The 72,089-nt window shown below is 33.6% G+C and overlaps 6 protein-coding genes and 2 long non-coding RNA genes across 10 annotated transcripts in view; 5 read left to right on the plus strand and 3 right to left on the minus strand.

Moving 5' to 3' along the window:
- The first annotated feature begins 15,792 nt into the window (after positions 1-15,792).
- Positions 15,793-16,703, plus strand: LOC144556648 (receptor-like protein 9DC1). The gene is made up of 2 exons (XM_078305035.1): positions 15,793-16,550; positions 16,652-16,703. Exons 1-2 carry the CDS (start codon positions 15,793-15,795, stop codon positions 16,701-16,703), a joined length of 810 nt encoding a protein of 269 aa, XP_078161161.1.
- LOC144556905 (receptor-like protein 50) lies at positions 16,632-18,395 on the plus strand. The gene has a single exon (XM_078305399.1). The coding sequence runs from the start codon at positions 16,732-16,734 to the stop codon at positions 18,328-18,330; it is 1,599 nt and encodes a 532-aa protein (XP_078161525.1). The 5' UTR covers positions 16,632-16,731; the 3' UTR covers positions 18,331-18,395.
- Positions 18,396-23,063: 4,668 nt separating this feature from the next.
- Positions 23,064-25,728, minus strand: LYK5 (Protein kinase superfamily protein). Its single transcript, XM_078304907.1, has 2 exons — positions 25,284-25,728; positions 23,064-24,866 (listed from the first exon to the last, which is right to left on the minus strand). Exons 1-2 carry the CDS (start codon positions 25,622-25,624, stop codon positions 23,198-23,200), a joined length of 2,010 nt encoding a protein of 669 aa, XP_078161033.1. The 5' UTR covers positions 25,625-25,728; the 3' UTR covers positions 23,064-23,197.
- A 7,731-nt stretch (positions 25,729-33,459) lies between these two features.
- Positions 33,460-34,917, plus strand: LOC144557400 (uncharacterized). 2 transcript variants are annotated; one of them, XR_013512652.1, is made up of 4 exons: positions 33,460-33,628; positions 34,131-34,183; positions 34,285-34,321; positions 34,708-34,917. It is a non-coding gene; the product is annotated as an uncharacterized LOC144557400 (long non-coding RNA). The 2 variants fall into 2 exon arrangements; XR_013512651.1 differs by having other exon boundaries at positions 34,285-34,917.
- Positions 34,918-35,091: 174 nt separating this feature from the next.
- On the plus strand, positions 35,092-39,898 carry LOC144556531 (uncharacterized). 2 transcript variants are annotated; one of them, XR_013512471.1, is made up of 5 exons: positions 35,092-37,393; positions 38,086-38,764; positions 39,211-39,285; positions 39,386-39,504; positions 39,596-39,898. It is a non-coding gene; the product is annotated as an uncharacterized LOC144556531 (long non-coding RNA). The 2 variants fall into 2 exon arrangements; XR_013512470.1 differs by lacking the exon at positions 35,092-37,393 and having other exon boundaries at positions 37,415-38,764.
- A 381-nt stretch (positions 39,899-40,279) lies between these two features.
- On the minus strand, positions 40,280-41,117 carry LOC144556530 (uncharacterized). Its single transcript, XM_078304908.1, has one exon. It carries the CDS (start codon positions 41,046-41,048, stop codon positions 40,482-40,484), a length of 567 nt encoding a protein of 188 aa, XP_078161034.1. The 5' UTR covers positions 41,049-41,117; the 3' UTR covers positions 40,280-40,481.
- Positions 41,118-53,837: 12,720 nt separating this feature from the next.
- LOC144556533 (uncharacterized) lies at positions 53,838-54,925 on the minus strand. Its single transcript, XM_078304911.1, has one exon. It carries the CDS (start codon positions 54,855-54,857, stop codon positions 54,297-54,299), a length of 561 nt encoding a protein of 186 aa, XP_078161037.1. The 5' UTR covers positions 54,858-54,925; the 3' UTR covers positions 53,838-54,296.
- Positions 54,926-65,688: 10,763 nt separating this feature from the next.
- Positions 65,689-72,089, plus strand: part of LOC144556532 (uncharacterized) — an 11,887-nt gene continuing 5,486 nt past the window's right edge. Inside the window, exon 1 of the mRNA XM_078304909.1 lies at positions 65,689-66,230. Coding sequence (XP_078161035.1) covers positions 65,791-66,230 — 440 coding nt within the window. The 5' untranslated portion in view covers positions 65,689-65,790. The remainder of the gene's footprint in view (positions 66,231-72,089) is intronic.

Genomic DNA, 72,089 nt, shown 5'->3' on the forward strand with positions numbered 1-72,089 from the left:
GAGCTTGAGGAGAACGAGGGGAAAGCTCAGCATCAAGGTTGAGGGGTGAGGAGAGAGCGAAACAAAGAAAGGGAGGGGGGTGGGAGTGTTCACTGGAGAGGATTGATCGTGCGTTTTTGGAAATGAAAAGTCGGAGGGCAAAGAAAAATCTCAGTCATTAATCTGAAATGAGTTGGACGGTCAAAAATTTGGAGCGAATTTGGAGCAGAAAATATTGGTGCATTTGAACCCTCCTCTATATATATATATATATATATATATATATATATTTTATTCATTGTGACTTTATAGTAGTACAATTTTTAAGATATAGTGTATACAAATATCTAAAATCATGTCCTACTAGAGGACAACCTCGTTTTGCTTCGGCAATGGTTCTAAAAAAGCAGCACATATCATGAAAGTAATGATTTATATATTATAGAAGTAATAGTTTATATATGAAACATCAAAAATCAAAATATAGTACATGTCATGTAAGTTAGTAGTTTAGAAATGAAAGGAAAACACAAAAGTATAAGTGTGAGTTATGTTTGTACTACCTATGACATTTTTAAATTTCTATCTAAGCACAAAATTAATAAAAATTGGTAAACATACATAACCATAATTCAACATTTAACATACATAACCATAATTCAACAATGAGGAAATTAGTAAAAATAATATGGTGGGACAATTGGTAAACACTTTGATGAGTATTTGATTAAGAATTATCATTGGCTTCACAAGGACTAGTAAGCCACATGGACCATATATATATCCAACAAAAACCCTAGGTTAGTCTTGCGATCGGTGATTGAGCAAATCAAGAGTTTCGCATGTCATTGTGTTAAAATTTCACTACCTAAATTAAGAGGGTCCCTAACATTGTGAAAGAGATATGGAAGAGAGAAAAATGGACAGGAGGGTTAAGAGACAAAATGCCAGTTTTTTGTTTTTCATTGCTTACTTTCTTTTGTGCTTGCATATTTATACTACTACTTAATTCAGCTCTTATATATTATACTAATTTCTTTGTTTAATGCTAACCTACGGACATTTTGACCAGAAAAAAAAATCTAAAAATTAATTAAATCGATGCCATCAATGACTGCAAATTTGCATGCATAGCATGAGGGCTTTAGTGGAGGCATGGGCCCCACAAGGGCCCATTATCATCGTACGACCTACTCATGTTTTAGGTGAAAAAAAATATTATAAATATATTTTACACAAAACAAACATATATATACGTGGATCACAAATATAGTATTGTGACATGAAATTTTTATTTTCAAAATCTAAAAACCTATCTACCTGAGTCGATATTAAGATCGATCTACATATAAAAAAAAAGTATAAGTCAAATTTATATCATTAAAATTCTTTTTACTATTTTTTAAATTGGAATGGAAAAAATCCATCAATTTCAGAAATTATAAAGTGTTCAACAATCATTAATTTATCCCTTCTAGCTAGAAAATTGTCAAAAAAAAAAAATTGTACAAAAATATTGGATGTATTTTTCAAAACCTAAAAAACCTATCTGAGTCGTTGACATTATCTGTATATAAAAAATATTATAAGAAGTTAAATTAACATTATTAAAAAAATACTATGTTTTTGGAAATTGGAAGAGAGAAAATCCATCAATTTCAGAAAATCTAAAGTATTGGACAACCATGAGTTTCTCCCGATAGAAAAATAAAGAAAAATATAAAAATTTAATTTTCTCCCTACAAAAAGTTTTGCTATGCATACACACATTCATCCGTACTATATGACTTCATATCTCCATTTTCAACGTTCAAATAATTGATATAAACCGCTTGACACTATAGAAAAATGAGGGTTCATGTCACGATCCCGCCTTCGGGTTGGAGATTGCAACAAGAGAGGCACCCTCATGAGGTCAGATCGATCCATCCTTCATCTTGGCAACCTATGTTGCAAAAAAAAAAATACAGAGTCAACTACAAAGCTTAGTAACCGATTATTTAAGAACGCACTTCTCTATAATTGGCTCAATTAAACAACCATTCAAATAGACTGGATTAATCCACACATATTCATTTCAAATTATGAATACATATATAACTGACGATAGCACATTGGTCTGGGTTATCAGTAGAACAAGTTACACAATATCCGTATCATTTTATTTCACATAATCATATCATTTTACAATTTCTTAGTACACACAATCATATCATTTTACAAATCAAATTCGAATCTCAGACCCGCTATCCCGTTAAATATGCCCACATAGTCCGACACCCAATTCAAAAATCCAATTCAACCAAACAAATCGAAAGCACAAATTATAAAGAAGTCTGGTTACTTGATAGTGATCAATCTAAAATCCAAATCGAACTGAAGAAACTGTTCAGAACCAACGCGACGTAGTCAAAATTTCAATCGGACTTGAAATCAAATATCATTTTTTTATCAGACTTGAAATCAAATATCATTTATTGGGTGTTACAGTTCAAATGCTTTCATTTTTTTAGCATCCATAATATCTGCACTTTTTTTTCTTTAAACTTATATGTTAAAATAAAATCATTTGTTGTCATATATATTATTATTTCCATATACACATGTAAAGATATCAATTTTCAATTTTGAATTTATATGAATAAAAAAGATGAATTACCAACATCCAGTATCTATCCGCATAACGGTGTATTTTTACAAGCTAATTATGATATTAATCAAAATACAAATCGAAATTTCATGATATCTTAATTGTGCATGGAAAAAATAATATAGATTTATTTTGATATTTTAGTTTTTAATTTTAAGTAATTATAGGTTTGAAAATAGAGATAAAAAATAAAGACATTTAAAATCTCCTCATAAGAGAATACACTGGAAAACCTAATTTTACCATTTTTTAAATAAGAAGGAAATCTCTTGATTTAAATTCCAAGAGGCTTTTTTTGGATAGTACAATTAATTCAAATAGATTCTCCTTTATCTTTTGGAAAAGTAGGTGATACCAATTTGCTTGTACGAACAATCAGAAAATTAAGTCCATATACAAGAACAGTGGGCGGAGCATGCAGTGTCGCTCTCGCCTGTGAACAATTGCATGTGATGTATCCACTCAGGTAATAAAGACTCTTTACTGTATCCATTGACTACAAGTCAAGCCACGACAGAGATCCATTTTAAAGCATTACACTGCTCTCGCCTGTGAAGTGTGAACAATTGCATGTGATGCATCCACTCAGGTAATAAAGATTCTTTACTGTACCCATTGACTACAAGTCAAGCCACGACAGAGATCCAATTGAAAGCCTTTGCACTTCCTGAGTATAACAGTGGTGTAGTGAGTTATAAATTAACAGAGAAGCTAGTATATATTAATTCTTAATGAAACCTGTACCTGTTATTCACAGTAAATATATACTGCAGGCATCAACCACCAATAGTTCAATATCTATTAATTAATTAACCTTTGAATTGATGCCTCCACCACCGGCCATTTCAGGCATTTAAATTCCTCTGATCCTCTTATCTCATCATTTCTCATATTACACCAACATGGGTTTGTCTCTAGTTTTTTTTATAATTGAAAGGAGTGCCTCCAATTATATTGCAGCTAAAGAGGACTGGGCTATAAAATCATACAAGTCCCCGTTCTCCTTTTTATGAGCCGAAGTCTTATTTTTTCTATAATTAAAAGGAGTGTCTCCGATTATATTGCAGTAAAAGAGGACTATAATTAATTATAACTTTGATCAAACACGCACACGCAGTTCTTAATTTGCTGCTGATTCAAGGCCTCCTTTTTGCTTTCTATCAAAGAGTATAATATTTATGTTTACTGAGGGCAAGATTCAGGATTTGATCAGAGGTAGGTACAAAATATTAATAAAAGTGTGATTTTTTCTTCGACGAATCAAAGCGGAGTAGTGGATAGGGGTCTTAAAAAATCACGACACGATAAAATATGTCACGACATGATATATGGTTCTGTCACGACATTTGTGCCGATTACGTGACATGAGCATCTTTCAAAATTTTGGCACAATAAGGCACGTCACACAAAATATTTGATCACGGCACGACACATGGTCACGTGTAATTAGAACCGTTAGATCTTGATCGAATGATTAATCTTAAATAAACTAACTTAAATTATGAAAAAAATAGTTAAACATGATAAATGTAACCGGTCACGTTTGGACACGTGGTGTGTGGTCACAACGTGATTAATATGTTGTGACCGTTCACGTCCTATGACTATCATTTCAAATTTAGTTATGACACGACATGTGATCTAGGTAACGGTGTGACTAGTCACAATACATATTTATATTCTTAGTACGTAGCAAACTTTCTTCTTCTTCTAACAAATCAACTATTTTTTCTAAGTGGAGTAGCGAATGGGACTACATTTTTTCATTTCTTTCTTTTTTTATGCGAATCAGTCTAGACTGACTTTCTTTTCTGCATAATTTTCTTCTATTGGACCATAAATTAAATCTAGAAGTACATACAAATATCACATATACCACTAAATCTAAAATAAATTTCAAATCCAAAACTAGACAATGACCTACGTCCCTCCTTAGGTCCGCCTATGTCTCCACTTAATTATAACTTTGATCATACATGCACACGCATTTTTTGACTCAAAGTCTTCTTCGTTCTATAGAAGATTATAATAATTGAAGTATCTCCACTTAATTATAACTTTGATCAAACAATCACATAAATTTATTTGTTCCTATCAACATTAATTATAGGCCTTCTTTCTTGCTACTTGATCCTTTCTAAGTCAATAAAAAAAATCAGAGTTAGACAACTGGTAACTCGAAGGATAAATTTCTAAGGATAAAATAATTATGCGAGAGGCAAAGGAATCTCAATTTACAGATTTGAATTATTTTTTTAAAATTTTACTAAATTTGTATTATTTTGTAAAAATCTAACTAAATATGTATTTTTTAAAAAGAGAAGGTTCCAATACCTCATTATACCTCATATTTTATATCTTCGTTTTCAAATTCTAAATTGAATTTGAACCACTCAGCATGATATCCATATTAAAATATACTTGGAGATGAAATTTTATAATTTTTGAAATATTTTTACTATCTTTTAAGATATGTACAAAATCAATTTTTTAGTACGGTCTATAAATAGTGATTTTTTACCTATCTTAAAAAATAGTAATTTTTTCTAAAAAAATATAAAATTTCATCTTCAATCATATTTTAGTATGGATATCATGTTAAGCAGTTTGGATCAACAATTTGAATTTGAAAAATAGAGATAAATATGAGACATAATGATGTATGAAAAAATGAGGTATTGGAACCCTCCTCTTTTAAAAAATAGATAATATGGTTTTTATGAAACTTATTTACATAATTTTTTGTGTAACATGGCAAATATAATATACACTGAAGGAAAAGATAAATATATAGGAAACCAAACTAGCAAGGGTTTTTCCAAATCGCACAAAACAAAAAGAAAATCATAGTTATTTCCACCAAAATCAATATCATTATTTAAAATGAGAAATAAATAAAGCAAATGAACATTCTAGTATGACATCAGTGTCACATGACATTAACTTCAAACAACTAATCCTAACCGTTCAAACCAATTTACTTTACGAGTGATGCATTTACATGCAATTTTTCATATTAAGCGGTAAATCAAGCGGTAAATCAAACAGTAAATCAAACCGTCGGACTTTCCTCTATTGGGTGCTGAAGTCTGCAGATTTTGTCTAAGCGCTGAATGTGGCGGCCCGCACCAATGGCCAGTGCATCCGCACTAAGGTCATTTTCCTTTATTTTCTTCAGTTTCTGCAAATTAAAGTCAAACAAGCGCAATAACTTGATTTTAGGTGTGTTGTATTTTTTTTTTGTATGCAAATACAAGATATTTAGTGTTATTTTGATAATAAAACCAAATCGAATATGTATATAATTTATGGCTATCAGTTGAAGGGTGTTAAATTGTTAATATATTACTATAATTTAATTTCTTAAGAATTCTTCAGAGGTTTGCTTAAGAAAATAAGATCAATTTGGATAACAAAGTTATTTGATAATATGAAATGATGAAAGTTGATACAATTTTGAATAAAGATCCGGATTCAAATAAATAAAAATTAGGTTATCTCATAGCATACTCACCTAATGGCTAATGGTAATCATAGTGACAAGTGAATTATTCGGGTTCAGTTCAGCAAGGTTAAAAATTCGTGATTCGAAAATAATTTAAGTATAATTCGGAAATAATTCGGAATTATTCAGATTAGAGATCTCAATTCTGCAAGAGAGCAAAAAAAGTTTGGGAAAAAATCGTGAATAATTCGTAAAATTTGGAAAAAAATCGTAAAATTCACAAATTATTTGGGTTTAATTCGGTCAAAGTTCAATCAACCGAATTTTTCGTTCGGTTCGGCATTACCAAAATACGAATTGTTTGAATTTAATTCGCTAATAATTTGCCAATCTGTTATGTTGTGACTATGATGGTAAACCATGTCCATGCTGAGAAGTAATAGTGAAGTCCACCAAACTCCGTGTACTCTTTTCCAAATAAAATAATCAATTAATTGATTGATTGTCTTAATTAAAAGTAAATTAATCAAATCATTTTAGTGCTTAATTAAGTCTTAAGAGCTCCTGGCCGAACATAGAATGAGTCAAACGTCAACGTCAACGTCAACGTCATTGTCACCTTTCAGAAATCAAATCTATCAATATTATCTCCAGTTGTTACTACTAAAGGAATTTGAAAAAGGACATCTCCAGTGATAGCGTATCTTCTGGAGAATTTTTAAATATTACCGAAACTATTATATTAGTTTTATTCAGAAGTCGGAACATAATTTTGTGTACAGGGATTTGCTTCATTGCTTCATCATTTTGTACCCCGTTAAATTTTTATGATTTTTCACTGTTCATCTCAGATTTTTTAAATTTAGAAATAAAATATTTTTTTCTGGCTAGAAATGGATAGGTTCTCGAAAAATAGATAACATCGGAAAACTATCATGGTGTAAACATGACATATTTACTTGCAAAATTAGAGTTTATTGTTATGTGATATGGTGGGGAAAAAAAATTCTTGCAACGAATTTCTATGGTGGAAACAATATGTCCATGTTAACATCATAACAATTTTTTGGTGTTATTTATTTTTTCTGAAAACCTACTCGAGATCAAGTAACTTTCTGTATGTTTAGAAAATTAGTAAAAGAATTTAAAAAAAAAAAATTATTTGCATGTACATTTTCATATAAATTTCATGTTGAGAGTTAAGATAGATTTTTGGACTTTCATAACAAAAATATGAAATCGTAGTACGGAGCAGTGTTGAAAATAACGGTATGCGGTTATCGGATGGACTTCGTACCGTGTGGAGTTCATAAATAGTTTCTTAATAAGAAACTTTCCTGCATAATATTTTAATAAGAAACTTTCCTTACAATTTTACATGATGGAACTAACAGTCTTATATATTTTATTTAAATAACAAACTTCACTGTCCTTTCTTTGAAAAATAAACTTCATCACTATCATAAAATTTTGGCCATCTCACTTTCAGAATGTCTCTCCAATCTATTTGCAATATTTTGTTTATTCTACCACAACCCTTTTGACCTAATTATCCAAAAATAAAAAATAAAAATAAAAACTTTCAAGCTATCACCGTCTTTTTTACGTGTGCCGACTTGAAAGATTTAATCTTGCGTGTTCTCAAAATATCACTTTGTGTAACGAATCATGACAGCGACCAACAAATATATTTGATCTTAATTTCTACTCAGAAATTAGCAGACCCCACTCCCAGTGAACTGGAATTTTAGCAACAATATAGAGGTTGATGCAAAATTAAAGCTGACCTGACACGGACAAGTCGACACTTTAATAATTTATGATATTTTTATTTAGATCCTTACTGTTAATATAGCATCCAACCATCCATGAGCGGCGGTTTTTTATTTTAAGAATATAATTTCAGGGTGGTCTCATTTTCTATGTGATTTTTTCTATTTATGTCAAAAATATAGTTAAGGGTGGAGATTTCAGTGGTCATCATTTCTATTTTTGTATTATTTTGTCAAAATTTATAGAGAATTAAAAAAAAATGTAAATTTAGTGTAGTGCCACATAGGTTTAACTTTTGAGAAGATCATTTAAATTAAAGATACACAAATATATTCGGAGTAGAGTCAGACTTTCAAATTATGAGAATCAAATATAAATGAAAATCAAATATATTAAATTTTCTACTACAAATGAGATTCAATTTCACACTATTCATAATATTTTAGTTTAAACTATATTAAAAATAATGTATAAATAGAAAATAATTGAAAATGAATAGAGTGTCAATTAACCCTTATTTATTATAGGTGAATTCGTCCCATATTATACTGGTATCTTTAATATAAATGAGGATTATAAAAATTGAAGTTTGTAAATATCTTATTGTTTAGAACAATACTCGAATTTTTGAAAGAATGAACAATAACTCTCTAGTTAAATTTCGACCATACATAAGAAATCAACGGTCAAAAGTTTTTATCAAGTGCATCTTTTTGTTTTGTTTTTTGGAATGACTTAAATTTTTGTCAATATTTTTTTGTTTTGTTTTTTGGAATGATTTAAGTGTTAATTATGAAATCGGAATCGAGAGAATTAGTAGAAATCGGATGAATCAGAGAAAACTCAGTTATTTTAGAAAAAATATGTCAAGATAAAAAAAAATTGATTAAAACTATTAAAATATTAAATTTTACCTTGAGCATAGTCCATTAGAGTATAATTTATAAGACTCTTATTTTGATGTTCGGCCTATTTTTAAATAATTAAATCATAGAAAATAACTTATGCTTTATATTTAAGTTCCATTCATTTCTTTATAAAAGAATTTGGTACATTCCTTTGACAAAAAAATAATAAGTTTATTGTGATTACACCATCAGACTATTCTACTCTTCCATTTTTGTTCTATTTTCGAAAAAATTAACGAAAAACTCAACCAAATTGGCAGTGATTCGGCCGATTTCACCGAAGATTGAGGCTCAATTAGGAGTAGACAAAATCCAGATCTAACCAACTATATCATCTTTCTTGCTTTCTTTGGATAGTTTATTTGTCCAATCGAATTCAATTTAATTAATTAGTTGTTGCTCAAATAACAGATTTGAAGACGTTCTTCAGATCCAATTCAGAAATAGACAGTGTAGTTGTGGTGATTACACCATAATTCATAAAATATTAAAATTAAGAAGAAATTAAAAATAACTGTTAAGTACTAGATATAACTTAAATTAATTTTAATTTCTAAATCTCTACACTCATGAAATTAATTTTTAATTATTTTTAACGATTACATTAGTAGTTTTTATTACATAAGAGAGGAGCAGCAGAAACGAGAGTCAATATAACAATGAAATTGGCTGGTATCAATTTTCTATAACATCAAAAAGGAAAAACAAAATAGAATTTCATGGTGAGCCACCGTGCTTCCTCTCTCCCTTGAGCCACCGTGCTTCACCACTTGAGCAACACATCCATTCTCTCTTTGCCCTCCTCCCCATGGTGAGCCACCGTGCTTCCTCTCTCCCTCCTCCCCCAACTCCTCCCCCAACTCCTCACCCTCCTCCTCTCAATGCTCCCTTCTCAGTTCTTGTGGGCACCATCCCTATCATACTCGGGGAAAAAACTGAAGAGACGGCAGCGACGATTTCAAAGGCCATTACAGAAGTGACTACCACGGCAGTTATGAAAGCGATTACAGAGATGACAGAGGTGCTTACGGTGACGCTTACGAAGGTGATTATAGAGATGACTTCCAAAGCAGTTACAGAGGCGATAACGGTAGCATTTTCCAAAACAAATAATATGCTCAGTGAAACAACCAAAGAGAATCCAACAAAGCCGGAACAAAACAACAAGAAGGTAGATGAAACAAGAAACAAAACGACAACACAAAGTGAGAAGGTTCCCGAAGATTCAAGAGATAAGGACAATGAAGGATGGACGGAGGTCGTGAGAAAAAAGCACCGTACTATCGTTCAAGATGAGGGGGAATGGACCGTGGTGACCAGAAGACGAAGGAACACTGTGTCAAAACCAAATATCAAAGCAAAGGCATCATTTGATCTCCTACAAGCAAAGCTGTTCTCTCAAGGCAGGTGCTTTAAGTGTCTCAATAGGGGCCATAAACGCGCTCAATGCAAGGCTTTAAGGAGATGCTTTCAATGCCGTGCAACTGATCACATTGCAAAAAAATGTAAAATGAATCTGCCAAGTGGAGATGGAGAGGCACATTGCAATAAAGATCTCAACATTGAGAGAAGAAACATAATTGAAAATACTCCTCCGAAGGGACATGGAAAGGCGCAGTCCATTGAAGGGATGCTGAATGAACAACTGCCAGTGCAACCGCTGGTTCCGTGGCAGCAGCAAGGTGGTCCGGCTGCAGGATTCAACAGAGACATTTCTCTCCAAGTTGGGGTGCCAAAGCAAGTTCAAAAGGAGATGTCCATTTTCAAGGAAAATGGAGAGAACAATGCTGACAAGGTCAAACACAAGAGAAACAAGAGTTTGATATTCAAAGATAACGGCTCTATTCAGGTTATAATTCCCTTGGGAGATGTGCTACTGTATGGAAAGGAAAACCTGGCAGACGAAATGTTTCAGCCTATTCAAAGAATTATCGTGGAGAGTCCCCAAAAATTCATTCTCGATCAAAACACTGCATTTATTAGAACCTTTTTCATGAGCGGTGGATTTAAAAAGTCTCCAGCTGTTATGTTAATGCAAGATGCATTTAATAACAAGCAGATTGAATTCTTCCCAGATCAGGACGTTTGGGCTAATATCAATATTAAAGCCCAAAAAGAAAAGAAATTTATTTTAGAAGAAAGTGATGATATGTGGACCATGGAAAAAGAATATTCTAGGCCAAATGTTAATGAAGAGGAAAACAATATCGAAAGCTTTCTGACTGGGCCGCCAGGATTTCCTGGACCTCCAAAATACAAAAAACAAGTCGTGCCACTGAGGAGGAGCCCCAGACTCTCTCTCAAAGGAGATGGAAGTTATCAAAGTCCAGAGGAAAAGGCGAGACTCCTAAAAAAACCAGGTACATTGAGCATTAGGAGAGCAAGTAAGAAGAGGAAGGGCAATGAAAAGGAGATACAGATGGAATATCTGAAGTCACATGACCCACTATCATTCAGTCAAGCTGAAGTAGTTATTCTTGCTGCCGGGGTAGAGATGGAAAAAGATTTGGAAATGAAGGTGAAGGGTGTTCTGGCCATCTAAAGCCCAAGGGAAAGATGACATGCTTTTGGAGATTGATGACAGAGTTATCTATGGAATACAAAACACACATTAAAATCATAAGTTGGAATGTGAGAGGGTTGAATGAAAAGGAAAAGAGATTAACGGTTAGGCAAACATTCTTTTTTGAAAAACCCGATATGATATGTTTGCAAGAGACTAAATTGGATGAAATTACTGATACCATGAAAAAGGAGATATGTGGTAGGAGATTAGGAGAGTCAGTGTTTTTAAAAGCACAGCACACTAGAGGGGGCATTATTATTGCTTGGAGGGAGAGAAGGTATCGTTATATCAACCACATTGAGCATGTATACTGTCTTTCAGTTAGAGTGCAAGATACTTTCACGGGTGTTGAGTTGATGTTGACTGGTGTCTATGGACCGTCCAGGTCGAGTTTGAGACAAGAATTTTTCAATGATCTAAGAGAGGCAAGGCCAGCTGATGATTGCCCATGGCTGGTTTGTGGCGATTTTAACATAACACTACACTCTCATGAAAGGAACAGGATATCATCGGATTGGAGAGGACCCTTGCAATTTTCGGGTCTTATAAGTGAAATTGAATTAATGGAGCTCCCCATGCAAGGGAGAAGGTTTACATGGAGTAATGCGAGAGAAAACCCATCGATGGCCAAATTAGATCGCTTTTTGTTGTCTACAAATTGGAGCTTGCTATTTCCAGATTCTACTCAAAAGACAATTCCAAATTCTTCTTCAGACCACTGTCCGATCAGCTATCAAGCAACTACTGGTTTCAAAAAAACCAGTATGTTTCGAATTGAAAATTTCTGGCTTCAATCGGAGCAATTCAGAGAGTTTGTAAAGATGGAATGGACCGAGATGCCGACAGCACATAGCCCTCTTCAATTGCATGAAAATATTGGTTCTATTCAAAAGAAAATAACATCTTGGACAAGGCAGAGAATAGGTAACATTAAAAAACAATTGACAGTGTGTAGAGATTTTTTTGGGTGGATAGATGAAGTCCAGGAAATAAGAGCTATAACTGATCTGGAAAAATTGGTAAGGGCAATTTTAAAACGAAGATATACTGAATTATCGGATTTGGAAGAGAGAATGTGGAGACAACGAGCTAAAATCCGATGGGAATTAGAAGGAGATAAGAATTCAAAATTTTTTCATGCGTATGCATCAACAACACGAAGGAATAACTTCATTGGTCATATTGAGTATAATGGCATCATGTGCTCAAATCAAAAGATGAAAGCAAAGGCATTTTTTCATTATTATGCAAACTTAATGGGCAAAGATCAAGAGAGCTGCACCGATTTTGAATGGTCAAATTTGTACACGGAGACACATGATTTATCAACATTGATAAGACCAATTGAATCAGAAGAGGTGCTTAAAGTTATTATGCAATGGCCGAGAAATAAAAGCCCAGGTCCAGAGGGGTTAACGGGTGAATTTTACAAGACTTTTGCTCAAGTCCTACTACCCGATATTATGGCAGTTTTCAATGAGGTGACTCGTATGAGTTCCAGTCTATCTCCTCTCAATACCTCTTATGTGACACTTATACCAAAAAAAGAGAATTCATCCAAACCACAAGACTTTCGCCCAATAAGTCTTGTACATGGCATCCAAAAAATTCTGTCTAAAGTGCTTGCAAATCGACTACAACAGCACATTGAAAATCTTCTATGCACAAATCAAACTGGTTTCATTCAAGGGAGGCAAATTACAGAAGGTTTTGTGTATGCACAAGAGATTTTGCATTTTTCGAAGAGCAAAAATATACCGCTAGCATTATTCAAAGCGGATATTCATAAAGCTTTTGATACACTAGACTGGAATTTTATAATAAAGGTCATGGCAAGCTTGGGCTTTCCGGTAACATGGCAGAATTGGATCATGAATTTGGTGTTGCAAGGGAGTTCACAAATTATGGTAAACGGATTGTTGGGAAAAAAAATCATATTGAGACGAGGAGTGCGTCAGGGTGATCCTTTATCTCCCTTTTTGTTCATTCTAGCCATGGACTTCTTGCCACGATGGTTAGCAAAACTAGTCTCAATAGGAGCGATAAAAATGCCATTAGAAGGAATGAAACCCTGTCTCCTGTATGCAGATGATGCTCTATTTTTTATCAAGCCAGAAATTCAGCAAATTCAGATCTTAAAGATTGTGTTTTTGACATTTGCAACCTTGTCGGGCCTAAATGTGAGTTTGGAAAAATCTGAATTGCTTGTGCAAGGAGATGAACAGCTTGTCCCGCAGCTCTTGACGGTTATGGGATGCCGTAGAGGTCAGTTTCCTTTTACGTACCTTGGTCTACCATTATCCATGAGTCGGTTGCCAAGGAGGGCTTATTTATCACTCATACAAAGAGTGAATGCAAGATTATCTGGATGGGCGGCAAAACTTCTCAACATGGCGGGCAGGGTTGTTTTGATAAATGCGGTTCTAACTTCTATTCCAATCTATTATATGTCGGTTTTCAAATTGCCGGTCTGGGTCACAACAGAAATTGACAAGATTAGAAGACGTTTTTTGTGGCATGGTGCATCTGGGGGAGATAGAAAAATACATCTAGTAAACTGGGGCCTTGTTTGTACACCGAAGAAGCTTGGTGGTATGGGAGTGCTAGATTTGAATGCTCTTAATCAAGCACTGTTGTCAAAGTGGATTTGGCAATGGTCCAAACAAGAAGAAAAACTTTGGAAAACGATAATTAAAGCTCTCTACATGCAGCAAAGCAATGCCCTTTATGAATCACACTTCTTTAAAAGCCAATTGAAAGGAACATTGCAATTTTGTCATTGCTTTATGGTCAGAAAAATAGGAGATGGTAGCACGATTAATTTCTGGGATGAAGATTGGGGAGAGCATATTTTAAAAGAAAGATTCAGGGCTTTATACACTTTTGCATGGTGCAAAGACATATCAGTGAAGCAAGTAGTGTGTACTCAAAATATTGGTAGCTTGTTCAGACCAGTAACTACACATCAAGCAATCTCTGAATTGCAAATTCTGATCCAAATTGTGGTGCAAGCAAGAATGACAGCATCTCAAGGTTTACTTGATGATGCAATATGGAAGGGACAATCCACTGGCATGTTCTCGGTTAGGTCTGCGTATTTTTTGCTAAAAGATGGACATCGAGTAAGAAGTCCTTTGCATAGATTATGGAAGCTAACAGCACCACCTCGTTTCAAAATCTTCGGATGGCTACTTCTACTAAACAGGGTATTAACCACTGAAAATCTTAACAGGAGAGGTTTTAATTTTGTCAGTATTTGCTACTTATGCCGAGCAGAACAGGAGACCACAATACACCTGTTTAGAGATTGTATAATTGCAAGACAGGTATACAATCGGGTCCTCAATTCAGACATGCTGCATTGCAGTACGCAACTGTTCCATGACGTGGATTATGCAACTTTGCTGATTGACGGAAGTAAGCCGAAGGAACTCAGAGAATTAGTGCTCATCACTTTGTTTATACTATGGAGGGAGCGCTGTACAAGATTGTTCAGAGAGCGTTCAAAGTCGGTTGAAGAATTGACGGAAGAAGTTAAAACCCAGTGGAATTATACAAATCAAAGAAGATTGAGATGATTAAGAAGATCATTATGTTTCTGTTATGTTCTAGGTTTTTTTTTTTTTTTTTTTTTTTTTTTTTTTTTTTGCAATCACATGTACATCCATCAGAGGGTTATTTCTCACAACCCTCAACAAACAATGTAACCAATTGCGGTTAATAAAATAGGAGCACGACTCCTATTCTTACTCAAAAAAAATATAACAATGAAATTAACAGAATTGTTGGCCTTCTATATATAATATTTACTTGCAAAGATCATGGCAAGGTACAAATTTGCAAAGTTGGTCTACAACTCGCTACATCTTCAGTGATACTAACAAAGTAACAAATTAAGAATGCATGTGCGTGTTTGATCAAAGTTATAATTAATTATAGTCCTCTTTAGCTGCAATATAATAATTGGAGACACTCCTTTCAATTATAGAAAAAAAATAAGACTTTGGCTCATAAAAAAGGAGAACGTGGACTTGTATGACTTAATTTATAGCCAGCCAAAAATAAATTTTAGCAGCTTAGACGTCTTCTCACGTCAACAAACGAATAATTGAGTTACAAAAAACACAAATATAATAACTAAAGCAATATATATAATTGTCTACTGTTTGTCAAAAATAAAATTTAATCAAAAGCTGGGTATTTTTTTTTTAATACATGTCAGCTAAAAATGCGGTTTCCACTTAACAATCTCTAAAATTATCGGTGCGGTTTCCACTGATTTTGCATCAATTTTTAAAAAACATTTCAAAGGAAAAATGACTAATTTTGCCCTTTCTTATTTTTTTTATTTTTTATTTTTTTGTAAATTCTCATGCATGGTCTTATATATATATATATATGAAAGGATACTCAATTATTTCAATCAAGCACCACTCCAAATTGTGTTGTTTAATCTTTTCTCTCTCCTGCAATGACATTTGTTGCACTCCTTTCCATATCACTTCTTCTCTTCTTCTTATCCATCAAAACCACCACTCTATCACAAGCACAATGCCTTTCTGACCAACGGGATGCCTTGATTCAATTCAAGCATGGTTTCAATAACAACACTCAACTCCATTCATGGAATTCAAGTACCGACTGTTGCATATGGGACGGCATCGAATGCGATGATCAAACTGGTATGGTGACTGCAATCAACCTTGCTGCCGCGTCCATCTCAGGTGAACTCAACCCGGCTTTGTTCAATCTCAGCTCTCTTCAGTACCTCGACCTTTCTTCCAACAACTTCTATAATATTACCCTTCCACAAACCGGGTTTGAGCGACTCGGTAATTTAACTGACCTCGATTTATCCTCTTCTGGATTTGCCGGTGAAATTCCTATCGGCATTTCTTCCCTCAAACACCTCATCTCACTTTACTTATCAGATAATATCTTGCATCTTCATGAGACAAACCTAAAAACCGTACTCAGCAATCTCACCAACCTCCAAATTCTTGGGTTGGATGGGGCTGATATTTCACTCAACGGATCTGAGTGGGGTAACGCAGTTTCTCAAGTAGGCATAACTCTTGTATCCCTATCTATGGCAAATTGTGGATTAAGAGGAAATTTGCCGGATGAAATATTCTACTTTACAAATCTTACATATCTTGATTTATCATCCAACTCAAAGTTGTCAGGAAAACTGCCAGAACTCACGAAGCAAAGCATTTTGCAATATATGTTCCTTGAAAGTACAAATTTGACTGGTCCATTTCCAAATTCATTTGAAAATCTACAATATTTGTTGCAATTTAGTCTTTTCTACTCTGGCTTCTATGCAGAAATTCCGCCTTCAATAGCAAACCTTACAAGACTCCAATATTTGGACTTTAGTTCAAATAGATTGACAGGTACAATACCCATGTCATTGTTTTCTCACCCTTCTTTGGAATTTTTGTATCTAAATGACAACCAATTGTCAGGATGTCTACCTGAGTTCTCAAATGGATCATCAGTTTTGGAATATATTAACCTTCACTCCAATAATATTCAAGGACGGTTGCCAATTTCCATATTCAAATCCCCGAACCTCGTTGAGTTAAATCTTGAATCAAATAACTTTAATGGTACATTCAACTTAGATATCATCAAGCACAGTAAGAACCTTGATTTTTTGCGTCTCTCAAACAACAATTTGTCAATTATAGAAGGCAAAAACCATAACGACTCATTCTATGCTTCTTTCCCCCAGATGACGATAATCTTTTTGTCATCATGCAATTTAAAAAAGTTCCCTTCTTTTCTGAGTTTCCAAACAAAAATTAGCAACTTAGACCTCTCAAATAATAGCCTCACGGGAGAGATCCCCCTTTCCATTTGTAATGTGCCAATTCGAGCGCTTGTTCTTTCATATAACAATTTAACTGGTACAATGCCACCTTGCCTTCTTGAAGCTGCTGAATCTCGCAAAGTTCTTAACCTGAGAAGTAACAAATTAAGTGGGCCATTGCCACAAAATATTGGTGAAGGATGCGAATTTAGAACAATAAATTTGAGTGGAAATAGAATAAATGGAAGTTTGCCCAAGTCACTAATGAACTGCCACACCCTAGAGGTCATGGATGTTGGAAATAATCAAATAGTCGATAGATTTCCCTTTTGGTTCGGAAATCTTGGATACTTAAGAGTACTTGTCTTAGGATCAAATAAATTTTATGGCACAATTTCAAATATGGAAGCTAAAGCAAAAGCAAATAATTCCTATTTCGCTAAGCTACAAGTTCTTGATCTTTCTTCAAATCGTTTCAAAGGCATCATCCCCAAAATTGTTTTTGAAAACATGAAGGCTTTGGTGCCTTATGATGAAGGTTTTAATGAACCTGATCTAAATCAGTGGTACAGGTATTATGACGGTTCAATTACGGTTACATCAAAAGGACAAGAAATGGAGATGCAGAATTCACTTGATATATTTTGTTCCTTTGATCTGGCAAACAATAAATTTTGGGGCGAAATACCCGAAGTGATCGGGCAACTCAAGTCCCTTCATGTGCTTAACCTATCACATAATGCCTTGACTGGTATAATTCCAACGGAATTTGGTAATTTGGAGCAGCTTGAGTCACTGGATCTCTCCTCCAACTACCTTTCCGGACACATCCCTCAAGAACTCGGCTCTCTCACTGCTCTTGCTTCACTAAATCTCTCTTACAACAATTTGGTTGGAGATATACCCAAAGCCCATCAGTTCTCAACCTTTTCAAACGCTTCTTACTTGGGTAACCCCGGATTGTGCGGTAGTCCTTTATCAATGCAGTGTGCAACAACTTCTTCAAATCATGGGTTTGATAAAAGTTTGCCTTCAAAGCTTTCTCCTGACATAATTGGGCTCTCTGTTTCTATAGGATTGGGGTTAGGTGTGGGGTTTGCCTTTGTAATTTGGGCTACAATATCATGGGAGAATGGAAGAAGGTGGTTTAATTTCATTATCGATAAGTTTTACTTTCAACATTTTCATTGATTGATATATTTTAGAGCTTTTGTACTAATAAATGGGTATGAATCACTCTGTATATTCTTGAATGTGTGTGCTTGTCTATGAAATACCTTTTTTTACCCACAAAGGGCACATAATGTTTATCTGTTATATTAAACATAAGAATTGATTGAGCTAACCGTTGAGGTGACAATTATCTGTCTATGAACATAAGAATTGCTTTGAGTTAGCTGTAAACTTTAAAGAACTTTAAACTGGGTTTTCGGACGTGGCTTGCTTTTCTTTGGGGCTTACAAGGAGAATTAAATTAAATTGCTACAGGCGGCCTTATGGAAACGTGAATCAAAGAAAACAAAAAAATGCTTTGTGCTCTGTGGAGGAATTACAAGGCCAGTAATTAGTAAACCCCACAATCCAACCAAAGTCGAAATATGTTAACACATAATGTCTCTCGTTTCTCCAACACATTTTTCACAGGTTGTTCGAATTTGTTCACAAATTCTACTGCCATTTCATCATCAATAAACGCTGGCAACCCAAACTCTTTAATGTCAAATTTCAGATCTTACACAGAAACCCATATTTTTATCCGTCGATCTTTTGGACCAAATGCATGTCTGTACAACCTCTTTTGTAGTAAGAAAAGATAGCATATGCGTGCGAACATCATCAGGCAAACTGTTGATCTTATCAATGCCATAATTCTCCTCACTAGCATGTGCCTTAAGTTCATCATCTTTCACCTTCCCAAAATCATTTACTTCAAACACCAATGTTGCACAACTTTGTTTTACGGTACATAAAACAATGAACTTGGAGAATATGAATAATACATGTTATTAAAATTAATAACTATATAATTCTCTATCTCTTTGACCCTTGTGATTTGAGATGAAAATTTTCATTTAGACTCTCATACTTAAAAAAATATATACCATTACAAAATTGGTCAGAAATTATCAGACCAAACTAAGCAAATAAATTTAATACCTTCACACTTTTTATAGCTGATTGGTAATACAATTTATGCTCAGTTATAGGTTTTCAGTCAAAACCCAAAATATCAAACCCATTAACATAACAGTACTACCATTAATCTGGATCTGATTAATTTGGATATGGTATGGTTTAAAAAATATAACCGGGTAAATTATGGGTACGGTTTCAAAATTAATAATTTAATATCCGATCCGGATCCGAACTGGAACCAATACTGTAATGGGTAGGATATGGGTTTCATTTAATTATCCGACCCATAACCGAATCCGACCCGATACCCGTATAAATACCCGATATTAATAACTATTAATATAAAAAATTCAACTTTGCATATTAATTTTTGCATAAGCCGTGGTAAGCCCATTATTTTTTAACAACTTGAATGTGAGAAAATATAATGCAGTCACATATTCGCTATGTTTATACACATAGATGGATGCCAAATTAATTTTTTAAATAAAATTTATTGCTATGAATACATCCTTCAATATTTACCTTAATATTATTTGCATAATAATGAAAATTTATTGCTCTCATTGATATATTCCATTCATAGATTTTTTGAATCACAGAAAATAAAATCGTCATCTCCAATATTTTATTTTCTAAAAATTATATCTATTCTTCAATATTTTTATTTTCAAAAGTTATTTCTCTCCATCCTCTTGAATTCAAAAGCTATTAACAAAAAAACAAAAACACTTTTCAATATTTTTTGTAACACCATGAGTACTCCAAACAATCAATAATCAAATTCTGAAAATAATACTACCCAAGTTTCACAAAATATTATTGAAGACTCTAATGAGAAAAAAAGTAAACAAATCTGTAGTATGGAAGGAATACTTGCAAATGTTGAATCAATAGGATAGTATTTTTTTTTTTAATTTAGATAGATAACTAATGATTTAGAGTTATTATTTTTATTGTGTTATGTAGCATGATATGATATATTTTATTATTTATGAACAAGATCAATAGTATAATTTTTTTTTGCAGTAATTTTTAATTTATATTATAATGATTTATGATATAATTAAGATGTTTAAGAAATTATTATATTTAAATGTAAATAATTTTTTAAATGCTTTGGAGTTGTGACATATACCCGCTCCGGACCCGGAACCGCCCCGTATTTGAACTGGACCCGATAATCTACAAACAAGTTATGGGTATCTATCTACCCGGAACCAAAAGACTAAATCCGAAATATCTACGGGTATATAGGTATCCGGATCCGGACCCGACCCAATTTAAAACAAATAAGTATATGGATCGAAATTTGGACCCGAACACTTTTAGGGTACGGGTCCAAATATAATAATATTGTGTGGACCCGACCCAACCCGACCCGATAGCACCTCTAACTGTGCATACATATGCATTATGCAACTTCAAAAATTGTGATTCTAAAAATTCTAAAATTTCGACCACGGCCCAGAAGTATGATCCAGTCTAACCATCAACGGAAAAAAATGGGAATTTTTTGCCAAACATGGAGAATAGCTAGGGAGGGAGCCTCAGAGGTGGCGAAGAAGGAATAAATCTGCGGTTATTCTCAAGGAGTTCTTGTTATTCCGATCCCAACTATTGGTCTTTGTTGAGATTCGTACATGAAAAGCTTACTTCTTTGAGATTCGTGCATGGAAAAGTTTGAATGGTTCAGATCGATTTCTTAAGAATAACAGCTGATTCGTGCATGGAAAAGTTTGAATGGTTTAGAGTTTGAGCTGCTTAACGGGCCAGGCCGTCTAAATGCCGTTCAACTTCAGCCCGTTTATTCACCAGCTGTTTAATTATCAAGCCTAGTTTCGAATAATACTTTCAGGGATGGTACAGTTGTCTTCAGTCAAAGACGGGCCCCACCGAATACCGTGTCGTGTTTGCATTCTGGGCGGTCAATTACATAAAATCTACTGGATCTTTTGTTGCACATTTAATTATATAAATAAATACAAGAGGTCTACACTTACTAGCCTTCTAGGTAGGTAGGGGTGTCAATGACACCCGTTTATCCGTTTATCCTTTTATCCTATCCGTATCGTATTCAATAAGATGAGTATGAACAAGATATTTTTTTGTTAACTTATTGGGTTTGGACCGGTATGGGTAAGGATTATTTAGATAAACGGGTATGGGTACGGGTAAAGATTATTTCGTACCTATTGAGTAATGGATAATTATATAAAATAAATTATATCATAAGAAGAATATTATGCTAAATATTTTACTTTTTTATTTGAATGTTTTATTATTTAGTTAAGGAATTGAATTTGTTAGAAAAGATATTTGTGATTTTGATTTTTTTTGCTTAATAAAAAGCTATTACTTAGAATTAATTGCATATTTATATTTTAATTTTATATTATTAATTGTGATTGCATATGTATAACATGATAAGTTTTGATAGTTTATTTGTAAAAATTAATAAAAATATTATATTTGTATTATTCATTATTCGCCCACAACCGTTTCGTTACCTGCTAATCTTAACAGATATGGATAGGGTAGGGTAAGGCAAATTCTTAACGGGTATAAATAGGGTATGAGTAAGATCAATTCTTAGTGGGTATGGGTATGACAATAGTTCTTCCCTACTCATATCATACCCATTGGCACCCCTACTTCTAGGCGGGCAATTATATTAAATCTATTATAGATCTTTTGTAGCAGTATAGCACATAAAAATCAATACAAACATGTAAGTAGCATATTCACAAGAGTCGCGAATTAAACCCGAATAATTTATTTTTTTGGTAATGTTGAACCGAACGCTGAATTATTTGGTTGACCAAGCTTTTACCGAATTAAACCCGAATAATTCACGAATTTTACAAACATTTCACTAATTTTTTCCAGGACATTCTTTTTTTTTGTTTTTTGCTCTATTGCAGGACTAAAATCTCTGGTCCGAATAATTTTGAATTATAGCCAAATTATTCTCGAATCACGAATTTTTTACCTCACCGAACCAAACCCGTATAATTCATTTGTCACTATGGTAAGCAGGGGCAGATTTATTGTAGCGCAGTCCAAAGTTAATTTACAAAGACTGAATTTTAAGACTTTACCTTTTTCTAGAAATTAATATTGCCCTATCCTGAATAACTCGAATCTGTTTGAACAACCCAATTAAAAAAGATAACCCATTGTATATCAAATTTTACTTATTATATAACATATGACCCAATTAAAATCCAATTTGCATCCTCTGAGATATCTCATACTTGCGTGACTTTTTGGAAAATCTCAACTGTTCTGGACTTTTGGCCCATGGATTGATTAAAGAATGCAAAATTAAAAAAGAAAAAGAAAAGAGAAATGCACTACCAACGTCCGACAGTCTGTAGATCTTTTTCTCTCAGCCTATAATCTAGTACCCGATTATATCTATTTAAATCCGATTCAATACAGTGATGATTAGTGGGACCAGATCGTCAGTGAAGACGGCGGTGAAGAAGGTGTGTATGACGGGTAAGAAACTGAGGAGACAGTATTATTATGGAGGTGGTTGAATGAATTTAGTTTCTTGTTTTTTTAGTTATCAATAAGACTTATTCTGATATTTTGGGGAACTATTAATTTGTTGTACTAGAATTTTTCTGTGGTGCAATCAATAAATTCGCCTGATTCCAAAACACTGTAATTATTATTATTATTATTATTTTATTTTTACAATTGACAATTCTGGTAATATAATTTCAAAGAATTGTTGAATAGGAATTACAGAAGCGTAAGTTATTGAGGTTCAACCCTAATTTTGATTTTGTAATCTTCATTTAGTCAACAATTATTAAGCTCAGTATTAAAAAATGTAATACAAATAAGTACAGAAATTAACAACATTTCAAAAATTAACCTAAAATTTCAGAAAAAGGTGCCCAACACTTATTTACCTAGCATCAATCGTAGTAGAACCACTCGATTTCCCATAATCGGATGGGTCCCAATCAAAGGTCGAATTGTATATGCCCGATAAGGAAACCATTACCTCACCCATTCCGGGTCGTAAACCCGGTTCACGTGCCAAGCACCGCATTGCCAGTTCAGCAATTGCAAATGCCAGTTCAAATGGGTAGTCACTTTGAAGACATGGATCAATGAATTCACTTAATTTGCTCCTCACATTCTCCCCCGACAGCACACTGCTAATCATCTCCGACAGCAACCGCGGCTGTTTCACATCCTCACATTCTTTATCGTTTTCTTCTTCTGACGAAATAACCGGTTCTTTACCAGACAATAACTCTAGCAATAAAACACCAAATGCGAAAACATCTAATTGGGTCATGATCAAACCATGTTCTAAGTACTCTGGTGACATATAACCTTGTGTACCGACCACATGTCGGGTAAGTTGCGGTTGCACCCCTGATTCCCCAATGAACACCTCTTCATTGACAGCTCTAGCAAGACTGAAATTTGATAGCTTGGCTCTAAAATCCCGATCCAATAGCACGTTTTGGCTGTTCAAATTTTTGTGCACATATGGCGGTTTTGTGTAGTTGTGGAGATAATTCAACCCATCCGCTACATCATAGGCCACTTGCATTCGGTGCTTCCATGAAAGGCAGTATGGCCCACCAGATACCGGGTCAAGCCTTCTCCCGTGGATCCATTCTGAAAGGGACCCGTTACCAGCATACTGGTAAACCAAGTATGTGTTTCCAGCATGGATGCAAAATCCAGATAAGCGGATTATGCTAGAATGGTTGATTTGTTTTAATATATTAATCTCATTTGACACATCTCCCTTTAACCTCCTTATGGCTGCTTCATCTCCATTGATCGTACCGCTGTACACTGACGATCCGTTGATCCGACGGTTGTCAGAAAAATTATCTGTTGCTCTGTCCAATTCTTCGAACTTGTACAATGTCAGAGACTCTATCATTGTGCGTATATCGCCAGAGATGCTGACTCCAGATTTTACATCTGTCATATCTCCTGATTGCAACATTGCTTCAGAAGATACTGGCTCTTCAGTAAACTTTTTCGTGGGTCCCTTACGTCTACGCCAGAAACAGCATAGTACAAATGCAAATAACCCAACTAGAGCTACAACACCTACACCAACACCAACACCAACATAAACCCATGTTTTACTGCTCGAGTTCCCAGCTGGCGGTGGAGGTGGTGGTGGGGTTGAAGTAGACGGTGGTGGGGGTGGGCTAGCTATCTCATTTTTTGTGGGCTCTGTCAAGAGTGGGACCAGCAAAGTAGTAAAGGGGTAAATAGTGGAGGTACTGGTAAGCTTATTAGCATCTAAAAGAGATTTTTCAGAGATGCCGAATCGACTGGCTATAGCTGAGATGGTGTCACCCCAGGTTATGAGATAGTTGAGGAGGTACTTTACACCGGCCGCTGTCTGATTGGCAGTGGGACAGGCACACCGAACTGGTACCAGAATATTGAGGCCCACTGATAGATTAGTGCTAATGTACGGGTTTTGAGCAATCAAGGATTGACAGGTGGAGAGTCCCTGGTACGTGTTGTTTGCTACCGAGAAATATGTCTCACTGTTGAATTTTAGGGTATATGTGGCATTGTGCTGGTAATACCTGTTAAATGGAAATAGTTTTTTTTCTTCAAATGGTGAGATTTATTGAGACCGGGCTACAAACTGTGCTGGTACGTGGCATTGTGCTGATACTGACAAACTGGAAATAGTACCTGTTTTTTCGTTGGTATTTATTTGTTTTATTGGGGTTTCTAGTTTCTACATCTCAAATAGAGAATAATAAAAAAACCAATTATGAGGTTATTTCTGAATAATTTAACTGAAACACATAACAGTATATAACAGAACCACTGGTAAGATAAGATGACTACAAATTCAATGGTAAAGATTTTAACAGAGCAAGTTTGGCTTCATGCAGTGCACGAATTTTGATTCTATAGTCCGCGCCACGCACTGCATGAAGCCAAAACTCATCTGTTAAAAATATTTAACAAAATTTATAGAGAGAAGAGCGTACTGGCCGGAGCAAGAGCAAGGGATGGGAACCAAAACGAGATCGTTGTCAGGGATGGGGACCACATCAGGCACCGAATTAATGGATGACACGTTGGCAGTAGAGGCGTTGAAGAGGAAGGAGATTTGCACAGGGGATTGGTAGTAGGGGGAAGAAGATCGGAAGGTGAGATAAGAAGAGCACTGGAGAGCTCCATTACAGGCGTAACCTAGTGTGGTTGAGGCATTGGTAGCATAGCAATCTAGTTGCTTGTTGTTTTCATATTCTTGCTGTGCGTTGATTTGGAGGCTAACTGTGAAGAAGAGAAGAAGAGGTAGTAGGAGGTGGAGCTTGATTGCTGCCATGATTGAACTGGAGAGGAGAGGGGAGAGAGAGAGCGTGTTCTCTAATCTCAACTCCTCAGTTGGGAGAGAGAGAGAGAAATAGAGGTATTCATTGAATGATTGAATGAAAGCAATAAAATAAAGGAAGAGTTTGAAGCAATAGATGGAAGTTGGACTTTGACTTGTTACAAGTCTACTGACTGGGCTTCTCGACTAAACGTAGCTTGGGATTCTCTGTGGCTGTAACAGTGTCACACGCTAGGACTCAATAGTACCCGGACTCATATGCAGAGACGGATGTAGGATTTTTATCAGGGTAAGGCAAGAAGTTATCAAATTGTGTTTAAATAGATAATTGAATTCAAATTCATTAGATAATAGGATATTAAGTTATAAGAGAAAATGTTTTTGTCCACAGAAGACTGTCCACAGTTTGTCCACAGCATAGCACCTTATCCAGTTTAACTTGTTTTAACGGACTCCGGTCCAGACTGTTACTTTGTCTCATTTCCATTTACGCCATTTATGGTAACTTTTAATCCCAATCCCCTCTCACGCTCTTCCTCTCCTTCAGTAGAGATGTCCTCCCTCATCTCACGTGCTCTTCCTCTCCTTTCACCTGCTCCGCCACCCCGTGCCATGCCCTTCAAATCCTCTCTCTGTCCTCTTCTTTCTGACTCTCCAATCCTGCTCCGCGCTCACAAATTCCAAACAACCGCTACCACATCGAGCTCTTCCACCAGATCTAGATCCAATGACTACGATGAGATAAGATGAGATCACGATCAGCTCCGAGTACAGTGTTCAATCCGTACAAGAGATGGGCATATTAGCTCTGACATCAGAAATTGTGCTACCTTCATCAGCACTGACCGTTGGACCTGGTGCTGCTATGCTTATGGCTCACACTTGATCCTCTCCACCTTTTCGCCACTACCACTGTTGCCGTTAGCCCTAGCCTCTTGCGATCGCTTGTGGCTCAATGACAAGTTTGCTTATTTTAAAAGTTTGTTAGCAGTTAGTACTTAGATAATGGACTAGCTTTTGTTGATAACAAATTATAATACAAATCGTGATTGCTGATTTGAACATTACTTTTTAGTACTAATTCGTCAAGGTAATTGCTTAAATACGAGTTTCTACTTCCAGTACTCAATTTTAGCACAATTTTTACATAGCTTTTAGGTGTGCACGGAAGGTGTTCGATACAATGCCTAAGCTAGAGAACAAACAAGTTCAATCCAAAAGCAAAGCTGTGAGGTGATTCTGGAACAAATTTGACTCGGCTGTTACATACCGAAATAGGTTGACCTGATCGATCTACTGCTGTACTAGTAAACTGGTACAGGATTTAGAAATTGACATTGCAAGTCTCAGCCTCACTCCATATCACATCATTGACCCAAAGGTACATCTTTTTTTTGTTTTTACTCATATGCTCAAGAAAATTATGATCTGCCTCAAGGGCCTTTAATCTCTTGGAAAGCCGAGAAATCTCCTCCTCCAGTTCAACCAAATCCTTGTCCCCACTGATGCTCTTCATCACTGGTACGAATTTCGAAACCTCACCATTTTCTCTGGCGAAATTCTCTTCTTCTACCTCTTCAATAGTATCTAGTTTTGGGGATTTTACAAAGGAGCTATTTGTTGGAGAAATGATGCAATTTCTCTTCTAATTCAAATCTAGTAAGTTATTTCTGTTGAATTTGTTGTTTTTCGTTGTATGTAGTAACAAATATAGCATTTCAAATGAAATCTGGAGGAAAGAGATGATAGAGAGGCAATATGGAATAATGATTTGTTAATTTTACTATATTGCCCCGTTAATTTTACAGTATTCATCTTGTGGAAATCTGGAGGAAAGAGATGATAGAGATATGGAGTATTGATCTGTTAATTTTACATTTTTTCCCCTGTTAATTTTACAGTATTCATCTTGTAATTTTACAGTATTCATCTTGTGGAAATCTGGAGGAAAGAGATGATAGATAGGTGATATGGAGTATTGATATGTTAATTTTACAGTATTCATCTTGTAATTTTACTGTATCCATCTTGTAATTTTACAATATACAAGATTCAATTGAAAATTCTACTGTATACAAGATTCAATTGAAATTTCTACTGTGTACAATATTCAATTTTACAATTCTGCTGATTCAATTTTACAGTATACAAGATTCAATTTTATAGTATGTAAGATTCAATTGAAAATTTTACTGTATACAAGATTTAATTTTACAGTATACAAGATTCAATTTTACAGTATACAAGATTCAACCCAGTGCGGAAGCTAATAATTAACTCTAACTGCCAATAACCGCTAATAACTAACTCTAACCGCCAATAACTTCCTATAACTGTAATTTCCGAAAGTACAATTTGAAAGTACATTTATTTTGTCCTGTTGTGCAAGTTGCAATCTTTTTCTAACTATCATGGGACCACTTCAAATAGTTGCTGGATGTTTTGTGATTAACTGATATATTTTATGTGATATATTGTATATTTATACAGCATGTAGAAGTAATTTTACAGTATTCGCACAAGTCAAAGCTGTGGACAAATGGTGGACAAAAGGCTGTGGACAATTAGATGCTTCCAAGTTATAAATTGTTCAAAGAAAGAAAGAACTACAGACTGTTGGTTGTCGGCAGTGCATTTCTTTTTCTTTTTTTTTGCGTGCTTTTATCAATCAATGGACCAAAAATCCAGGACAGTTGAGATTTTTCAAAAAGTCACGCAAGTATGAGATATTACAGAAAACGTGAATTGGATTTTAATTAGTTCATCTGTTATATAATATACAAAATTTGATATAAATAAATGGGCAATTTCTTATAATTGGGTTGTCCAATTTCCAAATATATTTAGATTATTTAGGATAGAGTAATATCAATTTTCAGAGTAAGACAAAAACTCAAAATCCAGCCTTTATAAGTTAGTTTTGAATGTTCAAAATAAAGTAGTCCTACCATATGCTACAGTAGATCCACCTCTGTTTGATTTATATGTGCTACATAAGATCTAGAATATCTTTTATGAAGGCTAGTAAGTGTAGTCCTCTTGTATTTATTTATATAATTATATGTGCAACAAAAGATCCAGTAGATTTTATGTAATTGACCGCCCAGAATGCTAACACGACACGGTATTCGGTGGGGCCCGTCTTTGACTAAAGACGACTGTACCATCCCGGAAACGGGCTTGATAATTAAACAGCTGGTGAATAAACGGGCTGAATATGGACCACATTTAGACGGCCCGGCCCGTTAAGAAGCTGAAACACTAAACCAGTTAGTTTGTCTAGCCCAGACGGATCCTCTCTCTACTCTCTTCGCCGGAAATAAATCAGCTGTTATTCTTAACGAATCCATCTGAATCGTTCAAACTTTTCATGCACGAATCTCAAAGAAGTAAGCTTTTCATGTACGAATCTCAACAAAGACCAATGGTTGGGATTGGAATAACAAGAACTCCTTGAGAATAACAGCAGATTTATCATTTATTTCCCTCTTCGCCACCTCTAATGAGGCTCCCTCCCTATGCTGTATGTTTGGCAAAAAAAATCCCTTTTTTTTCCGTTGTTGGTTTGACTGGATTCAGGAGCGGATCTAAAAAGGCTCAATGATAAGCAAGTGCCTACCTATGAATTATGATTTTTTTTTTTTTCTTTTTTGAAGTAAAACTAGTGTTATACGTTAGTGTCTACCCCTGAGCAATGTTAATTCCTATACCAGCTGGTTCAGCAGAAAATAAGAAAACAATATGATCAATGTTAACATAAGAGATCTCAACTAGGTAAAACTGATCGAATGGAGTTTAAATAGATATAATTGGATACTAGATTATAGGATGTACAGAGAGAGAAAGAACTACATTCTGTTGGAAGATGCATGATCAAGATGCTTTAGCTTAATTGTGTTATGATTTTTTGATTTCTTCATGTATGCCTTTTGTTCTATAGTGATGGCAGGAGAAGAACTTTGCAATGACTTTAGCTACACAACTGTAGATTTGTTTGGTATTATGTACCAGTGATCCTGTTTGAATGATTTCTTCTTTTTTTTTTTGAGAAAAATGTTTGAATGGTTTCGTATCAATGAAATCAGTAGGTTTCACGCACTACTTATTAAAAAAAAAAAGTTGAGATAACTAAGAGTTCATATCCTATAAGGTAACATAATATTTCTGTTTAGATATGAACTGTCTGATTAGAATCATCTGAGGTAACATAAATCTGAATTAAAAGGGCAAAAATATGCAACTCAAAAGTGAGTGATTTTAGTAAAAAGTTAGCTGAAATACAAAATAAAAACAATAGAAGCCTGACTCAAACCCAATTAATTAGTTGGCTAAATGCATTCTTATGCAACAAAGAATTAGCAATGATGCAAATTATTTATTAAGTGGAGCAGTCCCTATTTATTCAAATATATATTGTGAAAGAAAATTAGATAGAATGTGCTTACATGTTTCTTTTGATTTTTTTTAATTAATTATGATTACTATTATATACTCATCAAAATCTATATAAATGCTCGAAATAATGTTGTTAATATGTGCTTGAAAATTATTGTACCAAATTAAAAACATACGGCAAACATTATGCAAAACAAATCTATTAAATTGTTTTCAAAGCATATTACATGTGTCTGTTAATATTTTAATTAATTGGTATGACATTTCAAATTAATTACATAATTACCTAAACAAATAAGACTTTGAAAACAAAGATATAACTTATAAACATAAGCCGTTATATGCTTATGTAAGTAGTGTAGCTTGATTATAAATATACTCTATATATTTTGAGGTACCTCATGAGATATGAACACCACTACCTTGCTTTTAGGGGCGGACCCAGAATGTAACGGGGAGAGGGAGGAGGGGGGGGGGGGGGGGCGCAGTCGCTTCCACTTGGATTTTGAGTTTTAGTGGTGATCTATCGGTACTGATCGACTTTGCGCTCCTCCCCTCCGGAATTTTCTTGCTCTCCTCTAGATGTTTGATTTGTAATTTGGATTAAATTTAGTGTTAAAATCAAAATAAATTTCTTGAATTATGATTGGTAATTAGAATTATAAGTTAAAGCATCATAAATTACAAGTCAGAACATTGAAAAATACAAGTCAAAGCATTATTTTTTATCGAGTACCTAATTAGTTAATGTGTTAGATATTTAAATCCAATTCAATATTTCTTAATTTGCCTCTCCTGACGAAAATTCTGAATCCGCCTCTATTTGCTTTGGACCTTTGGTACATTTTTATTGTGAATAAAATTGCTAAATCTCTAACTACAACTTATTTTATTGCTAAAAATAACACAAGTAATTATATTTTATTTTTCTCATAATGCCCTTATTTCATCGTACGGTTCAAATTGTTTATAATTTGTTCTCCAGTAAAAACAATTAATATACTGGAGCAATTCTTAAAAAATAAAATAAGAACAAACTTATTATGTACTAGTAATAAGAACAAACTTATTATGTACTAGTAATAAGAACAAACTTATTATGTACTATTAATAAGAACAAACTTAGTTAGTCAGCGACTCACTCTAATTAACTTTGGATAACTAACGGATCTTCTGATATGTCTAGTGTTTACCAAACGGGTCAGGTCGGGTCCCGTCGGTCTGAACCCGCCTGGGCCACGGTTCCGAAGGTCCTCAGGTTCAGCGGGTCCCATTTGGGAGAGTTGGATCAAACTCATGCTAGATCCTTGGTCCAAAATTAACACAGGTTATTGGTCCGGGTCGGGTGTGGGTTGGGTGTGAGTCTTGATCCGAGTCTTCTTTTTTCTTTTCTTTTTTAAAAGTGGACTGTTTATGGTCGAAACAGCACTGTTTCTTGCCAAAATAGGTTTGTTTATGTTTAGTCCGGTCTGGTCTAGGTTTGGTCCGGTTCGGGTTTAGGTGGGTCTCGGGTTGGTACAGGTAGAGGCTAGTTGGGCCGGGGGTTTGGGCAGGTCGGATTTTCGGGGATCTAGTTCCAAAAACCGGTCTAAACCCTTGCTAGACCCGATCCTAGGGTTAGTCCGGACCGGTCCGGGGTTCTAGCTCGGGTCAGGCCGGTTCGAGGGCAGTCCACGGTTCGGCTGGATTGGGTCTGACCCAGTCGGGTTTTTTCAATTCACTATGTCTTATGGACAATATTCCATATGTGCAGATTACTAAGAAGTGAACCCCATGCTACCGCTTGTAGTAACAATACTCGCGTTTAATTCACGAATAATTCATGTATTAAATGTTTTTTTCGACGTTTCTAAACCGAACTATGAAGAAAACGCAAAAAAACGTATAATATATTGTATTCGCGTATAAAACGCGAGTTGATGAATTATTCGCGTTAAAAACGTGTAAATTTCTTTTTTCCTTTTTTTAAAATTTTTTTTTCTTCTTTGTTGTACCGAATTATATCCGAATCGTAAATTTTTTATTCTGACGAATTGAATCTGAACTATTTATTTGTCACTGTGTTGTCACTTTATTGTTTGTGCTTGTGCATGTGGAGTTGGGAATATATCATTATCAATTGACATTGGTGATCAGTCTGAGATATTTAATTCTTGGTAACTACGGAGAAGTTTCCAGGAAGTTTCCGGAGCAACCTCTAGAATTATGTCTGGAATTTCACTTTAAAAAAATGTTTGGTTCATATGATTTTGTTTTACTTTATGGAGTTTAAAGTAGAACGATTATTCCATTTGTTTATGTTGCTAGTACAACAGCTATAATGAAATAAAACTGTTCTTACATAACCAGTCCAGAAAAATATGTTAAACATTTCACTTAATATCATTATTATTTGTGATTTTCTTGATAGTTGAACCTAAAATAATAAAAAATCTCAATATTAATTACATATCAAACATTATTATTTTTACAAAAAGAGAAAAGTACTTTTTTTTATTCTACAAGTATTTGATATGTGGATTTATTAATGCTACTGTCTATATATCGGTTGATGTGCTTACATTAATATATTAACATAACTCTTGAATAAATAACTTGTAATAGAATAAAATACCACTACACATTTGATATTTTATTAAGGTTATATTTGATATTTTAGATTTAATAATTAGTTACTACTGAAATATATCAATGTGGTACAATGTTCAAAATAGCTAAACAGAGCACGGCTAAATTATAGCTTGCTACAATGGCGCAATAATGAAAATATAGTATTATGGTATGATAATTGCTATTTATAACCTTGATTTAATAAAAAACAACCTTTTGATTTTTACTATTTTTGGATTGTTTTAGTGTTTGTAAAAAACCCACTTTCTAATTCAATTTTGGTGATATCGAATCGAACGTCAAATTATTCGGTTGACTGAATTAAATCTGAATAATTTGCGAATTTTACGAATTATTTGCAAACTTTTTCTAATTTTTTTTCAGAACATTTTTTTTTACTCTCTTGCAGGACTGAGATCTCTGATCGAGATAATTCCGAGTCATTTTTAAATTATACCCGAATTATTCCCTAATCATGAATTTTTTACCTCGCCGAACCGAACCCGAATAATTTATTTGTCACTATGTGCAGTTTCCTTTACCAAGTACAGTTTGTAACACTGTGAATGTCACATAGTATCTGTGGATCTAGGAATGAAAAAAAATCCAATTGATCCGGTGGCTCGGTCATACCATCTGACCCGTCCATTATCCGATCAATCTGACACTGTGATGGACCAGATAAGGCTGGGCTTAAACCGAAGCCCACAGACAGCCCATTGGGCCTATATGTTAATACAACGAGCACTGGAGCAGTCGAGGGTTTTACTTTGCACGTCTCACGTCCTTTCCTCACTTTTTCGCTCTCTGTCACTTTCTCGGTCTCTTTCATTTTCTCTCTTTCGTTCTCTCTGCTTCACTCCGCCAGATCGCCGAGGCCACGATCACAGATCGACGCCGCTCCGCAGCCAGATCGCCGCCGTTCCGCCAGATCGCCGCCAGCAGCATATCATCACCACCGCCCCATAGTTTCAAGTGCTGAGTACAGACACGGTACACCTTCTATTTCTTCTAAGCTATATAAATTGTTTGCAGTGCTGTCGGAAACTCGCCATTACCAACTGGATCAAAAGAGAAATGGGTAAAATCGAATGCTCTTATGTATACCCAGAAGGCCGGAACAATGAAAAGAAATGGCCAGAAAATAAAGGTCTAAAGCATTTTTGGTACAAATACTGATTCTAAACATTAAAGGAAAATTTTAATAATTGCGGTGACAGTTGGCAAATTCCTCTTCAAGTAAGCTTTATTATATTTCCAGTAGTTTTAACACTTTAAGAATTCAATTACTTAAAAAGCACAATGTTTAGAAAAATGTCAAAACTTCTTTTAGCGGTTCAGCCTCTTGAGCAGTTAGTTATCTTTCCCAAATTAATGCTGTTTAGGGTAAATGAAAATTAGTTTTGTAACACTGAAATCATCGGAGTTTCTGAAAATAAAATTAACCAATGCACTCTTGGTATTTATTCATAAAATTCTGATTTTCTATATGCAGACAATACACTTTACAAAGTTCCAATCGGTGACACTATTTTACATCTTTTATAGGTAACTATTATATTCACTTGTCAGTTTACCACTAGTTATCATTTATTATATATTCCTGTTAATCTAATTTTCTTTCCTTCGTTTTTCTGTCCCTCTTTCAGCATGCCAAAAGATGAAGCTATATGCTGCTAACGAATTGTAAGCATCAGGGCATCATCTCTATTTTACTCTTTGTTAATTAGGCTGAACTCTCGTTGTGAGGTACCCATGGCCTCCGACAGGCACACATACACACACTTATTCAATGGATTATGGACTTTACAAGCTTTGTACTGTAGTCATATGTTCAATTCTTCTCATATTTTCCCGAGTATTACAGATTTTCAGTCTTGGCATGTTTACAACATTCTGATGGTACACAGCAATAATAATAGACCTGACGGATTTTGTGTCAACAAATGTTACTTGTTAGTAGGCCTGTGTCAATCGGTTGTTGCTTTGTTTAACAAAAGCTGTAAAGTGTTTTCTTCTTCAAGAAAGTATAAGTGTGTTTGCTATAATTCTTATGTTGCATTGTTTTTCAGGTACAACAGAGGGTGGTTTTACCACAGGGATTTGTGAGCCCAGCTAAAGAGGCTCAAAACAGCTCTTCCCAACATCATAGCTGTCATGGTCATTGCTGAAGCACTCAAAATGAAGCACCCCGTTGCTGGCCAATGGGTCAAGCAGTTTAAGCAAGCTTTGGAAGCATCCGAAGATGTGCTTGATGAGTTGGAGTACGAAAAGTTGGAGAATATTGTCACCAATATTCTCCAACTTTTTGTACTCCAACTCATCAAGCACGTTGGAAGCATCCGAAGACGTGCTTGATGAGTTGGAATACAAAAAGTTGGTGAATATTGATGACAATATTTTCCAACTTTTTGTACTCCAACTCATCAAGCGCTTTGGAAGCATCTGAAGATGTGCTTGATGAGTTGGAGAATATTGATGACAATATTCTCCAACTTTTCGTACTCCAACTCATCAAGCACGTCTTCGAATGCTTCCAAAGCTTGCTTAAACTGCTCGACCCATTGGCCAGCGTCGGGCTGCTTCATCTTGAGTGCTTCAGCAATGCCCATGACAGCTGTGATGTTGGGAAGAGCTGTCTTGGGCCTCTTTAGCTGGTCTTTGTTGTCACCTGGCAGCATATGGTTGTGCAAGGGCAAGTAAGCCGTGTTGACAAGGTTCTCAACAACAGCGGCAGCACGGTGGAAACAGTCGAACTTGCCATGGTTGAAAGAGACAATATTCTGGAAGAGCATTCACTGCCACATTTTGTACTCCATCTTTAGAGCTAGCAAAGGATGTGGTGGAGGTTTTGAAGTTGTACTATCATTTACCAGCAGGTTTGTTGGTATGCTTTAGGTTTTGTAGCATATTTCCTCAAGACCATTTATTTGATAAAAATGATTTGATCAAAATGTGGATTGCTTCGGGTTTCATCCAGCAACAATCATGTCAGGAAGAAAGACCTATTGGAGATGATCACTTCAATCAACTTTTGAGAAAATCATTCTTTGAATGTTCTAAATCATGGGAAGGTGAAAGGTATATTATGCATGATTTGATGCATGAATTGGCCCGGAATGTTTCAAATGGAGAATGTTGTAGAGTGGAATCTATTGAAATCCCGATTACCATACCTAGCACGGTACGGCATGTGTTTGTATTTGAAAGTGACATTGACAGAGTTTCTCATCTTGGAAATTTATGCAGCTTGGTTATAACCAATTCGATGCAAGAAATTAGTACTGATATGGATTTATATGTTCTTCCATATAATCTAATTAAGAAAAGATTATGTTTATTGAAAATATGTAGATCCAAATATTGTAAATTGCCTGAGGAGGAGATAAGCCATTTGGTACACCTTCACTACCTATCCATTGAACCACATTATGTCACTCAATCATTTGAGTACTCACTCCCTGCTTCAATTTACAAACTTTACCATTTGCAAGTAGAGTTTCCAACGTGGATGCTTCCTAATCAGTGTTGGCGAAAATTCATCCTATTTGGAAATTGAAACCACCAAAATGACCAATCTACTTAGGTTGTGTCACATGAGGCTTCCTAAGGACAAAATACAAACCATTCATGAAATCCACAAGTTGATGTCTCTCCAAGAATTAACATTTTTGGTTGGACAAGAGAGTGGTTATCATATAAATGAATTGGGCACACTAAACAATCTTCGACACCTTTCCATTAAAAAAATTGAGAATATATTAGGGAATCCTCTTGAAGCTAAGGGTGCCAACCTGCTAGTGAAGAATAATCTAATGTCACTCTCCCTTGAATGGACCGAAGGAAGAAGTCATTATAACCCCGAGAAAATCATTGATAACCTTCGACCCCATCCAAATCTCATGGAATTGATAATTATAAAGGCCTAAGATCTCCTAGTTGGATGGAGTTATATGCCCCTTTCTCTAATTGAATTTAGAATTGATAATGCGGGCTTGATTTCTCTTCCAAATTTGTACCAAAGTTCTGGTAATAATGCTCCTATACCTGATACGACCCTGAAATCATCACCAAGAGTAGTGCAGATACAAAGATGCCCAAACTTAATATCCTTGGGATTTTTGCAGCAAGAAAACCTAGATTTGCAAGGTGTTGAGAAATTAACCATCAATCAGTGTGAGATATTAGTGCACCTGCCAGTTCATGGGTTTGGGAACTTACTGTCCTTGATATGCTTAGCTTTAAGAGATAACCCAAAACTGGTTGAAATGAATTTTAAAGATGTTAACCAAGGGAGCAACTTGGCGTCTTTAAAGCTCTCCTATCTTGATATTGATCACCTCTCTCTCCTTCTTATCGAACCACTAAGTAGCCTAAAATCTGTTAGTAAACTGATGGTCTCAAATTGTTCAATGAAAGAGGCCTTACCAGAACAATGGCTGCTGCAGAACAGCAGTACCCTCTGTTGGTTAACAATCCTTAATGCGAGTACGCTGCTGTTATTACCTGCTACAATGGCGAGGCTCACTGCCCTTGAATTTCTAGAAATCTGGAAAGCTGTACATTGAATGCCGTCAATTTACTGCTCAATCTGGAATGTTCACCCAGGGTTACCCCCCATTTTTTCAAAGTTCAAACCATTGAGAAGCCTGAGATTTGTAAGCCGATTGATGTCTCAAATTCATCACCTGGAGTTACCTTCCATACATGCTGTACGTAGGATAATGCTTCATAATTTACCAAACCCGTATTACCAAGGTACATTATTTTCCAATTTTTGAAACCAATTAAAGGTTCTCGCAATAGATTTATTAATTTTTTTTATCAGTATTTAGCCTCTTCTCATTTTAAACTAAAGAACAATTTTGTAGATTTTTCTACTGTGATTTACGAATTTTTCCCTTAAAATGCGGACCATACTAAACTGAAATTTCAGATGTGATTTACGAATAATTATAGATGCAGGCATATAGATCGACTTTCTTTTTTCTGATGAAATGTAAACTTATTGCAGCGACCTTGTTTCTGGGTGATTGGGTTAAGATAGGTTCGTGGGGTTCATTTCTGTGACACCAGATCGACTGGTCTAATTATGTTTTGATACAATTAGTATTTCATATGATTGAGGAAGCCTTGATTGTTAAACCGTACTCTCATCAGGGATGTGTGATAGTATTTGTTACTTTGTTGCACCTATTCTTCAGGGGCATGCCAGTAAAAACCATGGTGCTAATCAGTTTAGATCATTAAAAAGTTACCACCAATCTTCGAGGCACTAGTTGATATTTTGACCTCTCTTGTTGAATGAAAATATATATTATGTACACTTGTCCCTTACCGAGTTGTTTTAGTTTAAAAAGGATCGCATCACTAATTCTTTGATACACTAGTTGATATTTTGACCTCTTAAAGGCTTGTAAGTTGTAATGTCTTCCCTTTTGTTTATACAGGTGATGACCAATTGGAACAATGCTCAAACTGCAGCTGGAATAGTTTAGAGGAAAGAAGGCTTGTAAGTTGTATCACTGGACATGATTGTTATTTTTTGGAAATTCCTTTATTCAGGGCCTTGTGCTATGTGATTTTCTACTAAAATCAGGATGCACCGGTGTTGAATATTGATTTAATAGTTGAGTTAGTGATTCCATAATTAGGAGCATAGAGTCTATATTTAGTACATGTTATAGCATTTTCAGCACAATTCACGGCAGGGGCATTTTTGGAAAAATATGTTATATTTACTTATTTAGATTATACTGTATTTATATAAAGCAGTGGGTGGTTATTGTTTATGTATAGAGTAGTGCTTTAAAGTTTTAATACATATGAACTTCTGTAATTTGTTGTTTGAGAAAATATAATAGAGAATTTTGAGAAATCAGTATTCTATTTACCAACAGTTTTCTGTTTACCAGTTTTTTCTGTCAACAGTTTCTCTATACCAGTTTGTACAAGAAAATGATGATGTATATAGTCGAATTTCAAACAACTGATACATCCCTATGTAGGGATAGTTTATTTTGGTGGAAAAGATTCATGTAAACCGCATCCCTACCTACGGCTTGAGTCCCTATGTGCCTCTATGGGACTACAAGGACAACTTGTGACAAAATTGGTCTTTATATCAGGGTACTTCTCACTTGATTTATTTATTCTCTATTTTCATTTTCTTTATTTGACGCTTAGTTGTAAGAGGTGCTTTTTATCCTTGGTTGCAGTATCTTATTTATTGTACCAGCCATAAATAAGGTAAGTTGGAAACTTGGATTACAACCATGCTAGTTATTATTTCAATAATGGTTTGTTTGCATAATTTAGCTCAAATTGATACATTATTTGACTGAATTTCAAAATTTAGGATTTGCCTAATTTTAAATTAGAATAAATTCCACCTTAATTGCACATTGAATTATTGAAAACTTACAAACCTTGTTTGGCATTAAACTAATGCTTGTTGAGAACCTTTTTTTTTCTGATACATAAACAACCCACTGAGCAAACACTATTTTTACTTTGACCTCAATTTGCATGCCTTGTGTGGATTGTACTAAAACAGCTAATTCCTTCACATACAGGTTTATCTGAGATGACAGTGTAATTTTCCTTAGCTGCCCTCCAGCTAGTGAGAAAATGTTTGTCAAATCAGCAAGGTGATTTATCAAAGTAACTTATTATGCTTTCACCCTTTTAGTTTATTTTTTATATCATCACATACAGCTATTTGATTGATTTTTTTCCCCCTTGAATTAGGACGTATGAAGGATGTCTAGAAATGTGCAATGAACTGAGCCATACAGACCCAAGCTTCAAAGTTAATGATTTGCTCAGTGCAATACAAAAGCGCCGAGAATCGGCTGATACATTTTTAGGTAAGTTAACATACATTTGAAATAGTGTATAAAAAAGTAAACAGCTTGTCTTTTTTGCATGTTGATAATTTTTAACAATTAACTGATGCAGAGAGACCGTATACATTTCTCAGCACTGTGAGTGTGATACTGGTAATAGTGATTTGAAGGTGATAAGTGAGCAAAATGGGAACCTTTTCAGTATTTGGGTGATCTCGTGACCGAATTTTCAGAATGTAATGTCATCTCATTAGAGGTTGTTGATAGATTTAATAGCAGTTCAAAATATTTACAATAAATCAGATTTAAGCCTAGTTGTTGTAACTTTATTGTTTCTTTGTAATGCCATAAGTTAATTAGACTGCCAATTGTAAACATTCTTTACTTGATAATTGAAGTGATTTGTTAAATAATTTGTTAAACCTTTTTTTGCATAATAAGTGAAGTGGCTTCATGCAATTAATCTGAGTTATGTGGAGAAATGTTTTTCAAATGTGGGGGCAGATAAAAATTGTGCAATATTTTGGGGAAGAATTCTCTGTATTATATATCTTGCACGAATTTTGTGTATTTTTTAATCTAAATATTAAATTATAATTGACAAAAAATTTGGTCGCCATGAATACAAAAAATTGTAGTACTCGGATTCTGTTTTGTTTAAGTTAATATGACCATTTTCTGTAGATACTTCTGTGCTAATTTATATTACATTTTTTTAATACTGAGCTTAATATTTGTTAACTAAATGAAGTTTACAAAACCAAAATTAGAGTAGAAATTTCAATAACTCATGCTCTGTAATTCCTATTCAACAATTCTTTGAAATTATATTTACCAGAATTATCAATTTACATGTAAAACAAAATTAATAATAATTACAATGTTCTGAAATCAGACGGCGAAATTACTGATTGCACCACAGAAAAATACTGGTACAAATAGTTCACCAAAATATCAGAAACTTACTAACTGATAGCTAAAAAAACAAGAAATTAAATTCATTCAACCACCTCCATGATCATGCTAAGTTGTTTCCTAAGAGCCCTTGGCCCCTTTTTACCCAGCATATGTGCCTTCTTCACCGCCTTCACTGACGGTCTGGTCCCACTAACCATCACTGTATTTTCATTAATTCTTTGATTCAACTTTGCATTCTCATTCAATTGAATCGAATCCGGTGCCACCCGGACCCTCCTGATACAGCTACTGGTACTGGTACGCCGCCTTGAATTAGAATTAGATTTAGACTGTGCCAATGCAGAGCTTGCCTTCACTGCCAAGGCCGCCATGTCGATACCAGACAACACATTTCCCAACATGGAAATAGGCAGCATGAAGTACAGCTGTCCCGGCTGAAGCAACTCAGTGGGGCCCATGGCGGTTATCTCCGAATCAAAATAAAGATTATCAGAGTTGCAGAGGAAATGGGTTTCGCCGGTGTTTACTAACGGGTCGGAGGCTGAGACAGAGGTGGTGAATTCTCGAAGAGACCCGTCGGGTGTGATTACTCGCACCGTCGGCTGAGACGAGCACTTGATGTTTTCACTGGAAGTCGTTAATCCCATTAAATATTGATTGCTTGTTTTTGCTTGTTTGCTATAGAGAGAGAGAGAGAGAGAAGAAAGAAACAGAGGGAGATGAGAAATGAATTAACACGGTAGTTTTGGAGCGGTCTATATAATATATAACAGATAGTGGGGTTAAGATTTTTTAACAGAGTAAATTTAACTTCATGCAGCACACTAACTGTATTCAGTCCTGTTTTGATTTTGTAGTCATTGTTCTGCATGAAGTTAAAACTACTCTGTTAAAAGGTAGAAAGAAGTGGGAAACCTGGGGCTGGTGCTTCTGACGCGCGTGAATCTACTCTGCGGTACCTTACTGTCTAAAATAACTTCGATGCACGTTCAGATTATAGATAATTCCTTTAAGATTAGTGCCAAGTTAAAACGAACTATATAGATTTCATTCAACACAGTAGGGTACCGTTTGGAATGTGAATCCCTTGTGAGGCTTTGACTGGAGCTTGGCAGCTTGCCGTGTAACAGCTGATGCAGCAGAAAGCAGATAAACTTTATTATCCTTTCCTTTCTAGCTGTTGTCTGTTACTTCTCTCCCGTCTAGAAATACTGGAGCTCTCCATTTATCATCTCTCCTCGGTTTATCCGCTTTTTGCGCGAAAAACGCACATCTTTTCTGACCATCCATTCTTTGTAAATGGAGAGGTTGTTTAATAGTAAAAAATTGACCTCGGTGGAGTGGAAACTTCCTTTATCTACATGCCTTGGCCAAGAAGCAAATTGACCTTCCACTTGTGGGTTGACTGGAGACCTGAAGTTTCTGTAGTGCATGTATCCGGGTGCTGATATTCACACCACAAAAAATGTTATTAACACAACAAGTTTTAAATATTTTAGTAAATAGACAACTTTACCCCTTATTTATTTCTCAATCAAAATATCATTTATTTTTTATTTGTTATGAAATATAAATATTAGACATTTCACCTTCTCCACCTTCTCCACTTTCTATTAGAATTAATTTTTGTATTAACTCTCATGTTAATTGTATGGCTTTTCATTTGCATTCTCTAGCCTATAAATAGAGATTTTGTAAGTGGTTTAAGATGACAATGAGATAGAGATAATATAGAAATAAGTTTTAGCCTCTCCCCAATATTGCTTTGTTTTGTTTTATAATACGTTATCAGCACGAGTTTGCTCTAGTCAAGTTGCGACGCGATTTTCTCTAGAAGAAGGTACTCTTTAGATTACATTTCATAACTTTACTGTTGGTAATCATTTTTATTTCTTGGATGAAATTTTCTTATTTGAATGAGAGTAAGTTTTTTCATTCCCTGAAGAGAATGATAAAGCAAGTACATGATAATAGCTAGAAGCTTTTGTACATACTATAGCTATAAGCTTTTTCTAAAAGAACTTGAAGTTCTTAATCATAATTTTTTTTATACAAGAGAACATGAAGTTCTTAGCCAAAAACTTTTATACATAAAAAAAAAGAACCAGAAGTTCTTATATGAACCAGAAATTCTCATATAAAATATAATAACTGGAAGTTATTGTATACCATTGAATGTTTTTATTTTACCTAACAACTAGAAGTTATTGATATTTATGATAACCGGAAGTTATCAAATAAATAAAATGTCTCCAATACTTAATTCTCTTAGTAACCTGAAGTTATTAATTCTCTTAATAACCCGGAGTTATTCAGATTCTTTTTCTTCAATCGTTTTTATTCTTTTATTTATCAAGCACAAATGCATATTTAATTAAATTAGTTAATTAATAATAGTTGCATTTTTTATTTTGTATCCTTTTGATAGTATAACACATATCTTAAGAACCCGAAGTTCGTATTACCCAGATAAAATAATAACTTGAAGTTATTGTTAGAAATATTTTTGCGAATATGTTTCAGCCTCAGTTTCGGCCTTGGATGAATATACTGTTTTTCCACATTTTTTGTTTCTATCAGGAACCATCTGTTTTGGCCAGGAACTGTTTCTATTTAGAACATGAAGTTCTATTAGAAATTTTAGTATAAAATTAATATAATAACCAGCAGTTATTATAGGCCACTGGATGAATAATAACCTGAAATTATTCTCAATTAAAAACCTGAAGTTTTATTATAAATTTTCAAATAAAATCAATATAATAACCAGAAGTTATTATAGATCATTAGATGAAAATATAACCCGAAGTTATTTCAAATTAAATTCTACAATTGCACAGTCAAGTAATTTAATAACCGAAAGTTATTAAATAAATATTTTATTATAACCTGAAGTTATATTTAACTTTATTTATTTATTTATGAAATTTACATATTCTTTTATTTATATTTTATTTATATTTACATTATTATAAATCCAGAAGAAATTTAATAAGCTTTAAAGATATTCGACGTAATGGTTATCATCTTGAAACCATGATTGAAAATAATGAGTATCTCCAAATTACATCTATTGAATATGGCCAGAAGATCATATTGGAAAAGCTGAAAGCTTTATCCTATGGATTATATTGTATGAACATAAACCCAATAGAATCAAATATGGTAAGTAACCAGAAGTTACTTGACACAAAGATGTTTACTCTGTGGCATGACAGATTAGGTCATCCAGGTAACATTATGATGAGGAAAATAATTGAAAGTGCAAATGGGCATCCCCTAAAGGACCTGAAAATAATATTATCAAAAGATTTATCATGTGCAGCATGTTCTCTTGGAAAACTGATAATTAGGCCATCTAAAAATAAAATTGAAAATGAATCTCCTACATTTTTAGAAAGAATTCAAGGAGATATTTGTGGGCCTATTTCTCCTCCATGTGGACCATTTAGATATTTTATGGTTTTAATTGATGCATCCACTCGATGGTCACATGTTTGCCTATTAGCCACAAGAAATGTTGCATTTGCTAGGCTATTAGCATAGATAATCCAATTGAGAGCAAATTTTCCGGATTATCAAATTAAAAGAATCCGGCTTGATAATGCAGGAGAATTTACATCCCAATCATTTAATGATTATTGTATGTCAATTGGGATTAAGGTAGAACATCCAGTGGCTCATGTACATACACAAAATGGTTTAGCTGAATCATTAATTAAAAGATTGCAACTGATTGCTAGACCATTACTTATGAAATGTAATCTACCATCTTCTGCATGGGGACATGCCATTTTACATGCTGCTGCACTTATTAGATTAAGACCGACTGCATATCATAAATTTTCTCCATTACAATTGGTCTCTGGAAGAGAACCAAACTTGTCCCATCTTAAAATTTTTGGTTGTACTGTGTATGTTCCAATTTCTCCACCACAATGTACAAAAATGGGACCACAAAGAAGATTGGGAATTTATGTTGGTTTTAACTCTCCATCAATTATTAAATATTTAGAACCATTAACTGGAGATGTTTTTACAGCACGTTTTGCTTACTGTTAATTTGATGAGACAATATTTCCAATCTTAGGAGGAGAAAAAGAAAAGCTGGTAAAACAAGAAGTAACTTGGAATGCATCATCAATATCTTATCTTGATCCCCGAAGTGGTCAATGTGAATCGGAAGTTCAAAAGATTATACATTTGCAAAGAATTGCAAATGAATTACCAGATGCATTTACAGATACAAAAAGAGTGACTAAATCACATGTACCAGCTTTAAATGCAACTGCTTGAATTGATGTAATCCCAGCAGAGGTTACTATACAGAGAAAACGTGGAAGACCAACTGGTTCCAAAGATAAAAATCCACGAAAAAAGAAAGAGCAGAATAAAGCAGTTGGTGTAACTCCAGAAGAGGTTACTGATAAAATTCCAGAAGAGATTAATAAAATCCCAGAAGAGATTGATAAAACCCCAGAAGAGGTGGATGAAGTTCCAGAAGAAACTCAGGAACCTAATGATTATGAGATCTCAATAAACTATGTACAAAATAGTACAATATGGACCCGAAATGAATTTTTTGCATATGCTATAGCAATTGATGTGCTTAAACTCCTGAAGGAGTTGATAAAACCCCAGAAGAGGTTGATGAAGTTCCAGAAGAAACTCCGGTACCTAGTGATTATGATTAAGAGTGTATACACAGAATTGATTGACCAAAATGGTAGGATGCCTTGAAGGCTTAATTAGATTCGCTTGAAAAGCGCAATATTTTTGGACTTGTAGTCTAACCCCAAAGAAGTTAAACCTGTAGGTTGCAAGTGGGTATTTGCATATTTGCAAATCATTGGCCACGTACTTGTAGTACGTGAAGAAATAGATACTTTTATTAAGGGAGACAATAAAATATAGAAGTTTATGTTTATGTTTAATAAAAGTTTAGATTACTTTAAAATTTTAACATGCAAACAAGTTTAAATAAAAGTAGTTTATTTTTATTCTTGTATTCTTTTATTTTAAAGGACACATGTTAATACACATGTAAATACAATTTCTGGCATTAGTGATTTAATTAAGGGCTCCAGAAGAGCTTGTATCTTGTTACGTGAAGGAACAAAATTAATTATAAATGATGCATTATACTGTTACGTTACGAAATTTTTACAATTAAATTGAAATGATTTAAAAGAAAGAATCGATAAATCATGTTAATAAAATAGAAGTTTAAACCTTAATTAAGGTTCCCCTAAATAAGTAAGTTAAGTGTGAATCGAAACCGCGTCGAAATTTCGAGATTTCGGAACTTTATAGGCTCAGTGCGGATGGGGTTCATCCGCAGTGCGGGTAGGGTCCATCCGCAGTGCGGGTAAGGGTCCATCCGCACTCATGAAATTCTGTGTTGGTCCAAAAAATCGGCTAAGTAGTGAGTGCGGATGGGGTCCATCCGCAGTGCGGGTAAGGGTCCATCCGCAGTGCGGATGGGGTTCATCCGCACTAGGCTCGGATTTTTTCAGAATTTCTGTTGACAACCGACTAAGTCTCGAGTGCGGATTAGGTAACCCGCAGTGCGGATTGGCTAATCCGCATTCAGGGTAATTTTAACCCTAAAACCCAAATTAAACCTTCTCTCTCTCTCTCTCTTTCACCATTCCCCATTTCTAAGTAAAATTCGTCCAAGAGAGAAGGAAAAGATCCCGTGAGTTTCCGTTTCGTTCAGACTCCCGATTGTTGCGAGAAATCGAGTTTGGAACCGAGAAAGCAGCCGAGGATCTCTCAGAACCCTTCTATTTGGTATTTCTTTCTCTCCTTTTTGCTTTCGAAACATCGAATTTTCTCGATTTCTCGGATTCTCGTTTTAAACCCGAGATTTGTGTTCGAATTGCTCGAGGACTAGTTCCTCTACACTTCTTACTAGTTTGTTTGCCAATCTTTTTCCCGATTTCTTCCGATTTATGAAATCTGATTTCTAGGGTTTCGTGCCAAAATTGAAAGTTGGCATAATCGTGATTTGATTTGCTTAACCCGACCAATTAGACTTGTAATCGGTAGGGTTGCCTCCTGATCGTGAATTTTTAGAACATTTAACGGCTGATTTGAGATTTTGACCAAATTAGGGTTAACCAAACGGTGAATCGAATTGATCCGAGAACCAAAGTAGTGAAACGGTGATTGATGGTTACCAAAGTGAAATAGTATAAGGCTAGAGGGCCTAGATGAGATTTTGTGTGGTTTTAGAGGAGTTTGGTAAGAAATAATGAACCGAACGAATTGATACCAAAAACATAGGAATTGATTAGAGAAGGTATAAGCCCTAGAAGTAACTCGAATAAACCTCTCGATCCTGAACCAATGTTAAACCAAGTATACGCATAATATAGGTGTAGGCTCGGTCGAGCAAGAACTTGTGAGACAATACGAGACGTCCGATCCTTAATTTAAGCGGTACGCTCGGCATACTAAGGTGCGGGATTCTTGGACTTGTTTGATACTTTATTTTCAGGAATTAAACTGTGTATTCGTTTGTCATGTTGAATGATTTCTTGTAGCATATTGTGGAATTCATACTGCATATTGACTCGTGCATAACTGAGAATGAATTGAATTGTTTTAGTTAAGATTGATTGGCATGTTGGTATGGTTATTATTTGTTTAGTTCTATTGATTGTGCTTGTTGTGAATGAATCTGCCAGGCCGACCTGTTTAGGTGGCTGGTTAAGGTAACGGTGGCCTATCCGTTGACCGGTGGTTATGAATTTGCCAGGCCGACCTGTTTAGGTGGCTGGATAGGGTGACGCTGCTGACTTATGCGTTTTGACCTGTTAGAATTTGCCAGGCCGACCTGTTTATGTGGCTGGATAGGGTGACGCTGCTGACTTATGCGTTTTGACCTGTTATGATTTTGCGAGACTGACCTGTATGTGTGGCTTTGATATATATTTGTTTGAGATTTAGCAAAGTTGACCTGTATAGGTAGCTTTGATTCCGTGTGTTTGCATTTGTGTCAAGTTGACCTGTATTGGTGACTTGTAACCGAACCTTAGGAAATGGTTAAGCCAAACAGCAATTGCAGATGGGTGTCTGATAAAGGTTCAGCTTGGTTGGCCATCTGTAGGCGTCTGTAACCCTACAGATGTGGGTTTGATAACGGTTCAGCTCGAAAGAACATCTGTAATTGCTACCAGCCCTAATGAACTGAGTTAGGAATCGAGTTAAGCCAAAATATATATTGTGTTTTGAAATTCATATTGAAAACTCCGTAAGCTGTGTTTCAGGTTGATTAACTGTTGTCGAGTAGTGGCATTCTGTTATTTATGTTTTCTTATATATCTGGTTGCATTGTTATTGTTTGGGTTTCATCTTTGAATATAGAGTTTGATTGCAAGTCCAATAATCTAAACTGTGGCAAATTTCGCACTGAGGATTTATTCTCACCCCCCACCCTCCCGATTATTTTTAGGTTTATTTTACGGATGCAGCGAGTGAGGATATTGGTAATGCATATAAAAGATCCACTGCCTCGCGTGTATATGTGACGCTTGATTTATACACGCGGCAGGCTGTCAGACCCCCGTGGATTTGGGGTGTGACATATACTCTAGTAAATCTAGAATGAATGTGAAAAATGAAATTATGAGTTATAAAACAAGGCTTGTGGCACAAGGTTTTACACAAATACTAGGAGTTGATTATGAAAAAACATATTCACCTGTAGTGGATACAATAACTCTTAGATTTTTAATCAGTCTCACAATCACTGAAAACCTTTAAATGCGCCTCATGGATGTAGTCACAACTTATTTATATGGATCACTATATCTATATGAAAATCCCTGAAGGATTAAAAATGCCTGAAGCATTAAAATCGAAACCTTGAGAAATGTATTCTATAATGTTAAAAAGATCTTTATATGGACTAAAACAGTCGGGTCGAATGTGATATAATCGACTTAGTGGATATCTCTTAAAAGAATGATATAAATCTGATGTAATTAGTCCATGTATTTTTATTAAAAGATCAAACTCAGATTTTACAATTATTGCAGTATATGTTGATGATTTAAATATCATTGGGTCTCCTGAAGAGATCAAAAAGACTGCAAAATTATTAAAGAAAGAATTTGAAATGAAAGATCTTGGTACAACCAAATTATGTCTCGGCCTGCAGATCGAGCATTTGTATAATGGTATTTTTGTCCATCAATCAAATTATATCTAGAAGATGTCGAAACGTTTTAATATGGACAAAGCTCATCCTCTGAGTACACCAATGATTGTTCGATCACTTGATATAAAAAAGGATCCTTACCGTCCCCGAGAAAAGAATGAAAAAGTTCTTGGTCTAGAAGTACCATACTTAAGTGAAATTGGGGCTTTGATGTATCTTGCTAATAATACGAGACCTGATATTGCTTTTTCTGTAAATGTACTAGCAAGATATAGTTCTGATCCAACACGCCGACATTGGAACGGAATTAAACATGTATTTCGTTACCTTTGCGGGACACGTGATATGGGACTATTTTATCGAAAAGATACAAAGTCCAAATTAGTTGGGTATGCAGATGCAGGATATTTATCAGATCCGCATAAAGCCCGATCACAATCCGGATATGTGTTTACATAAGGCGGTACTGCAATTTCACGGCGATCGACAAAACAGACACTGACGGCAACATCATCAAATCATGCCGAATTAATTGCTCTATACGATGCTGGTTGAGAATGTGTCTGGTTAAGATCAATGATCCAACGCATCCAAGAGGAATGCGGGCTCGAATCAATCAAAGGAAGCCCGACAATACTATATGAAGATAATGCAGCATGCATTGCTCAAATTAAAGAAGGATATATTAAAGGTGACAGAACCAAGCACATCTCGCCAAAATTCTTCTCAACTCATGATCTACAAAAGGATGACTTGATAGATGTCTGTCAAATCAGATCAAGCGACAATTTGGCAGACCTATTCACAAAATCATTGCCAAGAAAAGTTTTTGAGCAACTTTCACAGAAGATCGGCATCCGTTGCTTAAAAGATATACATTAAAATGAGGGGGAGTATTATACACGCTGCACTCTTTTTCCCTTCACTAAGTTTTATCCCACTGGGTTTTCTTAGTAAGGTTTTTAATGAGGTAGCATAACTGATCTGGAAGTATCAGTTAATTCAAATTGGTCCTGAAGTACCAAATCAATATTTGTCATGCAGTACAATATTAATAGTGTATAATATAAGGTGAAATATCTAAGGGAGAGTGTTATGAAATATAAATATTAGACATTTCACCTTCTCCACCTTCTCCACTTTCTATTAGAATTAATTTTTGTATTAACTCTCATGTTAATTGTATGGCTTTTCATTTGCATTCTCTAGCCTATAAATAGAGATTTTGTAAGTGGTTTAAGATGACAATGAGATAGAGATAATATAGAAATAAGTTTTAGCCTCTCCCCAATATTGCTTTGTTTTGTTTTATAATATTATTTTAATTAACAAGCTTCTTAAATATAAACTTCTAAATTTGTTATTCTTCATTCATGTTATCTTCTAATTGTATACTATACAGTAAAAAGAAGAAAAAATTATTCGGCAAGTTACCAAGTCAAATTTTGAAATAATATGTGCCAGTTGTCACTTAGATATGTTTCTTTTTAAAATGTAATTATTTCCTACTTTTGATTATGTTACTCAATTAATTGAAAATTATTTTAACAGTAATTTTTGTTAATTTTATATTTTATTATTTAACTAAATACCTAGATAATTTTATTTTTAAATCTGATCATTTCAATTAAAAAAATGTACAATCTTTGTTATTTATTAATTTAACTATAAGTTTTCTTTTGTTGACTGGTAAATTGATTTTTCATCTTGTTAATTATGAGTTTTAATTTTTGTGTTATGTTTTTTAGGAAAGAAATGCATTTAAAGGGCTATGTTTTGACTTTAGAAACAAAGTGAATCATAATTTTAAAATAAAGAAAGTGTTGATTGCATAATCAAATAAAACAAGCTATAGTAATAATAAAGTAAGGATAAAGTTGTCTATACACTTGAAAATTTTGAAACTGTTATGTTAATAAAACATATAGTTGTGTTAAAATCATTACCCCATGTATCCCTGTTTTTCTGGAAGCACTAAATTAATTCGATCGCGTCTGATATTAATTATTAAATACAGAGCTGTCAATGGAAGATTATATATTTCTTTTCCTATCTTTTATATTCTTTACATATGTCAACGATACGTGAGTCTGCATGCATCGTCTGCATTAACCATAGTGACAAATGAATAATTCGGATTTGGTTCGGCGAGGTCAAAAATTCGTGATTCGGGTATAATTCGGGTATAATTCGGGAATGATTCGGTACAAGTATATAACCAGGAAGCAAAAAACAAACCACTCAAATTTAAATTGTTATACAAAATTTATGTAATTCGTAGCCACAAAGATCTTGATATCCACTCAAATAATTCTGACAATGCCACGTGAGGAGAGACTTGATATCCACGCGTTTTTCCCCTTTGCCAGGCCACGTGAAGACTGAGGAGAAGGGTTTTGAGTAGAAGTTCAGACGAATTTTTACGGAAAAATGCAAATAATTCGTAAAATTCGCGTTTTAATGGCGTTTTATTCAGTCAAAAGTTCGGTCAACGTTTAATACGGTGTTCGGTTTGGTAATATCAAAAAAACGAATTATTCGCGAATTAAACGCGAATAAAACGCGTGCCTTGTAACTATGGCATTAACTCAAAAAGATCATCTCTCGAGTTAATAGATCTCAGCCGTCCGATTATAAATGGGGTTCACCCGGCCGTCCTTATGAGGCTTTGACTGGTGCTTGCCGTGTAACATCTGATGCAGCAGAAAGCAGATAAACTTTATTATCCTTTCCTTCCTAGCTGTTGTCTGGTCTGTTCTTTCTCTCCTTTTCTAGAACTACTGGAGCTCTCCATTTATCATCTCTCCTCCGTTTATCCGCTTTTTGCGCGAAAAACGCTCATCTTTTCCGGTCATCCGTTAATTGTAAATGGAGAGGTTGTTCAATAGTCAAAAAATTGACCTCAGTGGAATGGAAGCTTCCTTTATCTACATGCCTTGGCCAGGAAGCAAATTTACCCTCCACTTGTGGTTGACTGGAGACCTGAAGTTTCTCTAGTGCATGTATTCCTGTTTTTCTGGAAGCATTAAATTAATCCGAGCGCGTCTGATATAAATACAGAGCTGTCAATGAAAGATTCTTTCTTTTCCTATCTTTTAAACATGAATAGAATAGAATCGAATTTATTCCAGTTTGATTTTGATGTTGAATTTGAATAAGATTGAAACCGAACTGGTTCAACTTGTTTCAGAATGAACTAATTTTGAATCGAATTAATTGTGAATAATAAATTTTTCAAAACAAAATTAATCGAATTATGAACTACAATTTTTTTTTACAGTCCTAGTTATATCGGTAGTTTATGTATTAGTTTTCTTCTCACAGAATAAAATTCACACGGTTTCTTTTTATTTTTTATGGTTAATTCAAGATTCTCTTACCTTTTACACTGTTAGATTGATTAAAATCACTGCATGGACTTAGTCAAATGAAACTTAATCCATTGTTAATTTGTTACGCTACTAAAATATTTTTCTATTATAAGTTACTATTATATTAACAATTTTGTGCTTTAATATAAGTTTGGTTCCTACATTATTATAAAATTAATGGTTGAATCCATCAGTTGCATTATTTGAAATTCGAACTTAAATAGTTCGCGAATCAATTTCGATCTAATTAATACCCAGTTTGAGTTTAATTTGAATAAGATTCGAACGGAACTAGTTTAATTTATTTCATAACAAACTAATTTCGAATCGAATTAATTACAAACATTTTTCAAATCAAACTCAAATCAAATCAGAAACTACGAACTTTTTGTGCAAACTTATATGTGTCCGATAGTATACTTTTTTGAATAATGTTTAGATCTCTGAACCATCACTCTCACGTAACTAATTCAACCGCTGGTTGTAATCGTGGCGCAATAACGGTATTCAATCATGCACATTTTCTAAACGATATTTTAAAGAAAAATTCAAATTAATTTGTATAAATGGATAAGACAGCCAATACAATTCCAACGCAAGTTTTTCTAACACGTGAGAAATTAATACATTTGTTTTTCTATTAATGTACATAGATTAATGAAATTAACCCTTTGACGAAAGTTATGTCCGTATTATAATATGAGTAGGTTTAAAATGTTTTATTAATTTTGTGCTCTATTATATTTTAATATTTTATTTTTATTTTCAAAGTTAAATAATTAATTCGAATCATTCAACGTGATTTTTATATTAAAATGTGTTTAGATAACAAATTTTAAAATTTTTGTAATTATTTTACTAATTGTTTTGAAAAGTACACATAAAATCACTATTTTTTAATAGTCAAAAATCTTCTAAAAACTGTAATTTTGTACCTATTTTAAAAAATAGCAAAAAAATTTCAAAACATATAAAATGTTGTATCCAAGCATATTTTAATATGTATATCATTTTGAAAGGTTCACTATTTAAACTTTAAAAATAGAGAAAGATATTGGAACATGATGAAGCACAAAATTAATGAAGCATTTTAACCCTACTTAATATAATATATTAATATTATGTTGTTCGGAATATTATAAAATTAACCCATGACTAAATTATGAGAAATTTAGATATATGACAATCATAACTTAATTAGATATTTACCTAACTATCAAAACTTTAAATTTAGTTATTTCTCCATTCAAACTCATTCATTTTTAAGATTCGTGTCACATTAATATAAACGGCTCTAATCTCATTCTACCAAATCAAATATAGAGCATCTAGATTCCTGAAATTATTAGAGTTTCTAATCTAATATAACAGTTTTTAATTTAGTTTTAAAAATATAAAAGATTTTCTTATTTAGAAACTATACAGTAAAGTTTTCTTATTAAGAAGCTGTTTATAAACTCTATAACTGACTAAATTATTAGCTCAAAATATTTTTTTTCTTTTTAATTTGTTGCTGAAATGACTTAATAGAAATTTTAAAATTAATTTTAGAAATGTAAAAGTTAGAAATTTTAAAAAAACTTAATTTTATAAAAGTTATTAATAATTATTTTTTTTTTAATTTGTTGCTGATGTGATTTAATAGAAATTTTAAAATTAATTTTGGGAATGTAAAAGTTAGAAATTTTAAAAAACTTAATTTTATAAAAGTTATTAATAATTATTTTCTTTTTAATTTGTTGCTGATGTGATTTAATAGAAATTTTAAAATTAATTTTAGGAATGTAAATGTTAGAAATTTTAAAAAACTTTATTTTATAAAAGTTATTAACAGTTATTTAAAAACTCAGTTAAGTTTCAGAAATGTAAATGCTCAAACTGGATCTGAATTCAATATTAATTCTCTATATATAAGGTGGTTAAAATCTATATACATTAGAAATAATTCTACATATATATAAATATAATCCGAAACTAAATCTCCTATTCAACAATTATGAAGTCAAATTGTACAAATAATTGTCAACCAAAATACAAAACAGAAAATCCACATAAAAATCATGAATCAGGGTTTCTGGTACAAGAAATTAATAATTTCTGATAAATATCTACAACTCATTTCAGCATTAACCCGTTCCTTCAATGGTGCTAAGTCTCTTCCTGACAACCCGTGGCCTCCTGTTGCTTGTCGGCCACATCCTCGCTGCCTTACGAGCGACTGACAGCCGGGACCCGCTAGCCATCTAGCGACTGACAGTAGTGCAAAACTAGGCGTCAATGCAGAGCTCACCTTCATGCCAATGCCGCGCGCCATGTCAGCAGCTTGTCGGGGCCCACAGCTGCTAGAAAAAATTCATTCATTCAACCACCTCCATGATCATGCTAAGTTGTCTCCTCAGAGCTCTCGGGCCCTTTTTACCCGGTGTACGTGCCTTCTTCACCGCTTTCACTGACGATCTGGCCCCACTAACCATCACTGTATTTTCATTAATTCTTTGATTCAACTTTGCATTCTCATTCAGTTGAATTGAATCCGGTGCCACCCGAACCCTCCTGGTACTGGTACGCCTCCTTAAATTAGAATTAGAATTAGACTGTGCCAATGCAGAGCTTGCCTTCACTGCCAAGGCCGCCATGTCGATACCAGACAACACATTTCCCAACATGGAAATAGGCAGCATGAAGTACAGCTGTCCCGGCTGGAGCAACTCGGTGGGGCCCACGGCGGTTATCTCCGAATCAAAGTAAAGATTATCAGAGTTGCAGAGGAAATGGGTCTCTCTTTCTCCGGTGTGTACTAACGGGTCGGAGGCGGAGACAGAGGTGATGAATTCTCGAAGAGACCCGTCGGGTGTGATTACTCGCACCGTCGACTGAGACGAGCACTTGATGTTTTCACTGGAGATTGTTAATCCCATGAACGATTGATTCCTTGATTTTGCTTTTGCTTGTTAGATAGAGAGAGAGAAGAATTGTGATTGTTTGAGGAAGATGAGGAATTAATTAAGACGGTAGTTTTTGAGCGGTGTATATATAATAGAAAAAGAATAGAATTGAAATGATAAACCTGGTATTCTTATGACCTTAGGTAAATCAAAATTTGAGTATAGATCTGAATCGTTTAATCTGCTTTAGCACTAGTATTAAAGAGCCTGATTCTGATCAGACGGTCCAGATCTACATTCAAAATTTGAGGTACTTCAGTAATCTTGACTCCTAAACCTGGTGCTGGGATTTTGGCGTTGTAATGATAAACCTGGAATTCTTATTACCTTAGGTAACTCAAAATTTGAGTATAAGTCTGGACCGTCTAATCTTCTTCAGCACTAATATTAAAGAGGCCTGATTCGGATCTTACGGTCCGGATCTAAACTCAAAATTTGAGGTAATTCAGAATATCAGGATTTCTAAACCTGGGGCTGGGGATTTTGGCGTTGACTGTAAATGCCATGTAACTGATGCAAAAACCGGAGAACTTTCTGCCAGTTTATAGCGTTCTACTACTTTTCTCTCCGTCTAGAACATACTGGAGATCTCCAGTTATGATCTCTCCTCGGTTGATCCGCTTTTTGAATGAAATGGAGAGGTTGTTTAAGAGTGGAAAACTGGACTCGGTGGAAGCTTCGTTTGTTTCTCCCTTTATCTAAAGGATGCCTTGGAGAAGAAGCTTTTAGCTGGTGCTTATTAGAATATTAGTGCTATCACAGAATAAAAACAAAAACAAAAACAAAAACAAACCATAGCGTGTCTGAGAAACTGCATGAAAGATTCTTTTTGTTCCTATGAGGGGTGGCAAAAAAAGCTGGAATGGCGTGGCTCGATCGATCTTGATTCGCAGCTGATTTATTCGCTAACAATTTGTTTGTTTCTGAATCTATCTGTTAACGAGTCAGCTCATCACTAATTCGGTCAAGAATTGACTAGTTCAAGCTGGGATCTTGCTCACCAGCTCGCGAGTTAGTTCGGTTAGGCATCAATTTGTGAATTTGTATGAATTTTTGTGTATTTTATACTGTTCAGCTCGATCCAAAAAGTTTATAAATTTTATTTTTTTCTTAAAACAATATTCAGTCAGACTCAGCGAGCCAGCTTGTCAGCTCGCGAGCTAGTTCGGCTTAGCTCGTGACAATTTCAAGCTGAGATTTCAATTTAGACATCTAAAATCAGCTCGCTTATGACTCAGACGAGTCAGTTTGTAACGAGTTCATGCTGAACTCAATTCGTGATAAGCCAGCCTATTACGTACCACCCCTATTTACATATTTTGTCTAAAGATGATGATTTCCTTTGTATGAAAAAAATATTTAGTACATATTTTATTTCATTTTAATTGATAAATATGTAAATTTAATGAGTGAATCATATATAAATTTTAAAATAAAATAAGATGAATCATTAGCATCCATCTTTATTTAAACTGATATTATAAATAAATAAGTTTGAGATAAGTTATAAATAATAGAGGTCGATTATTATATTATATACACCATTGCTAGGCAATTACCATGATAAAATATATATATAAAAGTATACGTTTCATAGAAAGATAAAGTAAGAAATTAATAAGTTGTCAGCCTTTATTCATCAATTATATTAAAATGAGTCAAAATAAAAATGTTATATATGAAGGATTCAATCATGTTTAAATCATCTATTTAGCTTATGATAAGTTTTATCTCGGAGATAGTAGGCTGTATGTGTTCAGAGTTTAGGTTTGCCCTGTCTAGTAACAGATGCGCGTTTTATTCGCGAATAATTTGCGAATAAAACGTTTTCTTGATACTACCGAACCGAACAGCATATAATACGCTTGACCGAACTTTTATCGTGTAATTCGCGAATAATTCACGAGATTTACGAATTTTACAAACAGTTCGCGTTTTATTCAAAGTATTCGCGTTCTCTGCTGGTCCCAATTCTCCTTTACAAAAAGGCTAGCTGTGAGCTATTTCTCCTCTACTTTGCATAGCAGTGGGGCCCACCACGTGGGGTGAGGCATGCTTTTTGAAAAAAAAGTTAGCAGATGTATATATAATTTTAATTTTGAGTGAGACACGTGGATATGGTAGGAATAAAAGTTAATTTTTGGTGAATTGCTATAATTATTGTCTTATAATTTGATTTTATTTCTATTTTTTTTTTAAAAAAGGAAATCTGTTTTATTAATATAAATTGCAAAATTTATAAGTCATTCCGAATTATTCCCGAATTATACTAATTTGGTGTTTACAAAAACGAATCATTCTTGAATTATTTCCGAATTATACCCGAATTATACCCGAATCACGAATTTTTGACTTTGCCGAACCTTTCCCGAACTATTAAGTTGTCACTATGGTCTAGAGAAGGGATCAAAATCTACTGTTATTCTCGTGTATGAACAGTATTTTTGCTATTCCTGCTTTTCCAAATTCAGTTATTGAATTATTTCGAGATGCGTGCACGGAAAATTTTTGAAAAAAATTACTTTGAATTGAATTCGAAAAAGTAGAGATAGCAAGGTTACTGTTCACAGGAAAAGAACAGCAGCATATTTCATTCCCTAGAGAAGACAGGCTGAGAATAAGAATAGATGTTGTCGGTTCCTGAAGTGGAAAGGTAATGAGGTATTCAGACTATTGCATGTGTTAAAAACCACCTCTCTTTTTGCCAAAGTCTTGTTCCCTCACTCAGTTGAGCTTGAGGTCTTAGATCCGGTAATTGTATCTCAAGAGCGGTGACAAGACCGTGTCTACGTGGCTTGACAAATTGTCGCATAACAGCCATGTAGACACGATAATATCTGCATAGATAAGGGGTACCATCCCGAGCTCACACTAGGAAGCCAACAAAGCGGGTTTTATTGGGCTATCGCGGGATCTCTCAAGCCCAAAATCATGGATGGGCTCAGGAGACTTTTGATGCTGAGCCCAATATATGTTTGGCCTATGAGAAGTTTTGAAGGCCTTTGATACATGATCCTATTAGCTTAATACATAATTTACTGGAAAAAAAAAAAAAAAAAAGCATGCTAAGGTGTTGTTATTATATATGTAAAGTTACAAAAAAAATGTCTTATATTGACAGATAGTTTAGTGAATGTTACTTTTCATAATTATTACATTTTTGCATTTTTGTTTTGTTGAGAGATCCTTCATGACATGCATGTGACTCAATCTAATGCTTCTAATGTTGTGCATAATGAGACTAGAGGTACTACTTATATTCGATTATTCGGTTCTGATTCAGAACTGAACTAAATCTGATCCAGATCCAATTAATTTGAATATGATATGATTTAAAAAATATAACCAGTTAAATTATTGATACAGTTACAAAATTAATTCTTTAGTATCCAATTAGAATAAGAATTTGAATCGATATTGCAATGGATATCATATGAATTTCACTTAATTATCTGATTCATAACTGAACCCGACCTGATACCCATATGTACATGATACAATGCTAATACAATTTTTTTATAATTAATTAAGAAAAATACACGTTGGAATGTGTTGGCCTGTTTGTTATCACCGTTGACCAAAATTAAACATTTTTAACTAGCCAAGTTGCACATTTAAATTTAATATGCACATTTTCAATCTCGTGCCAAAGAAATAAAAAAATCGCCCTTGAACCAATAAACTTTAGCTGGACAGCAATTAAATAATTCACCCTTAAATTTTCAAATAGTTTTAAAAAGATATCATGTCTATAGGTGCTTATCATGAAATTTTCTTAATGAGTTAAAAAATTTAATTAGAAGTCAGTCACTATTATAAATGGTATTTTACTATTTCAAATAATTATAAAATAATTATTTCAGCAAAACACAAATTGCATATTGTTTATTATGAAGTTATAAAATTAATTAGGGTTGTTATGCTAAGAAACATAGATTTATATATAGTGCATATCAATTAATCAAAACCATTGATATTAAACTTACATAACATTTTTTTCTCTTTTCATAATTAAAAAGGAGGACTCCAAAAGAATATAAAAAGAGCATAAAGTAAAAGGAATTGGGGGCAAAATTGAGTTCACACTTCACAAGAGTACTGAAAGTTTTTTAGTTACCACCTCAAACTTTTGAAATTCATAATAATTTAAAACTATTTTTTTATAAATTCAAAACTTGCCACATGCGTAAATTAGGTCTACGCACTATTTTTGTTTGGTGCGCAAATTCAGCCTGTGCACCAAATTTTTTTGCTTTCCTCTTGTTTTGTTCTATTAAAAAAAAATTCGGTGCGCATATCAGGTATAAAAATGGTGCGCAGATCCGCACCTAGTAAGTTTTGAATTTTTGGAAAAATAGTGGCAAGATGCGAATTTTAAAAGTTTCAGATGGTAACTAAAAATATTTTAGACGAGTTGTAATTTTACTTAAAGTCAAAAATTTATAGTGCATATCAATTAATCACAATCATTGATATTAAACTTTCATAACATTTTTGTTCTCTTTCCATAATTAGAAAGGAGGACCCCAAAAGAATATAAAAGAGCATAAACTAAAGTAAAAGAATTGGAAGGCAAAACTGAGTTCACACTTCACAAGAGCATTTTTGCTTAAAGTTTTAGAAAAAAAAAATTGTAATTATGAAATCAAATGGTGTTGAATTTTTTTTTTTGGTACCAACTAATTATTGTCTGCCATAATGTTTCCAATTATCCAGTTATAAATTTGTAATATATAATTATAATTGGGTGTCCTAAAGTTGGCTAAATTCATTGTAATATTTAATTTGGAATCCAAGTTCTCCTTGGTTTTGTTCAATTCTGTGTTCCATATTTCTTTATTTAAGGAATCATTCTATGAAGCAAAAGCGCCGCCGACTAAGGCACTAATACCTTCTTCTCTTTTTTGTTACCAAATAAACTAATTAGTTAAAGCAACATTAATTCCAGATTAGGTTTGCCCTGTCTAGAGGAGACCGTCCCGAGCTCGTATAAAGCTTGCAATAGGAAGCCGACAAAGCGGATTTTATTGGGCCATAGATGGGCTCACGAGGCTTTTGATGTTGAGCCCAATGCTTAGCCTGAGAAGTTTTGAAGGCCTTTGATACATAATCCTATCAGCTTAATACATAATTTACTGGAAAACAAAGCATGCTAAGGTGTTATTATATATGTAAAGTTGAAAATAAATGTCTTATATTGACAGATAGTTTAGTGAATGCTACTTTTCATAATTATTACATTTTTGCATTTTTGTTTTGTTGAGAGATCCTTCATGACATGTGACTTAATCTAATGCCCCATGTTTGATTGTGACCTAAAACTAAGGAAGTTTAAATCGGTTATTCCAACATAGGCCGGTCTATATTATTCATGTTTGGTTAAGGCCTAAAGTTAAATCATAGCTTAAACTATTCCTTTTTTTATTAGAGTTGGTGGAGGACTAAAATTTTAAAAGCCTAAATTGGTTAATTATTTATAATAATATAATAATTATATAATATTAATATATTAATAATAACTATAATATATTATATATTTTTATAAAATTTATTTAATATATTAATAATAATTATTAATAATAAAATACTAATAATATAATTATAAATTAATAATAATTAATAATAGAGGAGGGTTCAAATGCCTCCATGTTTTTGTGCCTCCATCATGCCTCCATCTCTCTCCATCATTTTCAAAGTTCAAACAGTTGATCCGAACCGCTCAACCTAACCTCCATACTAAAATATGTTTGGAGACCAAATTTTATATTTTTAGGAATTTTTTTACTATTTTTTTAGATAGGTACAAAATCAGTAAATCTGAACCATCTAAAAACAGTATTTTTGTACCTATCTAAAAAAATAGTAAAAAAAATTCCTAAAAATATAAAATTTGGTCTCCAAATATATTTTAGTATGGAGGTTAGGTTGAGCGGTTCAGATCGACTGTTTGAACTTTGAAAATAATGGAGAGAGATGGAGGCATGATGGAGGCACAAAAACATGGAGGCATTTGAACCCTCCTCTTAATAATAAGACACTAATTATATAATATTAACATATCAATAACAACTATAATATATTATAATATTATTATAATAATGATTTACTATATTAACAATATTAATTATAAATTATAAAATTATAATTTAATAATAATTATTAATAATAGGATACTAATTATATAATATTAATATATTAATAGCAACTATAATATATTATATTATTATTATAATAATTATTTAATATATTAACAATATAACATATTAATTATATAATTACATATTAATAATAATTATGAGTAAGAAAATATTAATTATATAATATTAATATATTATAATATTATTATTATAATAATTATTTAATATACTAACAATAGAGGATATTAATTATATAATTATATATTAATAATAATTATTAATAATAAGATACTAATTATATAATATTAATATATTAACAATAACTATAAAATATTATAATATTATTATAATAATTATTTAATATATTAACAATATAACATATTAATTATATAGTTATATATCGTTAATAAGATACTAATTACACAATATTTATATATTAATAGTAACTATAATATATTACAATATTATATAATAATTATTTAATATATTAACAATATAACATAATAATTATTAATAAAAGATATTAATTATATAATATATATTAATAATAATATACTAATTATATACAAATAAAATATTATTATAATAATTCAAGTTAGGCAACAAGGTGGGATAAAAATTAAATCACCATGTGAGGTGGTTTAATATATGCCGGCCTAAAGACCGGCTTATGCCATCTTAGTCCAGCTCAATTAAAACACGTTTGGTGAAATAACGAGGTCTAAACTTCTTATTATATCCTTTAGGCCACAATCAAACATGATGCTAATGTTGTGCATAATGAGACAAGAGAAAATTTGTTCCTCATCTTAATTAGAAAATTACACGCTGGAATGTGTTGGCCTGCTTGTTATCCATTGACCAAAATTAAACATTTTTTAATTAACCAAGTTGCACTTGGAAATGGGAATGTTCTGAAATTTAATATGTAACAGTTTCAAACTCGTGCCATAGAAAACAAAAAAAAAAACCGCCCTTCAACCAATGAACTTTAGCTGGACAACAATTAAATAATTCACCCTTAAATTTTCAAATAGTTTTAAAAAGATATCATGTCTATAGGTGCTTATCAAGAAATTTTCTTTATGAGTTGAAAAATTTAATTAGAAGTCAGTCACTATTAAATGGTATTTATCTATTTCAAATAATTCTAAAATAATTATTTCAGGAAAACACAAATTGCATATTGTTTATTACGAAGTTATAAAATTAATTAGGGTTGTTATGCTATGAAACATAGATTTATATATAGTGAATATCAATTAATCACAACCTTTGATGTGAAACTTTCATAACATTATTTTTCTCTTTCCATAATTAGAAAGGAGGACTAAAAAGAATATAAAAAAAACATAAAGTAAAAGGAATTGGAAGCAAAACTGAGTTCACACTTCACAAGAGCACCCAAATTTTTTTAATTACCACCTCAAACTTTCAAAATTCACACTTTAAGACTGTTTTCTCAAAAATTCAGAACTTGCCACATACATAGACTACGTCTGCGCATCATTTTTGTTTGGTGTCCAGATCCAGATTACCCTAGTAAGTTTTGAATTTTTGAAAAAATAGTGGCAAGATGCGAATTTTTAAAGTTTGAGATGGTAACTAAAAATATTTTGGACGAGCATTTTGCTTAGAGTCAAAGATTTATAGTCAGGGGCGGAACCAGGACTTGAACTTGGGTGGGGGGGGGGGGGGGGGGGGCGAGTTGCTGAAAGACGAAAGAACAACTGCATGGGGGGTGCCAATCGGTATGCATCTGTAAAAAACCACATAAAAATAACCACCCCAGTAAGCACTTCCGCCTCAGTTGGGGGGTGCCTGGCCCCCCCTTGCACCCCCCTGGTTCCGCCCCTGTTTATAGTGCATATCAATTCATCACAACCATTGATATTGAACTTTCATAACATTATTTTTCTCTTTCCATAATTAGAAAGGAGGACTAAAAAGAATATAAAAAAAACATAAAGTAAAAGGAATTGGAAGCAAAACTGAGTTCACACTTCACAAGAGCACCCAAATTTTTTTAATTACCACCTCAAACTTTCAAAATTCACACTTTAAGACTGTTTTCTCAAAAATTCAGAACTTACCACGTGTGTAGACTAGATCTGCGCACTATTTTTGTTTGGTGCGTAGATCCAGACTGTGCATAATTTTTTTTTTCCTTTCCTCCTATTTTGTTCTATTAAAAAAAATTGGTGCGCATATTAGATATAAAAATGGTGCGCAGACCCGCACCCAGTAAGTTTTGAATTTTTGGAAAAATAGTGGCAAGATGCGAATTTTAAAAGTTTGAGATGGTAGCTAAAAATAGTTCGAACGAGCATTTTGCTTAAATTCAAAGATTTATAGTGCATATCAATTAATCACAACCATTGATATTAAACTTACATAACATTTTTTTTTTGCATTCCATAATTAGAAAGGAGGACCCCAAAAGAATATAAAAGAGCATAAATTAAAGTAAAAGGAATTGGAAGGCAAAATCGAGTTCACACTTCACAAGAGCATTTTGCTTAAAGTTTTAGAAAAAAACAAATTGTAATTATGAAATCAAATGGCGTAGAATATATATATTTTTAATTAAACTATACATTTATTTTTTATATTATAATATGTGTGTGAGAATTTTCATTGTATATAAAAACATGATTAATTTAAAATAGTACCAATATTTATAAATATAAGTTAAAAAAAAAATCAACAGTCAAATCGGTTAATCTGCCAGTCGAAATAAAAGAGCATAAATTAAAGTAAAAGGAATTGGAAGGCAAAATCGAGTTCACACTTCACAAGAGCATTTTGCTTAAAGTTTTAGGAAAAAACAAATTGTAATTATAAAATCAAATGGCGTAGAATATATATATTTTTAATTAAACTATACATTTATTTTTTATATTATAATATGTGTGTGAGAATTTTCATTGTATATAAAAACATGATTAATTTAAAATAGTACCAATATTTATAAATATAAGTTTAAAAAAAAATCAACAGTCAAATCAGTTAATCTGCCAGTTGAACCAGTGAACTACTGTTATCCAAAACTTTATCGGTTCGACATATGGTCCAGTTCTGATAACATTGTCCAAAATAATATAAAAGAGCATAAAGTAAAAGAAATTGGAGGACAAAACTGAATTCACACTTCACAACTAACAAGAGCATTTTGCTTAAAGTTTTAGAAAAAAACCAAATTGTAATTATGAATTCAAATGGTGTTGAATTTTTTTTTTTTTTGATACCAACTAATTCTTGTCTCCCATGATATTTCCAATTATCCAGTTATAAATTTTTAATATATAATTACAATTGGGTGTCCTAAAGTTGGCTAAATTCATTGTAATATTTAATTTGCAATCCAAGTTCTCCTTGGTTTTGTTCAATTCTGTGTTCCATACAACTCCTTTCTTTATTTAAGGAATCATTCTATGAAACAAAAGCGCCGCCCACTAAGCACTAATATCTTCTTCTCTTTTTTGTTACCAAATAAACTAATTAATTAAAGCAACATTAATTCCAGATTCTTGCACTCCAGTAATATTTAACAGGAAACGTCCATTGGAATGTGTCATTAACATGTAACAGTAATAGGTGAGAAAATTGATATGTTCTTTTCAAAAAAACAAAGAGAGAAAATTGATATGTTATTTTATATGATAGTACTTATTATTTAAATTAACTAGATCATCATATTTTTTTTTTGTCCTTATTAGGCTAACTGGAAGCATTCATTCCCTTTTATTATAATGGAGAATATATTATTTCTTAATTTATTTATTTTTAATTGCAAAAATGGAGAGTCAATGCTTTTTGAAAGGTGGCTTTGGTCACAAGCAAATAAAAGAAAACTTTTTCAAGGTGGTTTTGTACTGAAGACAACTGTACGCGCCATTTTGACGCTACATAATCATCTCCATTTATTAGTTTAAGAATACCTCCATTGATTTAACCAACTTGTATGAGACAAAGCATGTTTACATTTCATAATAATAATTGAATGAAATTTAACAAAAACATTCATATATATAGGAATCAATATTATTTTATAAATAATATTTACTCATAAATATTCATAAATTTTCTTTAACTATAACAAAAAATAAATAACATTTTGCAATATAATCAATATTTTGATTTTATTTTAAGAAATTAAGTTATGCATTTTCCTATATTATTATTTTAAAAATATAAGCGTACTAAATACTAATATAAGCGTAATAAATTTATATTGAAATTTAATCGAATTTTATTTTTTTAAAGCTTTATATATGATTTACCAACTTATAAAATGTCAAATATGTTTTGATAGTTTAGTACTTAAAGTTTCATTTTGTATATCTGTAGTGACTTAAGTTTAAATTTCACTGTTACACATTATGTATTTTACGTTTTAACTCTTCAATTTAAATTTTTTAGTTCCGTCCTTAAAAATTAGAACAGACGTCTCTACCTACCATGACTGGAGAAGAACAATTAAATATATATTTTTTTAATTATTTTGTTGGAAACACAGATAGGAACAATGCATCAGCACATGAACACCACAAACAAACTAAATAAACCTTTTTCAAAGCCACTGGTTTAGATTCTGTTAATTTTTGCTCCTAAATTTACCTTTTCTTAGCCCATACACCATAAAAATCGCTCCCTTACATACCTATCTAGCTAGCACACAATTCTCTATATATATTCTTTGTCAACTATCAATCAAACCCTAATTGATCATATTCTTCTTTCCTTTCTCAATCAAGCAATCACTCCATATGGGATTGAGGTTCTCTTTTGATCATAGCAATAATAACAAACCCTTCTCTGCCAACCAGACGAAGGTCACGGTGACTGTGATTACACCCGAGGGATCCGTTAAAGAATTCGCTACACCAATTTTTGCATCCGACCCATTAGTAACTGCCGGTGGCGAAAACCATTTCTTGTGCAATTCTGACATGCTGTATTTTAATTCTGAGGTAGCAGCTGTGGGGCCCGACGAGCTGCTACAGCCGGGACAGCTGTACTTCTTGCTGCCTAAATCCATGCTTGGATGTATATTGTTGTCTGCTGACATGGCAGCATTGGCAGTTAAGGCGAGCTCGGCATTGGCACCTTCAAATCCGAAGAAACGTAACGGTAAGGTGATCAGAAGGTTACAAGTAGTGGGCCCTAGTTTTGCACCACAGGAAGAGAATGAAAAAATGAACCAGAGGTTAAATGAGGATAGGATAAATGAGGATACCATGAGGGCTAGTGGGTCCCGACTGTCAGTGGTTCGTAAAGATTATCAGACAACACATTTCCTAACATGGAAATAGGCAGCATGAAGTACAGTTGTCCCGGCTGAAGCAACTCAGTGGGGCCCACTGCGGTTATCTCCGAATCAAAATAAAGATTATCAGAGTTGCAGAAAAAATGGGTTTCGCCGATGTTTACTGACGGGTCGGATGCTGAGACAGAGGTGGTGAATTCTCGGAGAGACCCGTCAGGTGTGATTACTCGCACCGTCGGCTGAGACGAGCACTTGATGTTTTCACTAGAGATTGTTAATCCCATGAACGATTGATTCCTTGATTTTACTTTTGCTTGTGAGAGAGAGAGAGAGAGAAGAAATGTGAATGTTTAAGGAAGAAGAAAGAAACAGAGGGAGATGAGGAATTAATGAACACGGTAGTTTTGGAGCGGTGTATATATAATAGAAAAAGATAGAATTGAAATGATAAACCTGGAATTCTTATCTCCTAAGGTAACTCAAAATTTGTGTATAGATCTGGACCGTCTAATCTGCTTCCGCACTAATATTGAAGAGCTGATTCAGAACAGACGGTCCAGATCTAAATTGAAAATTTGTGGTACTTCAATATATATTGACTCCTAAACCTGGGGATGGGATTTTGGCGTTGAAATGATAAACCTGGAATTGTTATTACCTTAGGTAACTCAAAATTTGTGTATAGATATGGACCGTCTAATCTTCTTCATCACTAATATTAAAGAGGCCTGATTCAGATCATACGGTATAGATCTAAACGCAAAATTTGAGGTAATTCAGAATATTTGGACTCCTAAACCTGGGGCTGGGGATTTTGGCGTTGACTGGAAATGCCATGTAACAGACGATGCAAAAACCGGAGAACTTTCTGCCAGTTTATAGCGTTGTCTGTTACTTTTCTCTCCGTTTAGAAGGACTGGATATCTCCATTTTGCTCTCTCCTCGGTTTATCCGCGTTTTTAGACGAAAAGCGCACAAACTTTACGGTTACTCGGGAAAACAATGGAGAGGGTGTTTTGAGTGGACTCGGTGGAAGCTTCGTTTGTTTCCACTTTATCTACAGGATGCCTTGGAGATCGAAGAAGCTTTTAGCTGCTACTTATTAGAATATTAGTGCTAATAAAAACAAAAACAAAAACAAACCATAGCGCGTATGAGAAACTGCATGAAATATTCTTTTTGTTCCTATCTGGGGTGGCAAAAAAAAAAAAAAAAGCTAGTATGGTGTGGCTCGATCGTGACTCGCACCTAACCCTATTCGTTAACAATTTGTTTGTTTCTGAATCTATCTGTTGACGAGTCAGCTCGTCATTAATTCGATCAAGAATTAACGAGTTCAAGCTAGGACCTTGCTTGCTAGTTCGCGAGCTAGCTCGGTTAGATATCAATTTGTGAATTTGTATAAATTTATGTGCATTTTATATTGTTCAGTTCGGTCCAAAAAGTTCGTAAATTTTATTTTTTTCTTAAAACAAGATTCAATCAGACTCAGCGAGCTAGCTTGTCACTTCACGGGCTAGCTCAGTCCAATTCATGACGATTTCAAGCTGAGATTTTAATTTGGACCTCTAAAATCAGCTCACTTGTAACTCAGACGAACCAGTTTGTAACGAGTTCATACTGAACTCAACTCGTAATAAGCCAGCTTGTTACCACCCCTATTTCTATATTTTAATTAATTCATTACGTACGTATGTCAACGATACATATAATTTTCTCTAAAATGATGATTTCCTTTGTATGAGAAAAATATTTAGTACATATATATTTTATTTCATTTTAATTTTAATTGATAAAAATGTAAATTTAATGAGTGAATCATATATAAAATTTAAAATAAAATAAGACAAGAAATAGATAAAATTTTCTGAACAATAATTAGCATCCATCCTTCTTTATTTAAAATTTTAAACTGATATTATAAATAAATAAGTTTGAGATAAGTTATAAATAATAGAGGTCGATTCTTATATTATGGAGAGTGTTATTTTCAGCTAAGTTATTACAATATTGAGCAGTGAGAGAAACTTTTTTCTTCAAATACCTATTTTACCTTTATATCTCTTCATTATGTATCTCAATTAATACAAAGTTAATAAAGAAAAAAATAATAAAGGAAAAATTAATAAAGGAAAGTTTCCACAGAAAAAAAAATGTCTAAATCGCACATCTCTCCTTCCACTATCTCTGTATCCCCTTATTTTCTCCTTAATGATTCAACTAGTGCGTATAATAAAAATAAAAATGAATCAAATCTTAGAACTAAAAATAAACTATCAAGAAACGAAATAGAGGGTAATTAAATGAGTGGTGCAAAACCGATTAGTCCCACAAGCAGTCCTAACGGATCAAATATTCAATTTTTACTGATTCTTCGTTGTTCTAATTACAGAAAACACTAAAAAAAGCTGAATTATTTTTTTTATCATCAAAGTCCGTAGGCAACCTTTTATTAATTCAAAACAATTACAGTGAATTACTAGTACATTTAGCAGTACCAAAAAATCCCTCCTAAAAATATACAAGCACAACTATGGAACGCCTTCATTCAGTAATTTCCAGAGAAAAACGCGAACTCTTGGCAGCACCCCCTTTTTCCAGATCTTTGTATGAATTACATTAGTATAATTTAGAGCAGATAGCATGGTGAATTTCTAAAACAGCACATTAATACCTTTCTTTATTCACTTTATTAACTTTTTCTGGGATTCAGACGTATATTTGTTTTCCTGTAAGAAGTTTTTTCCTTAATTAACTTTGTATTAATTGAGATAGAGTAGAAGGGTAAAATAGATATTTGAAAAGAAAAATTTCTCTCACTGCTCAATATTGTAAAAGCTTAGCTGAAAATAGCACTCACCTTATATTATATACACCTTTGCTAGGCAATTACCATGATAAAATATATATAAAAGTATATACGTTTGATTGAAAGATAAGTAAGAAATAAGTTGTCAGGCATTAATAAATTAGATTAAAATGAGTCGAAATAAAATTTTTGTGAAGGAATAAGTCATGTTCAAATTATGTACTTAGCTCAATGTTGTAAATAATGTCCGTTTAGGCAGATTAATCGTGGCGGAAGTGTAGTAAATAACGGTATGCAGTTGTCGGAGTGATAAAATACCGTTAAGTGATTAATTGAAAATAATTAATAGAGAATAATCGGTCATAATCGGAAGTAATCAGTCAATTAGTCGGAAAAATCCATGACGGTTTGATCACCGCCAACAACTAATTAATCAGACGATTAATTGGTCTAAACGGACCGATTAATCACTTGATGGTACTATGTCCATCCGACAAACACATACCGTTATTTACAACACTGATTTAGCTTATATAGTTATCCATTATATCAAACATTTTATTAATATTATTTTCTAGTTAGATTATCTCTCCTCGGTTTATCCGCTTTTTGCGCGAAGAGCACTCATCTGCTCCGGTCATCCGTTCAATGTAAATGGAGAGGTTGTTTAATAGTAAAAAATTGACCTCGGTGGAATGGAAGCTTCCTTTGTTTTCTTGCCCAAGAAGGAAATTTACCTTCCACTTGTGGGTTGACTGGACATCTGAAGTTTCTGTAGTGCATGTATCCCTGTTTTTCTGGAAGCACTAAATTAATTCGAGCGCGTCTGATATTAAATACAGAGCTGTCAATGGAAGATTATTTCTTTTCCTATCTTTTATATTCTTTACATATGTCAACGATACGTGAGTCTGCATGCATCGTCTGCATTAACTCAAAAAATCATTTTTCGAGTTAATAGATATCCACTGCTACAAAAATAGTTATTGTACACTGCATACATTGTACATGGATTTGACAATTTTATATAAAAACCGTGTAAAAATTGTAATTATTTGGATGCTCGAAATATCTATAGAATCTCTACACAGATACTTATTAAAGAATCAGTGTCGAAAGCTTTGAGAGAGTTACACGGACGTTTATTAGGAATTGTACACGGATTATTGTTTAAATAACAGTGTAGAAAGCCTTAAGAAAGCTACACGGATATTTATTAAAGAACCGTGTAAAAAGGTAGAAATTGTATACAAATGTTTTTTTAAATAACAATGTAGAAAGCTTGATAGAGCTACACGGACCTTTATATAAAGAGCCGTGTAGAAATGTAGAAATTGTACACGGTTTTATGTTTAAATAACAGTGTAGAAAGCCTTGAGAGAACTATACGGACGTTTAATAAAGAGCCGTGTAGAAATGTTATTTTAGGGTTTTGGTTATATAAAAGACCTTCTCCTTCCAGCGCCATTTTGATCAATTAATACTCTCTCTCTCTGTACTGAATGTTGGTTTGATTTATGCGCATAAGGAGGCCGGATCTGAGATCTTTGAAAGTGAGAAGTAAAGAAAACGCCTAAGGTCTCCATCATCAGATATGAGGAAAATCGTTGAAGATCAGTACTAACGCTTCCGCCTAAAGATGTTTGAACATATAAAATTTTGTATCCAAGCATATTTTAATATGTATATCATATTGAAATTTTTTTAGTTACCACTTCAAACTTTCGAAATTCACACTAATTTAAAACTATTTTCTTAAAAATTCAAAACTTGCCACATGTGTAAATTAGGTCTGCGCACTATTTTTGTTTGGTGCATAGATTCAACCTGTGCACCAAATTTTTTTTGCTTTCCTCTTGTTTTGTTTTATTAAAAAAAATTTCGGTGCGCATATCAGGTATAAAAATGGTGCACAGATCCGCACCTAGTAAGTTTTGAATTTTTGGAAAAATAGTGGCAAGATGCGAATTTTAAAAGTTTGAGATGGTAACTAAAAATATTTTAGACGAGTATTAATTTTACTTAAAGTCAAAAATTTATAGTGCATATCAATTAATCACAACCATTGATATTAAACTTTCATAACATTTTTTTTCTCTTTCCATAATTAGAAAGGAGGACCCCAAAAGAATATAAAAGAGCATAAATTAAAGTAAAAGAATTGGAAGGCAAAACTGAGTTCACACTTCACAAGAGCATTTTGCTTAAAGTTTTAGAAAAAAAAAAATTGTAATTATGAAATCAAATGGTGTTGATTTTTTTTTTTTTTGGGCACCAACTTATTCTTGTCTGCCATAATGTTTCCAATTATCCAGTTATAAATTTTTAATATATAATTACAATTGGGTGTCCTAAAGTTGGCTAAATTCATTGTAATATTTAATTTGGAATCCAAGTTCTCCTTGGTTTTGTTCAATTCTGTGTTCCATATTTCTTTATTTAAGGAATCATTCTATGAAGCAAAATCGCCGCCCACTAAGGCAGTAATACCTTCTTCTCTTTTTTGTCACCAAATAAACTAATTAGTTAAAGCAACATTAATTCCAGATTAGGTTTGCCCTGTCTAGAGGAGACCGTCCCGAGCTCGTATAAAGCTTGCAATAGGAAGCCGACAAAGCGGATTTTATTGGGCCATAGATGGGCTCACGAGGCTTTTGATGTTGAGCCCAATGCTTAGCCTGAGAAGTTTTGAAGGCCTTTGATACATAATCCTATCAGCTTAATACATAATTTACTGGAAAACAAAGCATGCTAAGGTGTTATTATATATGTAAAGTTCAAAATAAATGTCTTATATTGACAGATAGTTTAGTGAATGCTACTTTTGATAATTATTACATTTTTGCATTTTTGTTTTGTTGAGAGATCCTTCATGATATGTGACTTACTCTAATGCCCCATGTTTGATTGTGACCTAAAACTAAGGAGGTTTAAATCGGTTATTCCAACATAGCCCGGTCTAAATTATTCATGTTTGGTTGAGGTCTAAA

The sequence above is a fragment of the Carex rostrata genome, chromosome 7 (genome assembly GCF_964058835.1).
Source record: "Carex rostrata chromosome 7, lpCarRost1.2, whole genome shotgun sequence".
Classification (NCBI taxonomy): domain Eukaryota; kingdom Viridiplantae; phylum Streptophyta; class Magnoliopsida; order Poales; family Cyperaceae; genus Carex; species Carex rostrata.

Bases quoted from the DNA above. Each gene is read 5' to 3' on its own strand.
- LOC144556648 (XM_078305035.1), top strand. From the start codon at position 15,793: ATGACATTTGTTGCACTCCTTTCCATATCACTTCTTCTCTTCTTCTTA. The intron at 16,551-16,651 runs GTTCCTTGAAAG...GCTTCTATGCAG, and splicing joins CAAAGCATTTTGCAATATAT to AAATTCCGCCTTCAATAGCA.
- LOC144556905 (XM_078305399.1), top strand. From the start codon at position 16,732: ATGTCATTGTTTTCTCACCCTTCTTTGGAATTTTTGTATCTAAATGAC.
- LYK5 (XM_078304907.1), bottom strand. From the start codon at position 25,624: ATGGCAGCAATCAAGCTCCACCTCCTACTACCTCTTCTTCTCTTCTTC. The intron at 24,867-25,283 runs GTACGCTCTTCT...TCCATTTAACAG, and splicing joins CCTTGCTCTTGCTCCGGCCA to GTATTACCAGCACAATGCCA.
- LOC144556530 (XM_078304908.1), bottom strand. From the start codon at position 41,048: ATGGGATTAACGACTTCCAGTGAAAACATCAAGTGCTCGTCTCAGCCG.
- LOC144556533 (XM_078304911.1), bottom strand. From the start codon at position 54,857: ATGGGATTAACAATCTCCAGTGAAAACATCAAGTGCTCGTCTCAGTCG.